General features: G+C 37.4%; 1 protein-coding gene across 1 annotated transcript; it reads right to left on the bottom strand.

Moving 5' to 3' along the window:
* Positions 1-15221: 15221 nt before the first annotated feature.
* Positions 15222-38963, bottom strand: LOC140170234 (uncharacterized). Its single transcript, XM_072193568.1, has 6 exons — positions 38853-38963; positions 34894-34957; positions 31828-31986; positions 30681-30845; positions 20794-20958; positions 15222-19554 (listed from the first exon to the last, which is right to left on the bottom strand). Exons 2-6 carry the CDS (start codon positions 34946-34948, stop codon positions 19421-19423), a joined length of 678 nt encoding a protein of 225 aa, XP_072049669.1. The 5' UTR covers positions 34949-34957; positions 38853-38963; the 3' UTR covers positions 15222-19420.
* Positions 38964-72089: the final 33126 nt, after the last annotated feature.

The raw sequence follows: 72089 nt of genomic DNA, 5'->3' as shown, positions 1-72089 counted from the left end.
TAAATGTGTGCATATCTCAGAACTCCATTTTGGACCATTTGGCCTGATATGCTGAGATAAAATAAATTATTTTTAATGTTTCCCGTAGCTAATTCATAAAACTTTGATATGCATGTGTTAGCTGATACTTCAACGAAATAATGTAGGGAATAATTGTGTCAATATATTGGCACACTAAATTAATATTGTTGTTGCAAAAAAGACGACATTTACCCCATCATTTTCATTGACATTCTGTGAACATGTAAGCTTACTGTTTCAAATCAGGAGGACCTATCGAAAGAATAAATAGGTACATTATTTCATTGGTTTGTTTGTAACACATATGCGAAATCGCAATGAAATCGGACCCTCTCCCCATATTTTTCTGGCCTCTTTCCCAAAAAACCTCATGCTCATGAAATTGAACACAAATTGAAACACTTACAAAGTACATTTGTGTATGAGCTATGACGTTAAAAGTATTACAATAATAATCATTAGAGTGTCAACTTTAAGATGAAGTATGATTTTTAGGCCTGCCATGTTTATTTTTTGAAAAACAAAATATTTTAGGTGGCTACGTGCAGCCGATTTGCCTACACAAAATGTCAAAATCCTGTATAACCTTAATTCACTTACCGTTAAACGTCTGAGCTTGAGAATAATATTACACAGATAGATATTTCACCAATCTTAATCGTCATTCAGGTTTGTTTCCACAAAATGTACAAATCGTCCTTCACCTTCCGACTGTTCTATTGATTTGGAGCCAGGTAAATGCAAGATATTACAGCACTGGGGCATCTGCAAAAGTCGTCATGTTTTTTTCCAGCTAATTAATATTTATATTTGAAAATTGGGATGTTCTATTTATAAGCAGGTGATAGTAAAATAAAATAAACATTTGAAAAATCGGACAATTAATGTGAAATGCCTGGGGACGAAAATTTGAACATTTGGAACAAAAAATTGACAAATGGGGACAAAAATGGCACACTAAAAGGCTGACGTACGAAAATGTGATTTTAATACAACGGGAATTCCCAAATTACAATGTATAAGTCTGTATAAAGAAGATAATCCATTAAATAACATTATGCGGGGTAACATGTAGACCACCAACTGGACGCTGTCAGTGGCGTAGCGTGAGTGATGGGGGGGGCACCAGGTCCGATGGGCGGGGGAGGGTGGGAACAGGCCGTTTTTCGGCAATCTTCCTATGAAATTTTCTACATTTTCAACCCCGTGCACCTATGACGCTACGCCACTGTATAGCGGCGTTTCATTTTTAACTTCACGTGTTTTAACTTGTAATAGGGGAGAGCGGGGAGTGATCGCCCTATTTTTTACTGATCAGCCTAGCGATGTCAATTTTAAGGTTAGGGATGACCTGATTAGCCCACGTGAAAGCCCTATGTCTTAGCTATTATACACAACAATCTCAGAACTGAGGCCTTACAATAGCAACAGGAGAGAGCAAACAAAAACGTTTTGCAAAGTGGCGAACTTGCCCCATCCCATATTGGGGCAGGTTCGCCCATAAGGTGGGGTAAGTTCACCCTAATCACAAAAAAGGTTAAAACATTACATAATAATAACATATTCAATGCTCAGACAGAATGTGAATCGGGTACTTTTCTTTAAAAGGGCATATCTTTCTTTACACACCAAAATATATTTGATCAACGTTTTAAAAATAGGAGAAAAAGAGGGCGCAATGAGGGTTCTCTCTCTTTTTTTTTGGGGGGGGGGGACACCCTGTATATTAGAATAGATCTAAAAGAAAAGCACCAACTGTCTTCACGAAATCACCAAGATGTTTTTAACACCTGAAATCGCAATACAACGGTCCAAATTTATCAATTATCTATAGTTTCATCATTTTGGTTGCTAATTTATTATTGTTTTACCATACCACTGACCGTATGGTTGAATATCGGTATAATTGGGCCGCCGATGAAACATTATACTATGTAGGATTTTGAGATTCAACAATAGCATTATTTCACATGTGGTCAAAATATTTAGAATATCAATTTGATACGCATGCAAGATTATATAATTTACTTGCGTATTTACTTCAGCTTACCTACAGAAATACAATAATCATTTTGGCCTATATGCCGTTTTCGTCATCATCGTATTTATAACTAAAACATGTACCTAACAAACGAACCAGGTCATGTAGGTCGGTTCCCTCCCACAAATACGCACGGATCTAATATTCATCATCTGTAATCTTTTGTGGACTTTATATTATGGATTGTTTATTTGTACAATGCTGTTTGACTAATATATAGATATATAATATTAATCCTTTTAAGATTTATGAACTTCTTTTCTGTTGTTTGTTTGTTTTTAAGTTGAGTGGCGCCCTTGGGAAACAAACCTCCGGATACAGGTCTGGATTCATGAAAATTTAGAATTTATTAGCTACCAAGTCTGACCCCACAACACATATGCCTACCTTTTAGGCCTACATGAACATTGTGGTGATTAATGTAATACGTCCATGCACGCACACCTAGAAGACGCCGCGGCGCGCCGTCGCGTCACACATCCAATCACATTGTCATCCCCATAGACATCCAACCAAATTACACATGCATCACATATCCGACAACTTGTGATCGACGTCCGTTTTCCACTTCCTGGAACCTCACTCAGAATGTCACTTAGCCATTTTGCGGGATTGTAATCCTCTTCTATATCATTTTCCACCCTGATGTGGCAGTGACGTCAGTGCGCATCTCATTGGGCGCAGCTACAAATCGCTAGTGTTCGCTCAAAGCGCTGGCGTACACACGCACGCGATTAAAGACGCCGCATAGATGTGCGCAAGAAACAGCTGCCTCAACGCTTTGACGTTACTGTTCACTCAGTAGAGACTTTGCGAAATGAAGTTAGGAAAATTTACTTTAAATGGAACGGCAACTTCAGAAATATCGATTGGATTTCTTGCTCAAATTTACTCCAACGCGAACGTATGGTTGGTTACTGCGACAACAGTGTATTGTCGCTTAAACTCGGGAATCAATGTGCGTTCAAAAGAAGGGCATGATAATAATAATAATAATTCAAGGAAATCCCGCCTATTTTTTTCAGGCGCACCACTGCAACGGCAGTGTAAATTCGACAATTCACGCGTCACTGCAACGGCAGTGTAATTTTTCGAATTTTGATTTTTACATGTATAATCTATATCACCATTTCACAAGCACAACTAATCTATTACACACAACTACTACTGCCCTGCAACCTAGGGGAAGGGGGTACAGATACCAGAACCGGGGGTGATCCCCTACTCTTTCCGAATAGCTCTGACACTTTTACGTGCACAGGGATGATCGAGAGCCCTCCTGTACACGGGACCAACGGCTTTACGTGACTTCCGAACCACGGACGAAGCACATACATTACCTATATCTGCACGTGATAAGCAGTGTATGGGGGCGAGAAGAAATTCTTCAATTAAATTCTGAAATTAAATTTCTGAACTGAATTGAAGGATTCCTGACCATATAGGAACTTTTTGGGAGGGAAGAGAATTTTCACCTAAGGCAAGCCCAAGGCTCGAACCCTCGTCGATCGTATCTCCCGGCCGGCAGCGCAACGCCTTAACCACTCGGCCATCTCGAGTGTGTGTAAGAGATTGTAACCGACTACATCATACTGTCTCTCTTTTGTTTAGTCAAGTGGTTATTAGTCCCACTTCAAGACAAAAGACTCTACCTTAAGAGCTTCGTTTGAGTAAACATGAATGAACTCGCGATACCACTCAACATGGATATGTCGGGACCCAGCGTTAATCTCCTGATCATATTATTTTGAAACTAGCTATACGTTTCAATTAATATTCTTACGACAGTTTTAGGCCTATATATATATATATTATTTAAGAAATAAAGGGTAATGCATGATCCTTTACACGAAAATAATGTGTTGAGGCAGTAAAACGTAAATAATGGGTGAGGCGCAGCCGAACCCATTATTTAAACGTTTTACTGCCGAGGATTTAAAGAGAAAATATCAAATTTTTTGCCCAAATATTTCAAGTTGTTTACCTCAAGGTGGAGCGCATACGCGTAGCCAAAGCGTATGCACATTCCAATAACACAACCTAACATTCCATTCTCCCCTATAAGCAGGTATGCACATACAATAACACACCCCTAACATTCCATTCTCCCCTACATAAGCAGGTGTGCTGTGCGCTCTGCTGTGCGCTGTGATGATAGAAGAACATAAAGTTCGTTGCCCTTGACACTTTATCGCTAATTAATGGTCTGTCACGTGACGCGTTTCAACAAATCACAGTGCGCGATTTTGAATAATGGGTCGTGGGGGTAATAGAATTAATAATAGTCAGCAGATTAGGAATGCCGCGTCACTTGCCACCTTCAAGAAACTGTTTAAAACTCATCTTTTTATCAATCCATCTGTTTGATTACATGTGTTTTGCTGCTATGTTGTGCGTGGTTTCCAGTTAAGCAGACGTTTTAGTTTTCTCACCTCTGTTGGTTTTTTCCATCCGTTCGGCTTGTCCGTTCCACGGAGATATAACTTGCTCTCTCCAACTCGTCTGCTGCCTGGATGCCATGCATGAATCAATGTTGTGCAATCTTTCTTTTCAGATTGCTTATGTTGTTTTTAAGTCGTATGTATATTGTTTTTTTTGGGGGGGGGGGGCCTATACCATGTTAGCTTTTTAAATCACGTTTTATCGTATGGTCATGTTTATGAGTGCTGGTTTCATTCTCTGAACTTTGTGTTTGTTTGGTGTTTTTTTTATCTCTTTGTATATTTAATGCGGTTTTATCATTGTCTTTATAACTTTTAATTTTGTGTTTTGCTTGAATATTTATGTAAAGCGCTTAGAGGCTTTTTTAAGGTATTTCTGCGATATACAAGCGCCTCATTATTATTATTATTATATTCCAATTTACTACGCAAAGCCTAATGAAATACATATATTCTTTAGTTTCTGTCCCCTCTTTCTGAATCTCTCTCTCCCCTTCCTCTCCTGTTTCCCCTTCCCGTCTTTCTCCATATTTCCCCCTCCTTTTCACCTCTGTCTGTCACACTTGACCCTCCTATAATTACCCACTCGCACTCTCTTTTCCCCCTCACCAGTGACTTTGTCAGAGTTTTTCTGTTAGGAGGGCGTGGGCCGATTCTCAAAGGGAAACGTTTGTACAAAAATGGTCTTAAAATGGCAGAAAAAGGCCCAAAAGCGTAAAATATCACGGCAGCCAGCACCCAAAAGGGGAGGGTCAAGAAGGAGGACAATTTGTCCCACGGGGAGCTGCCCCCCCCCCTTGGCTACCGGTAAAGCACCTCCCTCTCCTCCTCCCTACCCCCTCTCTTACCAGGCACAACCTATGACATAAAAATGTTATTCACCTGCTTTACTCTTCCAGAAGTATCCTATACTGGTGGCTCAAGTAAAACAGCTTAAAACCAGGCCATTTTTACGGGAACTTACTCCCCTTGGCGTTGCCAAGTCAAGCCAAAACTTGGTTCCGCAAATTGATTTGGTGTACGTCATGAGCACACACAAAAGTATATATCAAGTGTGACGTTTGGAACAAAAATTATTTTGATCTAATTCAATCAATAATTTTCAGCAACATGTATAGCATGTTTTTTACCCAAACCAAATTAGATTTCCAATAATTGGTCTATTAACTAGATAATACATAAGTGGTAATTATGTAGTCTATGAGGAAATGTGCAAACTATTGTTCTAAATTATGACGTATTTTCATCATAATTTACGGCACACTATAGATTCTCGCGTTAACTTTAACTTCAAGCGGCTTTAATGGCAGAGTGGTTTTGAATACAATCCTCTATAATCCTCTAGACGTTAAAGTTTGTGGTTTCTAACTTCATTTCGTAAAGTCTCTAATATCCATACACGCGGGAGCAACTTTGTAGTGTATACGTTTCCATTTCCTGGAACTCCACTTAAAATGTTTCTTTTTTAAAATAAATTGGGTTGCATTCTACGCTGGCAACACGAAACAAACTCACGAACAAACAAGCGCACACCCCCATCGACACACCACCGACGAACACACAAACCCACACAACCTACAGAGACGACGTCCCAAATACTCATCATTTCCCATAAATACGCATGAGTAAATTTGTGATCAATGTAGGTTTTCACTTCCTGGAACACCTCTCTTACACGTGGGCGATCGCTATGACGTGTAATATATAAATTATTCCATCACTTTTCAGAATGGCGATTGCCGACGCGACATCTGATCGATATTCAATCGTTAGCATACCCTGGCGTCAAATCGCAACCAGTTACCAGCGTTTGATTAGGGACACACCATTAGTTATTATCGGGGGCCTCGAGAGTTATAGGGCCAGGCAGATTTGTTTGTTTGTTGTTGGGTTTTTTTGCCAAAGACGGCCGAATTTTTTTTTTCGCTGCCTTTGGGGCAATTAATTTTTGCGCCGCCTTCGGCGGCAAAGTTGTCCTTTTTTAATTTTATTGTGATCTTTATACAGAGGTGGTTAGGGATTTTTTCTACTCATCAGTGAGCCAATTTTTTTACTTATCATTGAGGCATTTAAAAAATCCCTAGCCCCCCCCGAATAATATCTAATGGTGCGTCCCTTACCATACTATTTACTTGCGATTTTTAAATCGCAAACAGCGACTGCTATAATAGTATTCATAGTAGTATACTAGTAATGTATACGCCGCCACACGTATACAGCATACACACCCACTACACATTTGACATCGGTGTACGTTTTCCATTTCCTGGAGCACCTCCCAAAACGTCACTTTGCCAGATTGAAGGACTAGTATCCTAGTCTTTCGCCCATCGACCCTGCAGCCGTGAAAGATGAGGGTTATCGGATCATAGTTCATTGAATTTACAACCGTATGACAAAACAGGCAAAAATAGTTACATGTTGCACAAGATTTGCAATTTAAAGAAAATTGGCCATTGCTCATTACAATGACGCTAGTAGGCCTATATGGACAATATAAGTGTGCTTTTTCATTTGATGACATAAAAATTGAAAAATATTGTAAGGAACACTTGAGGTTTTGACTTTTAAAACCTACAGTTTGGTCAAAAAATGTGCTTGGATAGGTAGTTTTCACCACCCAGGGTAAATTGAATCCTTAAGGATCCTATTGTGAATGTTTAATAGGGTAGACGAGGTTTGTTGGTCGAAGCAGCCAAAAAAATGATTTTCATTATTTAATTCAATATATTGAAAAATAACACTTTGATGTTTTGCAAAAGTTTATTCTACAAATCCTATACTTTGAAAATATCCTGGATGTATTACCGTATTGTTAATGAGTTATGTACGTTTTACAAAAGTGTTGTTGTTTCAGCCCTCTTTACAACATAACTCAAGAACCGCAGGACCTACATATATATGTGATATTTGAATTTTTCTACACTCGCTATGAAGTGATCAATGAAATGTTTGCCAAATTTCACTACCATTTGCAAGATGCTGTGAACTACCAAATCGCAACAGTTTTCAATACGCTGGCGAAGTTACATAATAATTAACTACCATAGCAATTATATAGGTGAAAACAATTTTTTGAATGTACCGCGCTGCACTGATATACGTTCACGCGGTACATTGAACCATATCATGCTGATCACTTGCACCTGCAAGATTAGCATCTTTGAAAAGACCAGTATTGTATTCAATATATGATTGCAGGCATACACAGGTGATTAGTGTAACCCAAAGATGTTTTACTTTAGTAAAACCTAGATAAGCTGATGCCTATACTGATGCACGGCAGTGAACGTAACCGTTCCGGCTGAAATCCAGAAATGACGTCATTTGTTCTGGTGCTGCCACTTCCGGGTAACGCGGGAGAAGAACATGCCTTTTGCAAACAAAATGGCCGACTCGTCCCGGCCCCTTTCCAGCGAAAATACAGCTTATTTAGCCAATGTGAACATGGGTCATCGCCAGAAATATTTTCCTATGCATATTGGACTAACACCTCAGCTATATGGTATTTCACGATATAACAGTAATTAAAAGAAAACTGCAAACGTTCGTTCGTCGGATGTTTGACGAAGTGACCAGCTCTAATGACGTCACTATGTAAACAACATAGAGGTATAATTATTAATTAGGTAATACCAAATATGGAGGTATCCAAAAGTATGCTAATTAGAACAGGTTAGAAGGCACGACGAATCAGAATACGATCCTGGTATCCAATGCTATGCAAATGAGTTGAAGGAGGTTACGTGAACATGTAAACTTATGCGACTCTTGTGGTGTAACCTGGTTGTAGTGCAGCGCGATATGTTCAAAATTGTTTTCATCTATTGCTATGGTAATTAATCCGATTAATTACGTAACTTCGCCAGCGTATAGCTGTATTTGTGGTCCCAAGAATCCTCCAACGCATTTCATGCATTCCCTCGTCTTATCTTTTCTGTTTCGGTTTCGGTTTCCGGTTTCGGATCTCATTGTTATTTTGAAGTGTTAGCATGGTACGTGTGAACAATCCTTTTATTCTAGTCTTTTGTTGACTACAGAAAACGAAGATAACTTCTGTTTCGGTTTCGGGAGTTATGTTAATTTCAGACATGATAAAAGTGAGATGAGAGGGTTGATGTTAATCTAGACAAAAGAAGTGTCTAAATTTTACGGTCGTAAATTCGCGATAAATTGTACGGCTTCAATTGACTTGTGTTGGGTGTATAGGTACTCCAGCCTAAGCGGGAGTAGATCGTGAAAATAGCCCAGCGTAGACATATACATTGACATGATTAATATAAATTAATCAATAGTAATCAGTGTTGCCAAGAATTACGTATATACTTGTTCGTGCAATCGCGCAAAAATCGGTCATATTATGATTATGTAGCGATTAAACGGGGAATTATTTTCGTCCCAAAATACACCTTAAAACTTGGTAATATGCAACACCAGAGAAGTGCGTTGAAGTGAAACTAATAGGATTTCTTTCATCGGAATTGGTAATCTGATAATTGCTTCAGGCAAAATTGCCAGACTCAAATCTATTTTAAGGAAGGAGTATGAACGTTTGGACAGATTTTATTGTGGGACATTAGAGCACATCAGACATATCGAATTGCATTCTGAATACGAAGAATGTCCTTCTGATATCAAATAATTTTGATTTTTTGAAATTCGCAATGTAATACACATGATGATTCAATCATTCTTTATTCAAAAATAACACACAAAAATAAAGAAAATACATTTACCCCAGGACACGCTACCAAACTCCACATGGAGCGGCAGACAGGCAGGGGAGACAATACACATTACAGTTCAACATGTTCAATATACACCAAAATATTGCACTCTTAAAACATTAAAATACATCAAAATGGAAATCAGAGACCAGGAAGCAGGATGGTGACAGCAGAATGGGAGGCTGAATCAGACCTTCAGATACGGTGCAGAATCCCAATTAGGTTCATAGCGCGCGTTCCAGATGGAGTAACTACAGATGACGGCCAGTTTGCTCAGATCTTTAGCAAGAGTCTTACTGCTATTGGATCTACCACCGATAAATCTGAATACCTCACTCAACCTCTCTGTGTTATCAGCCGTCACCAGTCCTCGGGACCCTATTTCGATACAGTTCAGATGACATTTGAAACCTTCTTGTTTGATGTCAGAATGAAGGTTTTCATAACGAGACATTTTTGTGTCATGGGCTTTCTGGATATTGGTTTCGAAAGGCACCGTAAGTTCAATGACATGGACAGACTTTTTGGTATTGTTGATAATGATGATATCTGGTCTTTGGGCGGTAGGGAGGATATTTGGTGGTAGTGTTCCTCCAGTGATGGTACATCCAGGCAAATCGGCATATATATCAATACTGTCCTTAGCATTTCCTACAAGTACTTTAAAAGAGTTCAACATATGAGTTAATATACTGTTGTGCCTCCATGTATAGCGACCTTGTTGCAAAACAGTCTGGCAATTGTTGAGTACATGGAGAAGAGTTTGAGTATTATTGCACAGTTTGCATTTAGCGTTGACTCGCTTACCCCAGTTCCGCAGGTTGGTGAATGTTGGTAGAAAGTCTATACATGATCTTACAGCGAAACTTAAAACTTTTCTAGGCAAATTAAAATAAGCGACCTCCAGGTAAGGTCCGACTTTTCGGCCTCAATTAGTTTTAACACATTGCCTTGGACGAGCAGGGGTTGGACATAGTCTCTCCATTGTTCGTATCTGTCGTTTTTGAGAATCTGTTTGATGTTATGTTTAGTTTCATCCCACTTAGGTTTTGGTGAAGTGGCGACCTCAGAAGCATTCTGAAAAACAGTAACCCAGCGTTTGCTACCGTACTTGTTCATCTTTTTCTTCCACTCAGATTCGCGACTGACCTTACATTGGAGAGCATGGACAACCCCGCTGTCCCCTTTAACAAGGCTTCTGGCATAAGATAGAGTATGTGCTTCAAGGTACACATCTGACAGTCTCGGTATTGATAGACCATCAGGGCTATGTATAAAAGCCGGTGTTGTACCAGTAATTGACAAACCTAGCCATGTCTTAATAGCGTTGGTATGGACATGGTCAAGACCCGTTAATTGGGTATCAGTTAGCTCATGGACAGTGAATAAATACCGTAAGGCCGGTAAAGCGTATTGGGTATAGACCCTCAGTTTGTATTCATCTCTTACCTGGCTCATATTGATATTGTCAATGTGTTCAAGAACTTTGTTCTTAATAATACCAAACGTGTCGGTACCTTTGTACCCATGAGTTATATGTTTGCCCAGAAATTTCTCGGGGGCCTCCTTGACTGTTTTAAGCACATTTTCACCAATATTGAATTGACACGTGTTTGGCTTCCCACTACAAATCGACATTGACTTACATTTAGATGGTTTTAAAGTAAGATTCATGGATTTGGTAATGTGGTCAATCTCATTCATTATCTTTTGATGTTTGCGTTTGTCGGCGGTAATAAGACAGAAGTCATCTGCAAAAGGTAACGTTACATACCGCTTACCTTCCATATTGTAACCACAAGTGTCCTCATATTGTTTCAAAACCTGGATGATAGGGTTGAAAACCAAAAGGAAAATTATTGGTGAAAGGGGTCACCTTGGAAAACACCCCGTTTAAACTGAAATGATGTACTGTTCCAGGTGGGGCCCCTGACGGAGCCTTCCAAATTATCATAGAGGTTTTCAATATACATACAAACAGGCTGGGGTATTTGGTTTCTCTGAAGGGTGTAATGAATGAGATTGTGTTCCACTGACCCGAATGCGTCAGCTAGATCGAAATAGGTGACATGAATGGTCTTTTTATTTTGCTTAGCATGACTAATAAGTTCCCCCATAACCAGGGTGTGTTCGATGCAGCCGTTGATGCCTTTAATGAAGGCCTTCTGAGTAGCTGGATCCAGCAACTTGCTATCAATCAGATATTCAGAGATTCTGTCGGAGAGGATTTGGTGGAACACTTTACCAACGCACGAAGTCAGAGATATCATGCGAAAGTTTTCTGGCATATCGGTCTCCCCGGCTTTATGGATAAGTGACACGTTGCTTTTAGACCAGCTCTGCGGTGGCTCACCTGATTGAAGGAGCTTTGTAAAGAGCGTAGCGAGAAAGTGGTGGGTGGCGGGTAATTTCTTGAGGATACCATACATCAGCCCATCGGGACCTGGAGCGGAGGTTGATTTTTTTGAATTCACAACAGATCGTATGTCGCGGGGACGGATGGCAGTCATATTGAATCCATTAGAATCACTGTCAACTTGTAAATACGGGAACCAAGTCAGATTTGCTAAAACCACTGGGTTGGCCGAACTGTATTTCGAAGGGTAGTAGGTGTTGGCTTTTTCCACAGGAAATGTCGGACCCATTGGTTTTTGATCAAGTTTACCGTTAGCACACTGGTTCGCAAATTGCCAAAAGTTTTGACGATAGCACTTTGCCAGACTCAAATCTATTTTAAGGGAAGGAGTATGAACGTTTGGACAGATTTTATTGTGGGACATTAGAGCACATCAGACATATCGAATTGCATTCTGAATACGAAGAATGTCCTTCTGATATCAGATAATTTTGATTTTTTGAAATTCGCAATGTAATACACATTTTATGGCAAACCATTAAAATTGATATTTTTGATATTTAACAGTACTCGAATAAACTTTATAAATCTAATGATTTATATTTGAAGTGTATGTAGGTGGGATGAAAAGCCGACGATCAATTGAAATTGACCTTTCGTATTGAAGATGTGGAATTTTTTTTCCCCAAAACACCATCAAAAATTAGGTCTTTTTGGGAAAAAAATTCATATCTTCAATATGAAAGGTCCAAATTTTCAATTGATCGTCGGCTTTTCCTCCCAGCTACATACACTTTAAGACTATATCATTAAATTTATAAAATTTATTTCGAGGACTGTTATATCTCAAAATGTGAAAAATATCAAATTTTAATAATTTGTCATAAAATTTGTATTATATCGTGAATTTCATAAAATGAAAATTATTTGATATCAGAAAGACATTCTTCGTATTCAGAATGCAATTCGATAGGTCTGATGTGCTCTCATGTCCCACAAAGAATACTGTTAAAACGCTCATTCCAGTTCCCTTAAATGTATATTATTTGAGAGAGTGGGGATGATGAGACGAGGAGATGATCTGGTGGAGGAGAGGAGAGGAGTGAAGTGGAGAGGAGATCGAGAGAAGAGAGGGGGCGAGCAGAGCAGAGAGGAGTTTATTCCGTTTATTTTGATTTTTCCACGTTGATCATAGGCCTACTGCTAAAACAGTGAGAGGGGGAGACGGGTAAAGGAAATACAACATCCAATATAATTCAGATATCCACATAATTCAAAAGATGGCACAGGTGAGAGTTGGGGAGGGGGAGAGACAGACAGACTAGAAAGAGAAGAAAGCGAGAGGAGAAGAGGCAGAGGTCCTTTTTTAAATGTCATAGTAATATGGACCATAATGACACCAAATTTGCGTTCGGACCTGATGTAGGCCTATCCTGCCTAGTTAAATGACTGACATGAGTAAGATTGCCCACTTGAGACGCCAGTGTTGCATATAATTGACTTATCCAACCTTTATTGACAGACATAAGTGTGATTGACAGCACCTATTATTACCTCTTCAAATGAGAAGCATGATGCCCCAAACGTAACAATGAAGTCAACTTACACACCATCCTACTTAATCCCTTGCGTTTTCGTTTCTGAACAATAGACCTCCCGAAACAGAAAAGATGAAACGAGCCCATGCTAACACTTCAAAATGACAATGAGATCCGAAACCGAAACAGAAAAGATAAAACGACCCGTTTAATATTATCATCACTCAGAACTTTAGTCAACCGATGGCTATTGTTGTACAAGGCTCACTCAGTCATTTAAGGGGGTACTACACCCCTACCCAATTTTGTACCTATTTTTGCATTTTTCTCAAAAATTATAGAGCATTGGTGACAAGTAAGATGTATATTATAGGGACTACAACTGCTACACTGGAAATTTTATTTCAGCACAGACAACAGTTGTGGAGTTACAGTCAAAAATGAGGGAAAACCAATATTTGATCAACAAATCAATAACTACTTGCCTTGAGTTGCTGAATGTTCAGTGCAGTAGTTGTAGTCCTTGCCCCTATAATATACATAACTTACTTGTCACCAATGCGCTATAATTTTTGAGAAAAACGCAAAAATAAGCAAAAAATTGGCTAGGGGTGTAGTACCCCCTTAAAGGGGGTCGCCGGCAATGATAACATTGTGCCTCATATGTTGTTGTTGTTGTTGTATATGTTAGAAAAATAATTATCAAGTACGAATCACATAATTTTTGTGGACCATAAAAACAGTCGGCTCTCAACACGCGATATTCAAAATTACTTTTAAGTACAATGACATAATGGTATTTTGTGTTCATTGTTGTCAGCCTTCATTGTATTACTGGGACGTCATCGCTCGCGCATCATGTACAGTTCCTATGTGTAACAGGCATCATAACCACGATGAACTTGCGACAGTCAATTATGGATGAGAGAGGTACTTTTGTCAAGGATACTCAACGTGCAATCAAGCGTGTGGTAGTATGTATTGTGGAAGAGATGGTGAATGATTCGCTGTTCTGTAAAAAAAATTAACTGACGAAAAATGATGATCATTTTGATCATTTTTTTCCATTAGTATTGTGAAAAACCAAGTAGTTAGGAAAATATTTAAACCGATGACCCCGTGTTCACATTGGCTATACACAATTTTCGTAATTGACCACTTCGTCACCGTTTGGCTCTGCTAACTCCAATTTAGCGGAGCAGAAAACTAAAAGCGAGGCCAAAGATCAATTATTCATTGATATGGTAACATTTGGTTAATACTACTGAATTTGATATGAATAATATTTATTATATTTAATTTTATGTGTATACCTTTTTATAACATGCCTCCATCGTGTTTTATCATGTTTTGTTATTTGTATGTTTTAGTTTTGATGGAAATAAATTGATTGATTGATAATGCTTTGTTCAGAGAACATTTAATAAGTGATCATATCAAACAACCGTGTACATGGGACCAACGAAGGACGGAGTAGACCTACTCTTGGTTCAGGTCAATAGTATATAGGCATACCCGGCAACAAACTGCCACCACAGGTAATGGAACCCGGGACCTCATGCACCAGACAGAAGCGAGTATTCTAGGCACTCTTAGAGCCAAACAGAACTGTCATGCCAACATTAACCAATATGCCCCATGGGGTGAACGGTACGGCACGTTTTAGAAATACAAAAGAACTACGAACAAGTTCATTTGGAATGTAAGATTCACCTGTTAACATAGTTCTTTTTGTACAATCCCAAGGAATAAATGAAGGTGTTAGACTCAACTTTATAGTGACGTTTCACCACGACACTAGTGGTTTCGTCAAACTGACAACTCATCACATCTGATTGTTTCCTTTCATAGGCGACAGGACCCGCCGTAGAGGGCGTGATGAGTTGGCTAAAGATATTATTGAGTAAATAGGCCCCCTCGTCCCGATTCAGAATGTCTCTGAATGACGCGCTCTACGGTGGTTTCTGTCGCCTAGGAAACAGTCGGATATGGTGGGTTGCCAGTCTGAAAAAACCCACTAAACTTAACAAACAAAATACCTTACCAAGAATATATCAAGTTTCTGATATTACATAAAATAAGCACTACTGAAAACGCTTCTAAATTTACTTTTTATTTTTATTGCACTATTGGTACCTCAAAAGAAACATAATATTGCAACAATTCTGCTTTGTCTACTTAAAAATATGCTGTGGTATATACTGGTAGTAGTGTCAGACACTTACTAGTAATTAGATCCTATAATTTAATTACATAATTACTTTTAATGTTTTTATGTAAAACTGTATTCATGAATCTTTTCGTTTGAGCTGTACGGCATATTTTCACCTGCCAACAGTCGTCCCATTTAATTACGTGAACTTGTTTTAGGCCTAGGCCTCATAGGCGTACGTTTTGCTACGGGTATGCAAAATCCATGAATGAATCGTATTCGTTGTTCATATTAAATATTAGGCATGCAGTCAAGTACTAGTAGAATTATGCACTGACGGCAACACGCTGGCAAAGTAAAACTATGGGTTCATGTTATACACATGATATAAGTCGTGTTCACACGGTCGGACATAAGTGACTTATCACCGGTAATAAGTGACTTATCGGTAATAATGACTTATTACCGGTAATAAGTGACTTATGTGACTATACAGTTGCATGGTTAGGCGTATCTTTCGGTTTAAAATAGCGCAGAAGTAAGTCGGTCGGATATAAGTCACTTAATTATTGCCAGCAATAAGTCACAATAAGTGACTTATGTCCGACCGTGTGAACACGACTTTAGCCTTAGAATTGAAGGATTATATAGCTTTATTCCGTAAGATGCTTAATACTTCCTCAAAGGAGTCTTAACACTAGTCTAACTCTCGAACATCTTACACCAAGGATACACCTAACTTAAGTTAACTTAACCTGACTTAAATCACTTATTACCGGTAATAACTCACTTATGTCCGACCGTGTGAACACGACTTTAGCCAATGCGACGTATGATGTACACAAACATGACAAAGGAGGGCAGTATTTCAAGTACGTCATTATCTATTCCAGCTCCAGTGTCACCGCATTAATTTCCCTGGACCTAGATATATTGTAATAGGTATTAGCATTTTACTCTAAATATCAATATAATAGGGCTATAGTGCTAGCTTTCATGCCCTTCCAGAGAACATAGAATAATATACCACCAAGGACAATATACATGAGGTGTCACTGGAGTTGGAATTGATAATAATACCCGGCAAATTCAAATAACTAAAGTCGTGTTCACATGGTCGGACATAAGTCACTTATTATCGGTAATAAGTGATTATTATCGGTAATAAGTGATTTATTACCAGTAATAAGTGATTTATGTCCGACAGTGTGAACACGACTTTACATTCCATAACCCGTGTTACAACAAAAGAATGATGGAAGACAATACAATATATTAAAGATCGATTTTTAAGCGGGTTTAATCCACCCAATTGGATAGTCACAATACCAAGTTGGTGCAGACGGGACCCTGTAATGTCCGAATGAATTGAATTGTCCATATTTGTTGGTTATGTTGACAGTGACCACGTGTACATTACCAACTTTTTTTTACCAATTTTTTATCCACGTGAATAGCTACTAACATCCCTGGTCTAACATCATACAAATTCCAATTTATACCTATTGAATAAAAGTAAACAAAGTAGATTGTGAATATAATATAATGAATCCTTATACATTATATAGGTTACCTTTTTGACATTTTACTCGCTATTATTTCTCGTAAGCTATATAGTATGTACATTAAAATTCGATGGTCGGATCGGTCAGAATTCGTTTGAATGGTTAAGCTGAAAAGAAAATGAAACAAAGAGTTTATTTATATTTCAAAAATAAATACAATGATACAGTTTTTATTTTATTTAATCTACAATATCAACCACCAATATATACCACCGTGCGTGGTCAAATTGGCCCCGTAAGTAGTTAAAGGAAGCCTCCGGCAATCACAACATTATGCCTTATAATATGCAAGAAAAAATAATTATCAAGCACGTATCACGTGGTTTTATTTAAAATAAACTCATAGTGACCATAAAAACGAATTCCCGGACGCCGAAATTGTCCAGTGCAATGACGTCCCAGTAATACAATGAAGACTGACGACAAATGAGCCCAATCACTTCATTTGGGTGTCCCTTCAAAGTTTTTTGGCGCGCATTGCAGCATAAATTAAACTCAACTTGATTTGACCAAATTATTATGCACATTTGTTTTAGGAAGAGGATGCAATTTGTATTCTTGCCCCCGCGTGCCACAACCCCTAGCTACGTCACTGCAGCTAGTGACGAATCTTCAAAATTCCCGGACGCCGAAATTGTCCAGTGCAATGACGTCCCAGTAATACAATGAAGACTGACGACAAATGAGCCCAATAACCATCATTGCAATTTCGACGCGGGAATTTTGAATATCGCGTGTTGAGAGCCAACTGTTTTTATGATGAATATGAGATTGTTTGAAATAAAACCATGTGATTCGTGCTTGATAATTATTTTTCTAACAATATAAGGCATAATATTATGTTTGCCGGAGACTCCCGTTAACTATGCACCTTACCCATATTGTGGTCAAATTTTGGCTTTTTTGTGATTAAAATTAGTTTAACAACATACGGGGTCAATTTGACGCTGTTTTAAGTGAGTATACATGTGTATGGGTGATATCCCTGATAGTGAAGTGCACCCAATATCGTTCTAGATTTGGCATGTTTCAGAGGCCATCTGCTCTATCTAATACATTATTTATAATATCATACCTCGTAAGGCAGTGACACGGCGTAGCCATGTTTAGTCTCCCCCTCCCCTTACGGTACCCAGTGGCGTAACTCCTATGCGCTCTGGGGGGCCGCATACCCGGGCAAAGGGGGGCACCAAGACCTGAATATCCTTTAGAAACGTAGTACTTTGTTTTAGGAAAGAAGTGGAAACCTTTACCCACCATGCATAGACTTACACTTCATTTGGGTGTCCCTTCAAAGTTTTTTGGCGCGCATTGCAGCATAAATTAAACTCAACTTGATTTGACCAAATTATTATGCACATTTGTTTTAGGAAGAGGATGCAATTTGTATTCTTGCCCCCGCGTGCCACAACCCCTAGCTACGTCACTGCAGCTAGTGACGAATCTTCAAAGGTAAAGACATTGGCGAAAACATTTCTTATTAACAAGAAGTTCATTGAAACATGAAATAAATTTGATCTGAAACACTATTTGTAACACTATTGGGTTTAGCCTGGCTTCGGCCGAATGTTATAAATAAATAATTTAAAAAAAAATTATTCGGTAGGTCTATGGCATGGCTTTCAATAATAAATAAAATTGATTAGCTTTGCATCATGCACACCCTTGGTCAGGGGCACCCGATCTACATTCGCCCGGGGCACCCTGACCCAAAGTTACGCCACTGACGGGATCTCCCCCTGTGAGATGCTGACCGGTTAGATTGGTTGGCCTTTTTGCTCATTGTTGTCCATTTTCGTCAATTTTGCTCCATCCCCTTGAAAGTACCCTGGCCATACGTCACAGCGTAAAAGAAAGTGATGGGTGTAATTCGTGTTATTTAGATGTTTTCAATGGATGTTAGGCATATTACAGAGTGTTTCAACATCATTAAACAAGAATTTTTCAGAGTAATCCGCTGATGACGCCGGTTGAGCAAGTGAAAGCAATCCTGGTGACGTGAGTGTACCAAATTTTAGTAGCGTAGTAAATTTTGCTTTCTATTTACATTTAATACTTACAACTGTTAAGCAATGTTAATTTAACACGAAAAAGTGCAAAAACCGCGGACGTGAAACGAATTTTTAATTTTACGTAGCCTACACTGTCCGCAGTTGCTAGGTAAAATTTCTTTTTTATACACATAATATCCAAAAGTGCATAGTCCAATAAGGCCAAAAAAAAAGGTTCGTCTCAAAGCTTGCTAGCGCGTTTGTAAAATGCCACGATTTGACAAAAAACAAATGCGGAATTTGTATTTATTTCAAAAAAAAAAATTTTTTTTAGTTTTTTCAAGAAAAAATCGGCGAAAGTCAGACTTTTTTCTCAAAATACCATACAAAAAAAGTCGGGAATAAAAAAAAATCGCATTTCGCATATGTTTTTAAATTTCTCGTGAGCTTTGAGACAAACCTTTTTTTTTGGCCTAAACATGATAAACTGGAGCAAAATTCTATATACTTTTTTTACAAAATAACAGCGGTAGTTCATTTTAACATCGTCAGATTCCTACCTGTAAAAAAGTGGCGGGATTTTTCTTTTTACACCTGGCAAGTAAGGCTTCCTTTATCGCATTTACAGAACTTATAATCGAAGCCTGTAGGTCGGTTTTCATCTGTTGGCATGTAGATCTGTCCATCTCCAATTTTGATATTCTTGTATCGGCAATCTCCGCCTGAGGTATGAAAACAATAAGGGCGAGTTACTCAACTGGTGGCTTAGCAGTTGGCTAGTCTAGCCTCAAGGCTAACGAGGTCGTAAGACTGGACTTAACGGAGCCCGAAGTCCAATAGTTAGCCGTGTGTGCCAGGCTGGTACGATTAGCACCAGACTTCGGTAAAAATTGCATTTATCGAAATCATTCTTCTGTATCCGTAGTCTACCCAAGCCTGTTAAGCCAGGCTTGAAACCGCCCTTTTTTCTGGCCCTGCCTCAGAACAGGTCTTAGCTAGTATAATTTAAAACTTAAAAAGCTCGGCGGGTGGTTAAAACTCGTAAAAAAATAACCAATACATTGGCATAAATAAGCGTAGCAGGCTCTCGTTTGCACGTGCATGTCAAGAAGCCAGTGTGGTCTGGTTAAACATGCTAACTTTCGAGTCCCGTTAAATAACATATACTAGTACATGGCCTACTGCAAAATTTGGAAACAACAGCCAATATTTTGTTTTTGGAATGGATTTAAACGAAGAGTAACATTAATGTGGCGACTCAGTGGATTATTAATATACATCCACGTCTTAAGTACGGCCAATTGGTAGGATTCCCCGGCCCATAAATGTGGGCAACCTTACTAGCAAACCACGTATTGAAGATATGGATTTTTTTTCCCCAAAACACCAATAAAAATTGGGTCTTTTTTTTTTAAAAAATCCATATCTTCAATATGAAAGGTCAAAATTTTCAATTTACCGTCGGCTTTTCCTCCCTGCTACATACACTTTAAGAATATAACATTAGATTTATATAATTTACTTCGAGGACTGTTATATATCAAAAATTTGAAAAATATCAAATTTTTATAATTTGTCATAAAATTTGTATTATATTGTGATTTTCAAAAATGAAAATTATTTGATATCAGAAAGACATGCTTCGTATTCAGAATGCAATTCGATAGGTCTGAGGTGCTCTCATGTCCCACAAAAAATACTGTCGAAACGCAATAAACGCTCATTTTAGATCCCTTAAGAGTAAGGGATAACTCATTTAGGGTTTTTTTCTCCAAATGAAAAAAAAAATATGGGAAAACGGGAAAAAGGCTGGTGTTAATAATTATGAAGCTCCTTGCAATTGCAACAAGTGTCCGTATACGGACAACCCCCTCCCCATATTGACCAAAAGTTTATTATCACTATAATTTTTTAAGTAACCATGACAAGTATATGAAAATCCATATAATTATTTTACCTACCTCCTCCTCTCTTTGCTGCTGATTTACCAACGCAAGAAAACTTTTGCTTGCCATCAGACCCTGCTACGCATTTACACTCTGCGAAAAACTCGTGTTCTGGATCGAATACTTCATTCATGTTGACTGTCTTTTCATTCTCCTTTCCTGCTTGCCATACACATTGTCCTTGTTTCATTGCAAAGAAATAAATATAGTAAATGTTAAAATATTTCTCAATCGTTGTGTAAGATTGAAGGCTTCAGTGGCGGCTGAAGCATTATAATTTAGGGGGGTCGGCACGAGTATATTTTGGTCCTGTTGTTTCACATCATGTCCTTGATTCATTGCAAAGAGATTAATATAGTGAATGAAGACCTGAGCGCAAAAAGACCGTAAGTCCACTTGGCCTCTCAACGTGTATATACTAAAGTTGCGTATAGTTTCGTATAGTTTGATAATGTTTTATACATGTTCAGGGCCAAAACAAATCTTTCACAACCTTTCATGATGTTTTCACCCTGGAACATGTATTAAACATTATAAAACCCTAAGAAACTATACGTAACTTTAGTGTATACATGTTGAGAGGCCAAGTGGACTTACGGTCTTCTTGCGTTCAGGTCTTCAAAATGTTAAAATATTTCACAATCGTTGTGTAAGATTATATAGCTTTATCAGTGATCCCAGCGGCGTTAAGGGGGTACTACCAGCGCACTGAATGGTCTATTGTACTATTGTGTCCGATTTGAGCGCTGACATATTGGAAAATGTTGCCAATCAATATTCATGAGAGTGTACATTCAACGTCCAATTTTCGAAATTGGGTGACTTGTGCTTGGCAGGTGTAAAATACCAAGGAGGTTAGATATAGAAAGGAGGGGAAATAGATTACATAACGCATATTGTTCCTTTGTGCCTATTAGAGTTTCCGCCAAGCTATTCATCGAGAGGTACCTTTTGTTTGGGACAAAGGGCTTCCGCCATTAAATCGGTTACTGACCTGACAGCGTATTAACGCTATATAGGCAGCCCACTGTCATTAAAGGAAATCTGTACCATAAACTAATCAATTGCTAATATAGTTATATACCCCTAAATTAAACATACCAGACGGTCTATATGAATTTCGGAATATTCCTAACAAAGAAAAAGCACTTTTAATCCTTCGTTACTGCGATTCATGGAAGCCGCCATGATAGCTGCTTCTGCCACAAGCTGTTAGCGTAACCTTTCACACAGACCCACGGCGAGCGTATGTTGCTATGGCATTCGCGACCCCACAGCGAAATTTGTTTTTAGTGCTATTTTTACTTTTCGTTCTCAAAAGACATTGTTGATCATAAATATTACTTAAAATACATTTTTTTATGTTCTTCTGTAGTTTTATGGGTAAAAATTGTCGCGTTTTTTTTTGAACGAATGTTGAATCTGAACTTTGGTAGTATTCGCTTCGTGTCACCAAAGTTCACGAGCGCGAGTGCTGGTGCAGGGGGGTGACACTAAATTCACGGCTTTTGTTTAGCCACGCAAACCTATGGCAAATTTTGTTGGCTTGCTCTCAACAAAGTGAGGCAAGGTATCGATCGGTTATGAATAATTCACATCAACTCTTACTCAGCCCATGTGATTGAGGTCACCACATAAAGGTGTCGTAAGTTTAGCGAATCGAACCTGTTGAAGATAGTAAAAAGCGCCCTCAAGCAAGGTTAGACCGGGCGGAAGTGGGTCAACTACTATGATCCCATCAGGCCACAGTGATTTGTTTCTGCAAGAAAGTCTTTTAATTTGATAAGGGAATGTATTGTTGATATAGTAATGTCGAAATTGAAACTATCGATAATAGAAAGGAAGTATACGACAATCATAAGATATGCATGAAATACAGTGAGTATTTGAAGTCAAAAAATCATTTGACACTTCACGTGACCTTCCAAAATGGCACCCGCGGCAATAGTTTTTGCCATGTGCTTCCTCCCTGTGGAAAAGTATCCCGAAAAATATCAATCTGCACTAATACACTTATTGATGTAGCCTGCCAGTATGAATTATTGTTGAAAAGTAGTATAGCACCGTAATTTTGACATTTAATTGTATACCGCCACTAATAATCCAAAAATCCGATCTTTATTCATCACGTCTATTGGCTCATTTTCTTACATTGAACTATTATAGGCACTTCAACATCGATGATAACCAGCGTACACCACAAGACCCCAGAAAAAAAATCATAGGCTCACGTCAAGCCGTCTGTACACCTGTCTTCAATCATATAAAAGATTGAATACAATACCGTTCTTTTCAAAGAGACTAATCTTACAGGTGCAAGTGATTAGCATTTCTTTGACATCCATGGTTCAATGCATCGGTAGGTCCTACTACATGAACGTGAGTGCGGGCGATATAGTCAAAATTGTATTCATCTATTGTTATGGTAGTTAATCCGATTTAAGTACCGGTACGTCACTTCGCCAGCTTGCCTATAAACGCATTCTGTTAGGGAGTAGCCTACATTAAACAATTACAATTTCAAACTTTGTGATTGGCAATAGGCCCCTACCGGTAGGCCTACATTAAAAAGTATGCATGGGAGCTCATGGGTGGTGACACCCAGGAGCGATTATAGTATTTGTTTCCTAGCTACATCATATTTTGATTGTTTCCGTTTGCCATAATTTAACACAGAATAAAAGCAAAACTCACTGAAAAATAACATTTGCTGAAAAATCAACTACGTTTAGGGAGTGTTCAGAAATACTTTGGTGGGGTGACAATATATTTTTTCGTGTTACAATTTTTTTTAACCCCCCATCCCCTCTCCGTGAACCAAAAACTTTGTTGACCACCTAAAACTGTTATGACCCCCACCCTCATCATTTTAATATTTAAAAGTACACAACTATTTTACCCCCCCCCAACCTGTACATCAAACCATGGTAGGTATTATAGCTACCATGATCAAACGATAGAGGAAATAATATTATTAAATAATTTGTATTCATGTCAGTGTTGTGAGTAGGTAAATTACCGGTTAATTTACATGGTAATTTAGTAATTAAAACTTCAAATAATATTCATGGCCTACTCTGCCTGGCAAAGCTAGTCTGGTCGGAATGTGCATAATAATTATGTTTCGTTCGGTAGCCGATACAAACAGAAACTACTCTGTCCCTTGATCAAACGTCTATTTATATTAACGCCCTCTGGCCAGGTCAGACCATCATTTTAATAACAATATGCAATTAACATATGAATTGGACACATGCAAATTACGAAGTGTCACATCCTGATTTAATAATCCTTGGCTGGTGGCAGGGATTTCGCTGGTTTCAATATCGGGGTACCGTTACAGCGTAATAAAAAATTCATCGGGTATCAATATGTCCGCCGCCATGAATTGCAAAATGACCGTTCATCGTCGTAAGGAATTAAGAATTTCTCCTTTATTTGTACGTATATAAGTTTGGGACTTTTACTGTTTGTCGTTTTTATTATTACTGCAACTATATACCCATTGATTAGTTTATGGTACAGATTTCCTTTAAGTGATCAAATGAAAGTCACGTTAAAGCGTCTACATGGACGAGAGGTACCTTTTGTTATAATACCACACAAGCGTGTGCTAGAGTTGTTGCATACACACAAAAATACACTTTACCCTCGACATAGAATTATTGACCGCCCATCTTAATTTAGGCGCCTCATTTAAATAAATTCAATAGAGTTGCTGATCGATTACCCGTAACAACGTGTCATTGCTGCCAGGTATATAGGTCTATCTGTGTCACTTTCTATAATTAACTACTTCGCAGCTGTTATGTTGTTATCATGGTTATATACAAAGAGGTTTTAAATAGAAATAGAGTCGCAATAGATTATATAATCTTTTGTTCGTTTGATGCCGATTAGAAGTTGCGACAGGCTATTCATAAAAGTGGTACCATTGTTTCGAATAAAGGGTTCCGCCATTAAATTGGTCACTGACCCGGCATCATATTAACGCTCTACACAACAGGCGAGTATCAATAAGTGACCACACTACAGTCATGTGTAAGGGCAGTCATGTGTAAAGTGGTACCATTGTACTCAATGTATCCCAAATGTGTGCTTGTGTGGGTCTGAAGACTATAAGGAGGCTTTAGCTGTCGATGCAATCATCTTTACCACCCACCTGACGATAGGTGTTTCATTTAAATAAATTGAATGCTCTTGGTGATCGATTACACATTAGAATGTATGAAGGCTGCCATTTCCAGTCCATATATCTATATTACACTATAATGGTAATCGCTATACGTATAGGGCCTACATGTAAGTATAAGTATAGGCCTATAAAGGTTGTTTTAAAGAAATTTCCATTTAATTTTATTTTAAGAAGGAGATTAGTATAGAAATAGTGGCGTACCCAAAGAGGGGAGGGGGTTGGGGAGGGACAGATTCACCTCTGTGAGAAGTCTTGGGAGGGGGAGGGAGGAAGAGGGGAGGAGTGGATATGGAGAATGAGAATGAGGGCTGGAGGAAGGGATAATAAAGACAAGTAGATAAATAGAAATATAAGGAAAATTATGGGAATGAGAGAGGGAGGGTGAGAGGGGACAATGAGAGCGAGGGAGTGATAAAATGTAGGCCTAGGAAAGAATAAGTACAGAGAAGGGAAAAGAAAGGAATGATAAATACATTTAATAATAATTATTAGGCCTATATAATAACTAAACACATAACAGCACTGGGCAGCCATTCGACGATGTCAATGCCTTTATTCGTTACGTAATTAAAACGCCCAGTCACATGTATTTCACACCTACCAAACACAACTCACCCAATTTCGCAAACTGGACGTTGAATGTACACTCTCATGAATATTGATTGGCAACATTTTCCAATATGTCAGCGCTCTAATCGGAAACAATAGAACAATAGACCCTGCAGAGCGTTGGTTATATAGGCCTGTTCAATAAAATCAAATGGATTTCTTAATATCACGAATATCCATTTTAAAAGCCAGGTCCAATTGAGGCAGTGAAGGAGGGTCGAGAGATGAAAAGAGGAGAAGCGGATGGGTGATCGAGATTGTAGGGGAGGGCGGAAAATAAAAAAAGAAAGGAAGAGGGGGAGAAGGAGAGCGATGCAGTCACAGGGCTCTAAATTACATAGGCGTAGATCGGGGGAGGGGGGAAGTTGGGGTGGGGGTAAATCCATTTTAGCGCAAAAAAGAAAGGAAGAGGGGGAGAAGGAGAGAGAGGTAGAATGAGAGCGATGCAGTGACAGGGCTCTAAATTACATCGGCGAAGATCGGGGGGAGTTGGGGATAAATCTCCCCAATATTTTGCCAGGGGGGATTTTCGATATAATTACCCTCCCCCTACTATTGACGCCTGTGTATTGGTTTCTGTCAAAATTAACCTCATATTTGGTCATTTTAGCCACAAAATGCCATTTTTAGCGCTTCGCGTGAATTGATTCCACGTTTGTCCCATATTTCACCAGTTTAGTTTCAATAGGCCTATGCTAACCCCCCATGTCATAAATAAATCTACGCCACTGCTGAAGTGTGTGCATAAGAAAGAATAAGTGCAGAGAAAGGAATGAATAAAGAAAATAATAATTATTATTATATATAGAATCTAAGCATATAACAGCACTAGGCAGCCATTTAATGATGCCAAAACCTTAATACGTTACGTAATTAAAACACCCAGTCAGATATATTTCACACCTGCCAAACACATGTCACCCAATTTTGATAACTGGACGTTGAATGTACACTCTCATGAATATTGATTGGCAAACATTTTCCAATATGTCAGCGCTCAAATCGGAAACAATAGAACAATAGACCCTTCAGTGCGTTGTAAAATACATCTGACTGGGCGTTTTAAATACGTAAGGCATTGACATCATCGAATGGCTGCCTATAGTGCTGTTAGTGTTAGGCCTATGTGTGTGGGGAGGGGCTGTGTTTAGTTTCTATAATAATTATTATAAGGCCTACATTTATTTGTCATTCCTTTCTTTTCCTTTCTCTGTACTTATTCTTTCATTGCTAAAGTATCACTCCCTCCTCTTATCTCCCTTCCCTTATCAATCCCCTCATACTTTTTGTCCCTCTTTCTCTCTTCCTCCAGCCCACTACGAACTTACACACTATACTGCTGTATCTAAATACTCGACAGCTTTGTAAGGTCAAACTTTTCACTGTGAGGTTACCACGCTTGCGCGGAAGCTGTTTTGTGTGACCTTTATGCTAATTCAGTGACCCGTGTTCACTCACGCTGCCCTGCATTTCCCGCCGTGAATCAAATCATCCTCCAGACACGCTCCATAAGATATGCTAATGCATGGAGTACAAAGAATTACTTTGATCAATACCAGTTAAACAGGTGATTGGTATTGTACTCCATGCATTTGCATGTCTTCTGGAGCGTAACTGGAGGATGATTTGGCCGAGTAAAAATAAAAACATGTTTCTCGTCCGGGTTTAAAAAAGGAGGAAGAGGGGCTTGAGGCCCTTTTTATTTTATTGTTCTGGTAGGTACGCCCCTGCTAGTGATCACAGAACCATCCTGAAATGTTTCTTGCATATTGGCAAGGCTATAGAAAACATATCAACTTCCAAGACATCTTTCTTCAAAAGTGTTGACTGAATTTAAAAAAACTGAAAATAAATTTGAAGCGGCCTCAAAAAAGGAAGCGGGAGGGGACAAGAAACATGTTTTATTTTTATTCGGCCTTATGATCTTCGGTGCAGTAGAAACGGGAAAATCCGAAATATTACTCAAATTTGGTCCAACTTTGGCTTAAATGTAACACAAAACTCGTAAATGTAACACGTTAAAACTTGCACAGTGTTATACTGTGTAGTTTTCCGATGATGGAAAAAATCAAAGTATTCATCGAAAAAACCCAAGAAATTGTGAATCTTGCGATGAAATTTATACCTCAAAATGTTTCAGAATTGTCAACTTGCCTAAAAATTCCGATGATCAAAAACATGTGCGCTGAAAAATGTCATTATTTTCCTTATCTCTTCACCGATTTTCAAGGTTTAAAAAACTTCGTGTATATTGCCATTTTGTCTAAATGCGAGTAGAAAGTTGTCAAATTCAAAACATCATTCAACCCACAAAGACCTTTCTAAAATCCCCGTGCCGAACACACGAAGATTAAAAGTTCGGCTGGTCATTCGGCAAACATCGGCAGGATCTCGCTGAGTCCACTGTGATTGGTCCAGTGGCTGGAGCATGCGCGAGTAATTTAACAAGCATTTGGATACAGTAATATTTGTAGTGCAGCCCCCCTCTCATTCTTCATGTCCCCTCCTCCACCTCTTCCTCCCTCATCCCCTCCCAAGACCTCTCACAAAAGAGCTGCCCCCTTCAGTACGCCACTGTTTATGACAGTCTTAAAATAAAATAAAATGTCAATTTGTGAAACAACTTTTATATAGGCCTATACCGGTATACTTATTATATGTTACATGTATACGTAGCTATTACCATTATACAGTAATAGACATGCAGACATGGCAGCCTTGATCTGAATCATTCAGCAAGCACATTCAATTTATTTAAATGAAGCACCTACAGTCAGTGGGGTCACAACGAACTGCATATCAGCGGCTAATGTGTGCCTTTTGAGCTTACGGCTATGGTTGGCTATTCGGGTCATTACGTGTATTAATACGTGTATTCGAAATTTCGAATACGCGTAATAGAATAGGCCAATCAGCGTTGAGTTTCGAGAACGTGGGAGGGAATTTTTAAAGCCCGTGTATTTAAATCGAGGCACGTAAACAACCTCGTTCACTGCAGATAAAAATTCGGAAATAATTTTAATCCTCACCGTGCTACATCACGCCGTTTTTGTAAGAAATGACGGGAATGAACAGAACATGCTAAAAGATCAGAGAATAAAGTCGTTTTTGGTATTTTCATATCTTTTTAGGGAGAAGGGTTAAAGGTAGGCCTATCGGCTTCCTTTATACAAAATGCTTTTTCAAAAATTCTCTTGGGGAATTAAAATGCATTTATTCCGTGTTGAAATATTTTCTAATGTAGCAAATAATAGATAGGATACACTCCACTATACCAACTTATTCCGTCCTGGAATAAAAACATTTTAAACAGCGGATAGTGTATGTAACAAATGAATTAGCAATATCTGTATATATCTGTCTCCACACTGAATCCTAAAGTATTAGGCTAGGCTACATATAAATTATAATAGGAATTATTCTTTGAAAGTGGAGAATATTAGAACAGTGACCGTATCCTGCCCCTAAAGCGGCCGATACCGAACAACACATACACAGCCATGCCCTTGACCTGCGGTTCTCTAAATTCTGAGGGATTTGCATGCTGGTCAGGTACAAGATAAATATACAGAGTGACCTTCAACTTCTCCGTGTTTGGTCAGACCTACTGTACTGTATAGGCGTATGCTGCATGGGGTATATCCTGCATAAGTTAGTGTTCATGTATGTTCAAACCTGAAACTAGTATAGGCCTACCTCAGGTTCAAACACATGTTTCACACTTAAGTGTACGCTGCATGACTGTATGTTTCTGTTTTCAGGGATGATTATCCTAATGTCTAATAAATGATGGGGACAGTAATTTGGTAGTATGCACCCTTACAACACACATCGCGCAGTGTTTCTTTATGCAAAATAAAAGTTATGCAAAACATCATACTTTGTAAGTATGTAGAAATGAATGCTATATCATCCGTTTCAAAAAGCTTCAAAATAATCTTCATTCATATTCTTCTGCCGCTTCTTATAGTTTATTCTTATGATAATTATAAGCTTTTTGATTATTAAGTGAAGTTTGTTATTAGTGCACGAGGACAAGTGCCAATTGCGTTGATATCACATGCGGGCAGTCTCACGAGGTCGAAATTATAACCCACGTTCTCGAATCTAAACGCTGATTGGTTGATTCCATTACGCGTATTCGAAATTTCGAATACACGTATTAGTACACGTTATGACCTGCTTAGCCAACCATATACGGCTACTCAATTACACCCTTGAGTGGTATGGCAACAAAAGGTACTTTTCGTTATAGTAAGCGCTTTCACGCGACTTTCGTTTGATCACTTATTGACAGTAGTCTGCTAGGTAAAGCGTTAATACACTGTCGGGTTAGCTTACTGATTTAATGGTGGAAGCCCTTTGTCCCAAACAAAAGGTACCTTTCGATGAATAGCTTGTCAGATTTCAAATCTGTAAAAGTGTACAATACGTTACATAATCTATTGCCTCTCCATTCTTAATAGCTCCATGGGTACTACACCCCTGACAAAATTTATACCTATTTTTGCATTTTTCTTAAAAATTATAGCGCATTGGGGACAAGTAAGATATGTATATTATAGGGGCAAAGACTACAACTATTGCACTATAAATTTTATTTCAGCACAGACAACAGTTGTGGGGTTACAGTCAAAATGAGGGAAAACCAATATTTGATCAATAAATCAATAACTACTTGCTTTGAGTTGCTGAATTTCCAGTACAGTAGTTGTAGTCCTTGCCCCTATAATATACATACCTTACTTGTCACCAATGTGCTATAATTGTTGTGAAAAATTCAAAAATAGGCATGAAATTGGCCAGGGGTGTAGTACCCCCTTTTAAAGAAACTAAAAAATGGTAGTAATGGCTTAAAAGTGAGGGATAACTCAATACAAAAATTGTCATTTTAGGTATTTTTCCCCAGATGAAATAAAATGGGAAAAATGGTGGTGTTAATAATTATGAAGCTCATTGCAATTGCATGTACGTATAGTTACAAGTGTCCGTAAACGGACAACCCCCCTCCCCCATATTGACCTAAAGTTTATTTTCGGTATAATTTTTGAAGTAACCATGACAAGAATATGAAAATCCATATAATTATTTTACCTACCTCCTCCTCTCTTTGCTGCTGATTTACCAACGCAAGAAAATTTTGGCTTGCCATTAGCCCCTGCTATGCAAGTACAACTTCCGAAAAAATCGTGTTCTGGATCGAATTCTTCATTCATGTTGACTGTCTTTTCATTATCCTTTCCTGCTTGCCATACACATTGTTCTTGTTTCATTGAAAAGAAATAAATATAGTAAATGTTAAAATATTTCTCAATCGTTGTGTAAGATTAAAGGCTTCAGTGGCGGCGGAAGCATTATAATTTAGGGGGGGGGTCGGGGACGAGTATATTTTAGTCCTGATGTTTTACATGGACTTGGTTTTGCACGAAGCGCGCGAAAAATTTCAATTTCAGACTATTTTAGCCACAAATTTTGCAATTGTACCTAATTTAGGCCCAAACAGAGTGTTTTTCGTGTTAAAAAGTAAGATGCATAGGGCAATCATTGCTTATTTTTTTCTTCTATTACGATTTTTAGGGAGGGACGTCCCCCTCGCCAAATTTTAGGGGCGGATGTAGGCCTATCACCCCGCTTCCGTCGTCTATGAAAGGCTTTATCAATGATCATAGCTAAAGTGTTATTGAAAAAATTAAAAATTGGTAGGATAGTCCCTTAATATTCAGTATACTTTAACAGATACAAAAAAGTTTCAAACATTATTAATATTTGTTAACAAATGTTAGAAATAGGTTCAAAAATAGGTTACGGGGGCCAAAACTTAGGTGACCCCCAAAAAGCGAGGGAGGGGTGTGAAAATTTGAACCCCGTCATTTTATGACAGTTTGGTCCATATAGAAGTCAAAACACCAAAAAAATCAATTTTAGCAAACAAATCCTACGGGAATACATACCATACCGCACTATTAGATAAAATTGTCATTTATGGATATTTTTGAAACGGAAGAAAACCGTGGTGTAAGTAAAATGAAGCTCCTTTCAATTGTACGTAGTTAAGTGTCCATATACACACCTCCCCAACATTGAGTTTATTTGCATTATCATTTTTAAAGTAACCATGACATGTAGACCTTTTTGAAAGCATACACTTTTTTAGAATGGAAATGATGAAGGGGATACAATTGTGTCTGCGAAATTTTGAATAATTACACATTTTTTCCGTAATTTTCCTGTAATTTACAACATACCTGCTCCTGCTCTCTTAATAGAATTCATAGAATCAACTGTGTCACATTTCCAGCCTCCTGTTTCGCAGTCACAGTTACTATATGTGTTCGCCGGATTGGTTGGTACAAAGGAGCCACCGACCTCTACTACTGTACCATCAGAAGGCCATATACATGATGCTTTATTTCGTAAAAAACAGAAATTATATTAATATGGTTAGTTAAAGCTGCATAGAATTACACTTTTAATTTTCGGCATCATTTTCTGGAGCTCCATTATGATGATAAAAGGTTACGTAAGCAATATGAATGATTGTACCCCTCAGAACCTTCAAATAGAAAATAATAAATTTCTAATCAGCTCTTTAAATTTGTTGTAAATGTCATCAAAATGAGACAATAGAAAGCCAATTTGTATATAGTTAAGTTGAAAACGCCATTTAAACATTAACGATTTCAATGAGAATTTGAATGTAAATCAGCTCATAACTTTGAACTTTGGTGACATTGTCCTCATTTTGCTGTATACTCGATCGCCGAGCGATTGCGATGCATCGCTCGTCGCTTTTGTATTAATACTTTCACGGCGATAGCGATTGCAGAAGACAATTAAAATGTTCTAAATGCCACAAAATACATTTTTATAACATCCATTGCAGCCAATAATTATTGCTTTGAATTGATTCACACGGCTGTTTGATGTATATAAAATTGGCTTCATTATTAACTAAATGCAAATTATAGATGGCGCTATTTATCCTAAATCATATTTCTTTATTTGCAAGGGTTGTGTGATTAATACCGCCATTAAACAGCTGGAATAGGTGAAACAAGCAACAAGGAAATTTGATAAACATATTTTATCAATCAATAAAAGGAATTATTTGTATTAAAAGCTTGAAAGAGTAATTTCCAGTAACTAAATAGCGCCCCCAATTTTAGCTATTAAAATGCTATAAAAGTGAATAATTTGTAAAAGAGGGGTAATCAAAGTTGAGAATAACTCATACCTTAGCATGATATCACATTTAGCTGTTTAAGCCTAAAATTTGGTTGGACATGATGACGTTTTATTTGAAAAACTAATAAATGATCCCATCAAACAACCGTGCGGCGATAGAGATTGCAGACGACAATTAAAATGTTCTAAATGGCGCCACAAAATACATTTTTATAACATCCATTGCAGCCAATAATTATTACTTTGAATTGATTCAGTAGTGAAAGTTAATAATCGAAAAAGGTAAATTAATTAGCAAAATAATTCTGTCGGTCCAACATCCGGGCTACTTCTAGTCTTGGACCCAAGCTTCACGTGGCTCACGGTTTGTTATGAATGACATAAACCGGCGGTGAAGGAGGCTAAATATCGATGTTGCTCACTCCAATTTCAATTTCGGAAAAACCGACACTAAGCCATGGAATTTATTTGTTTGTAACTATATTAAACGATAAATCAAGTAAGTAACTAATACTCTGCAGACTTAGAAACTTGTTTGATTTCACTGATGACTATTTGTGATCGAGATATACACAACACTAATGACAGAAATCATGAAGAAAAAATCTAACCAAGAATTTGTTTTCACTCGACCGTGAGTCGCATTATCAACCGGAAGTGACGTGACACGGACCGACAGAATAGATCCAGTTGGTAGTAAATGATTGGTTGATGCATTCACATGTCAAGCGATATCGCTCCAAAGTTGCTATTTCTTCAACTCGCAAAAGCAACATCGTTTTTGCCTCAGCGATATGGTATCGATTGATCGGCTTGACGCTCTGAAAACGGAAGTAAACACTGAGCATGCGCGAGAATCGCTTTTCCGCACAAACGATCGAGTATAGATGAGTTGACTTCTGACGTCATTGCATCATCATAATTTCCTTCGTTTTTTGCCTGGCAGTATGCGCGCGCATCATATATTTTGTTGAGGGCCCGTGCTTTTAAACCTCCCGCCACTTCATAATAAGGCTATTGAACAGTGTAGTGGTTGTATACTGTTCGCTGAAGCATATCGATATACTGGTCCCTTGCCTTTGTTGATAAACATTGAGGTCAACTCATCTATAAATTCAGCTTAAAGGATGACTCCGGCAATCACAAATTTATGCCTTATATGTTAGAAAAACAATAGAGGTTATCCACTTCACTCATGTGTGACTTCTAACAAAAGGCACTGGTTCCCGTAGTATTCCTCATTCAAACTAATTCAATGCACGACCTCGGACTTACCTGTATGACTTTGGCGGGCTATTTTGAAACAGCCATGGTTGCACATGCAGGTACTTCTTTAGAATGTCCTAAACAAGGTATAGCAGTCGTTGGTAGGATATGCAGCTTATAGAACATGGATAACCTCTATTATCAAGCACAAATCAAGTGGTTTTATTTGAAACAAACTCATATTGACCATAAAAATGAATAAAAACAGCCGGCTCTCAACACGCGATATTCAAATTTCCTGCGCTAAAATTGTCTAGTGCAATGACGTCATGGTTAACTGTGTTCAATTGTTGTCAGCCTTTATTGTATTACCAGGACGTCATTGCACTGGACAATTTCGGCGCCCGGGAATTTTGAATATCGCGTGTTGAGAAACGGCATGTATTAATTCGTTTTTATAGTTAATATGAGTTTGTTTCAAATAAAACCACGTGATTCGTGCTTGATAGTTAATTTTCTATCATATAATGCATAATGTTGTCATTGCTGGAGACATCCTTTAAATACATCAAATTTAATGCAAGAAGTGGTTTTGCAATAGCTGCCCTTTGTCATTTAAAATTTGCCTGAGCTCTTGACTGACGTCATTACCAATATCTTTGTCTCTACCCTTTGCTAGAAACTTGAAGTATAAATTCAGCTTTCGGTGTTATGATTGCAGACAAGATCTGCTCCTTTTTTGATCCATTTTTGGTTTCTGAACAAAAGAGAGACTAAAACTGAGAACTTGAAACGTGGGATTGTTAAGGTGTTAGGCCTAAGGGTAACTGAACATGCTATTTCAAAATCTAACATGAAGCAGTCGTTGCACAATCACTTTCTTGCCCGCCCTCAGACGACATAAATCGTATTATATATACCTTTCACGCATATCCCAACGGAAAGAAGCAACAAAATTGAGAGAGTCGCCTGCATCTTGAATATCTGTAAAAAAAGAAAACCAAGACAAACACAGTTTTTAGACAAGCGCACCACAACAAACAAACAAACAAACAAAATGACCACTTAAGGAGCAATGGAAGAAATGCGATAAGATTCACAAGATCTAAGTAATTTGGGTAAATTGTTTTTATTATGAACATTTCATGGGGTAAATTATAGATAGATTGTTTTCAGAAATCTACATGTAACCTTTTTTGGGACACCCGGTACAATGATTCTTTGTACAAGCAATCTTAACATGCTGAAGTAAAAAAAACCACCGGAATTGTTGAAGTTTTACAGTCAGTCTGTTAGAAATATTTCCGTAAAATAACGGTAAAACAATTGTCTATTTTTTACAGGAATGTCATTTTTAAAGAGCATTGCATCTCATCTTACCCAGGAATACACACTTCAAACCAAATAAAACAAATTCCTTGTTTTGTTCATTAATTAAAGACCTACTCCGCGATTTGCTTATTCGGGAAATAGCCTGCTATATAACTGATATAGTGGTTATAAGCTGAAACCCGTCAGTTAACATAGGGCATTTTAGAGAAATTAGCTACTTGTCCTTGAATAGGCTTCAACTTTGTCACCCGGGGGGGTACTCAAGTTTGGTTTTGGTAGGGACGTGCCGCTGAGAATTTGAAAGTGGACCCATAAATATACCAATTTTTCAAGAAATTTGGACCCATTTATATACCAAAAGTCAAAATTTTCAGCCAAATTTAACCCAAATTGTCTTAGTTTTTACAAATTTTCCCAAAATTTTGGGAAAATTTTTGCTAGATTAAGGAAAAATTGGGCTATTTTCCGAAAAAAATGAGAAAATTTTGAAAAAAGGACCCATTTATATACCAAAATAGGCTTTGAAAAAGGGGTCATTGATATACCGAGAGGCTGAAAATGCTACCCATATTTGCGGCACGTCCCCGTATGGTCATTTGTACTGAGAACCCCCCCGGGCTTTGTCAACACTGCTGTTTTCCTCGTTTTTGTCAAATTGTTAATCTAAGAAAAATAAATTTTAATGAAATGTTCAGTAATTGTTTTTTACACTTTTGCTGGGATCACTGAATGTATCTTTAAAGTTGCATGTTGTACCATGGACGTATAATAGAGCACGAAGTGCGATGGACTTGCAACTCCGATCTTCGATGTGAAGTCAGCGATCGTCACGCTTGCAACATGTGGACGTAGATGGCAGCAGCATTTTTCTTTAATTAGCATATTCGTGACGTCATGTTAAAGTAAGTCTCCACAGCACTACGCATATAGCTTTTAGTACTGTCGTGGTGGCAGCAGCATTTTTCTTCACTTTTCTAAAATGGCGACGCCCAGGGTTTAATTACAAATTCTTCAATTTATCAATATTTCATGAAAATTTACCAAACAAACGGATACAGTCATGACAGTTAATATTTAACGTACAGGTATAAATGGTCATAGTTATAAAAGAAAGAATATAAGAAACATAAACAAATGAATTGTAGCAATATTCAATATTAATGGCAGCGGCCGTGACTTATCAATGGCGCTGGCGGGTAATACACGGGGGAAGCCGACAGTGTCGCCACCTTTTTGCATTGCGGTGGTATATGAGTTGCAACGGCCTGGTTGTACTTATGGTATGGGTGTCATCGCACACACAAACTACCTCGAGGTGACCACGAATGTTTTTCACAGCATTTTTGCTGTTTTAAAACCGAGAAACAAAGTACCCTTAACGAAGTACCCTGAACAATATTATGCATTGAATTTTAGCAATATATTGGCAACAATTAATGACACTTGTCAGTAATTTTAGCTCATTAATAATATTGATTATTGATAAAAACAATATTATAAATTTGTGCTTCAAACAAAAGGCATTGATCAGTTTAAGTTTGCCCTGCTGATTCAATCTTTGTTTGTGCCGTGTGGTACATTTTAGAGTTTTATTCAGAGGTTCACTCCATAATTGTGCATACACTGCAAATAAAAATGTTTAGGTTTATGTAACACTTTAAAATCACATGGGCGTGTTTATTAATAACTGAAAATAATTAGCATTGACATTTTTTAGAAATTACTGGTATTTTCAGGAACCTCTACTCCTACATATTACAAATACAAAATAAAACAACTCTTTCATTCCCTTTTCAAATAACCAAAGTTTTTACTTAAACACACCAAAGTGCTATAGACGGAATTTACTGCAACTTTCAAATCTTGGGTTGCATTGGTGACGTCAATATTTAGACAACTGCTACAAACGAGGTGTCAATGTGTACAGAAATAAATTCTGCTTCCAACACATTTTACAGATTTGTAATACAATAGCCCGTTTGTGAATAATGTCCAATATTTTTAGGGGGTAATTACTTTTTTTTTTAGATGTTTAATTATGATTGTACACATACGCAGACGAGTGTAGCCTACTTAGAGTGCAGGGCAATACATTTAAAAAATCACCTATCGCTATGGCAATTCTGTCACATCACTACTTTTACGGCGAATTTAGATCTCAAAGATTCCTAATATAAGAAACCAAGCGAAATAATTGGTGAAGACTCTTTGTCGAATATAGGTTAAAAAAGACAAATCAACCAACATTTCGGGAGCTTAAAACATCCCTTTTACAAGGTAACAACAAGTAGAAACATTAAGTGTATAACTAAATGCAACTTGTCACTAGCAATGCATAATGAGCATATGAAAAATACAACAAAAATGACGAGCTTTTATTGATATTTATTAGAATTTTGCAACAGAGCCCGTTAAAGTGCAGCATATAGGCTAACTGGTACTTTGCGCACTGCATGCAGGCCATAATACATGACAAAAAACGCAGTGATTTATGCGTAAACCCACTTGCGCGGCGCGACCTCAGCACATTTTGCACTATGCCCAAGATACACCATAATGTAGGTAAACAATTTAGGCCTAATAAGGAATTTATTAAGAAGCGCATACCGTATGCGTACCACAATAAACCTTCGCAACCCGTATCAGATCCTCGAGTTCTCGTACGGGTAACCCAGAACGCAAACAATCAGTTACATGCTCAAGGGAGTTAGCTCAAGTATTTCACGTAAACAAACAGCTGCGCCGATTTGAAACTCGCATCGTAAAGCACCAATGCATCGGAGTCGAACGCCTTACCGACTTGCTAGCTTTTGACTATTTGAAAGCATCATGGTAGAGAGCTGTAGAGCAGCGGTAGAAGCGAATTATTTTAGGGTATATGAGGTATTGTTGGTCGAAGCAGCCAAAAAATCGATTTTCATTATCTAAATCAATATATTATTGAAAGATAACACTTTGATGTTTTGCAAATGTTCATTCTACAAATCATATACTTTGAAAACTTGCTTGATTTATTGTTGTGAATGAGTCATGTACGTTTTATAAAAGTGTTGTTGTTTCAGCCCTCTTTACAACATAACCTAAGGACGTACACAGGCGGCGGATGACATGATCGAGCCGGCAACTCGTGAAACCGCCCGGCCGTATGGCATTTTCCATATACTCGGTTAGTTTTGTGGGGTTCATTACCGAACCCCACCGGTTTTAGCTTGTATTTATATTATTTATCAACATAGGCCTATTTGTTTGTGATATTCGAGCGTTTTAAAATTTCAAAATAATCCCATTCAATTACACGGTTGACGATGAAAATTTACTGAATTTAGGGACTGCACGTCATACACCACCTGGACGTACAAAAGTATATCTGTGATATTTTGCTGTACAACTGTTTCCCGTCTTCGTTTGTTTTATTTTATTTGAATTCTCCTATACACTTGCTATGAAATGATCAATGCATTTTTTGCCAAAGCTCAATACCATTCGCAAGATGCTGTGAATTCGCAAAAGTTCAAAATAGTTGCTAACCTTAAAAGATCAATCTTACCTTGTTTCCTTGCTATTGACGCACTTTGCTGTTGATGCTTCGAAGAACCAAGTCCGCAGAGAAGTGAAGATGCTTGCCTTCAGGTGGTTCTTATATATTCGTTGGTTCATGATTCTTTCAATTGTTTAATCTGCATCAACCTGTAATCAATATGTAATCATTTTCTTGCGTGTCAGAACCAATTTCCGCACGCTCTGCACTTTCAAACGTCACATCATTCCCCGTGACATAGTTCGATACCGGTAATCTCTATTCAAAAATCATAGCTCAAAGTTTTTTTATCAACCATATTCAAAGGTCATTCTATTAGTGTAAGAGCATATTAGGGGTTGAGAACTGTGTACTGATATATGAGCATAATTACGGTCATTGAAACCCAATATCAAAATGATTCCGGTATCAGGCCCAAAAAACATGTTTGTTTCCTGTAGCAGGTCAAGAAAGTCAAATGCGAAATGCGGTTTTTATTTTTATTTTTTATAATCCGTGTCTTCAAATAAAAAAAAAAAAAAAAACCTTTTTTTCTGCCAATTGGAATGGGAATTTACAGTGCATGAGACTCTCTGACCAGAGAACACAAAAAATCATATTTCTTCATATTCAAGAATATTTATGATCCCTTTTCAACCTGCAGATTAAAAAGATATTTAAAATGTGTGATATTTTCTCCAGTAGTTTTTCACTATGCTCGTTTGTTGCGTGATGTGGAAATGTTTACTCCAGTAGTGTTTTATATTATTTTTTGCGATTTGTTTCCGTTTTGGGGTGTTTTTTTCTTTGTAAGTGAAAAAATTTCTAATGCGCAAAATAAGCCGTCAAAAACGTAATGCGCGCTACAGGAAACAAACTAGTTTTTTTTTTGCCTCACAGAACTGTGTACTGATAGATGAGCATAATTACGATCATTGATAGAAACCAATATCAAAATGCTTCCGTGGTTAACTTGTATCACAGGTAATCCTAACAGGTAAACCATTCATAAAATGATACCAATTAATTTTTTATCTAATCGGTATTATGTAGCATTTATATCATAGAACATTGACCGATGTTGTGAATGTCCTGTTCTTAAAATAGGATCTAAAAAGAAATGTATACATTAAATTTGCAAACCATCTGTGTTAGGGATAGCAATGTATCTGGTTTTACAGTTATAGGGTTTGCGATATATAGGTCAAACATTTTCGTAAAAGATATAGCATTTATATCATAGAACATTGACCGATGTTGCGAATGTCCTGCTCTTAAGGGGGTACTACACTCCTGGCCAATTTTTGGCCTACTTTTGCATTGTTCTCAAAAATTATAGCACATTGGTGACAAGTAAGATATGTATATCATAGGGCAAGGACTACAACTACTGTACTGAAAATTCAGCAACTCAAAGCAAGTAGTTATTGATTTATTGATCAAATATTGGTTTTCCTCATTTTTGACTGTAACTCCACAACTATTGTCTGTGCTGAAATAAAATTTCCAGCGCAGTAGTTGTAGTTCTTGCCCCTATAATATACATATCTTACTTATCACCAATGTGCTATAATTTTTGAGAAAAATGCAAAAATAGGCACCAAATTGGGCAGGGGTGTAGTACCCCCTTAAAATATGATCTAAAAAGAAATGTATGCATTAAATTTGCAAACCATCTGTGTTAGGGATAGCAAAATATCTGGTTATACAGTTATAGGGTTTACAATATATAGGTCAAACTTGTTCGTAAAATATGAAGAAGAACAACAAAATAAAAAGAGGGGAACATCATTGAAGGAGGACAACAATCTTCCTCGTCTTCCCGGTCTTCGCTTCACATGTTCACCTTTTGTCATATTTTCACTCACGTTTGGGTTTCTTGTAAATAATGTTGATTTATAGACAAAAAAGTATTGAGATATTTTCACAAAATATCAAGAGCTATCTTAAGAACCACTGAAGTTCAGTGGTTCTTAACTGAACCAATACCACTCCCGATTGCAGAAAAATACAGCATTATCAAAATATTATCTTGTTTTGTCAAATGAAACATACCTAAATCCTAATTGTTTAGTTCTAACTGGCAATAAAAGTCCAATCTCAATCTTTTTGTAATTTGAGGAAAAGGGCCGAAAATATGCAATTAGCATGTTTTCTTACAATACTTGGCACAAGTCTATAGCATTGAAAATATTGAGTATAGGCTAATGGTTAGCTCAAAATTTTAATATTATGAAAAAGATTACGAATTTTTCATACACATCAGTACACATGTCTTCTGGACATTAAATTTCACATTTTTGTCTAAAAACAAACATGAAACTTATAGGTAAGATGGGGCGTGGATCACGGCCATACAAGTACTATGTAAAACAGCATCTGCTGAAATCGAAAACCCTCCATATAAAGCATATAATCCAATTTATCTGATGGGAGAAAACTGATGACGCTAATCTTTATATGGTATTTTGTTTCCAATAAAGGTATAATCTAAAATTTATATCTTGTTTGTTTATTGGTTGTATTTATCCCTGAAATCAAGATAATATTCTGACAAATTGAATGATAAATTGATCTGGCGTTGATGACATTACCGCGTTTTCACGTAATTAAATGAAGTCGGTGTTGGTGAAGTATGTCTGTGCGGTCACTTGCAGCCACAGTCGAAGTAGTAAAAAAAAATCGATTTTCATTATCTAAATCAATATATTATTGTAAAATAACACTTTGAAGTTTCGCAAAAGTTCATTCTACAAATCATATACTTTGAAAACGTGGTTGATTTAATAATTTATGTAAGTTTTACCAAAATGTTGTTGTTTCAGTCTCTTTACAACATAACTCAAGAACCACAGGACCTATATACAAAAGTATATCTGTGATATTAGAATTTTTCTACAAGCTTGCTATGAAATGATCAATGCAATTTTTGCCAAAGCTCCCTACCATTCGCAAGATGCTGTGAACTACCAAATCGTAACAGTTTAAAATAGTTGTTAACCTTAACTCTCTCCACGCGGATGTCGGGTGCAGACGACACGTTTCAATTTTTTATTAAATTTCGGAATTGTACATTGTCATGACCATATTTGGAACCAGCATGAAAAATGCATCAAATTGAGTACAAACAAGCATAGTATTATTGGTTCAGTATTGGTTTTGGGTTTTTGCAACCCCTTACATTTTTCTACTCGTATATTAAAGCCCTAATGTCCGACTTCTTTCACATTTTCAATTCGTTATTCTACACTCAAAATGCTGAAATAATACTAGTAATAATTGTCGGGAAGGGTTTCTGTCCATTTTGAGCTAAAATAGCGTGAATCGGAAAAGTGCAGGTAAAATTAATTTCGACTAAAATTCCACGAACAATCAATTTTCACCGGATTTTCTGCTAAACATGAAAGGAAAGAAAAATATATTCTAATTTAACTGTACAAGTTTAAAGTCCATCCTTAAAATGGGCTATTCCAGTTGAAATCCACACATCCCTGTAAAAGACATGACCTTAATCTCACACACAGGGGATGTAGATTTCATCTGGAATAGCCTATAACATCATAATAGCAAAATCAAAATGATGAATTTTACTGTAGAAACTTATAATGCCTTTGGTTTCAACTCCTCTTCCCATTGCAATGGTCGATTTTGACGTTACTGTCACTAAACCGAGCGCAAGGGATGGATCTATGATTACCTTAAGACATTTGGATGTATACCCCTTTTTTATGGGTGAAAAACGTTATGTTTACGCTTTCGTGAGGACCACTTGTTATCCATAGTACAACGTCCAATGCTTACAAATTCTTTGAAACAGACGTGTTCAAATATTCCATGATTTGATAGAAATGGCCGATATTTTAATCTGGAGGTGATGGGGTCTATATTTGCCTTGAAACAATCTAATGGCGCCAACAAGACAAATGGCAGAGGTGGTGTGGTTAGAGGTAGTATTTAATAGTAGTTATAAATGAAAAAAATAATTGTAGAATAACATTTGTGCTCACAACCCACCCCACCCCCACCCGCGTTTTAGATTCTTGAGCACCCTGGCGAAAAAATTGGGTCAAAAATTCAGTGAACACATACCAAACTCAAAAATTACCCCAGGCAATGTATTAACCTCTTCAGAGGAAAAAAATCATAATTGAAAGGGTGCAAAAAAATCATTTTTAGGCCGACCCCCCCCCCTTCAGCAAATTGCTTAAAGAAAACCCTGGACACTTCAATGAAATATAGCTGCAAACATTACAATGTCGCTTTTTATTTTACTACTTTTGTTATTTATTAGTATAGTCCATTTTTGTGAGGAATAATCATAATAATGTTTACGCCCCTGATCTTCGGTATATGGTATTTAGTTTAGGTCTAGGCCTATTATATACATATTGCTGATATCATAATCCTTTGTTAATTGGGTGTATTTACCCCTGAAATCAAGACGGCATTCTGATAAATTGAATGATAAATTGAACTGGCGTTGATGATATTACCACACCATGATCGGGATCATATTTTTTATAAAAACATTCTGGTACAACTTGAGGAACCAATCTGTTGATCACAATGAGGTAGAATCAAAGAGTACCGACGCTATGATCTGATCTGCTCTCCATGAGCGACAAACAATATGGCGGATTTGTGTTACGCTCACAGAGGAGTAAGATAAGACAGAGCGCGTACCATCAGTCAAAGTCCCCGTGTATTGTATACGGTAAGTTCTCGCATATTCATGAGGGCCGATTGTTCGATCGTGCAGTGTCTAACAATCACGCCAGCGCTGCCTGCCTTCGCGTATACGCAATATAGCGTTGCGTGCTTTCGCGATTACGCGATAGACCATGAAAATACGCGGTAATTGCGTAGCAGTCTCGCCTGTCGCATTTCATGGAACAATCGGCCCTCATTATCGGATGAGACGGAGACTTTGACTGGTGGTACGCGCTCTGTCTTATCTTACTCCTCTGTGGTTACGCTGGTTTCATACCTTAGATTATTAATACACCACAGAATTAAAACCAGAGAACCAGGACTCGACGGCCATCTTAATACAGGCATGGAGCAAAAATTGGGGGTATTCGGTTTCCCTCGGAATGCGCTTGAGGCATTCGTTGTCTCGGCAAGCGCGACATGGATAATGGGCGCATTTGAGAGACGCACTTGATGCGACCTGCACGCGAGTACCAAGACGCTTCAGATGAGACGCAGAGTTGTTTTCGTTCATCTCCGCGCACCGTCGACAAGGACCCGAATACCCCCAATTTTCTCCCCATAGCTGACGGCGCGATTGTACGTGGCGGTATAGGGAGTCCTGGTTCTCCTTCTCTAATTCTGTGTAATACACAGATTTGAATTTTCCATGCCTGTGCTCTCTAAGCGTACTCGAATTCAGCTGACGCCGGTACAGCGTACAGACCTGGCGACATCGCTTATCTTACGCGCGAAGTTTCTTTTGTGTACGCTCGCGCTATTTGCGCTATTATGAGTTTGCTCACGCGGTACCTGACTTAGCGTCGATCCCCTGAGGCAACATGCCATGTTTCCGCGGTATGTTTCATACTACCATGCCGCTGAGCGGCGTGGCGCACGCGCATTACAGACAAACGGACACAATCAAGGCTTGTCATTGGTTAATACGTCACGCAGCGGCCGGCAAGCGGCAGGAAAGTCTGACAGGGACATTACGTGTGGTGAAATTTTGAGTCGGTAATCTTTGGGTATAATATCTTTGCCTCACCTTTCACGGTTAAACAATTGACATTTTCGGTAAATCCCATGTGTCGTCATTTGACGTCACGCAGATGCGAACATCGTTTAGTAAACATCGCTTCTGCGCATTTTAAACCCGTAAAGCGCGCAGTAACGATATACGCATCGGCGTGACGACATCACAGGTCTAGCCGCAAAGGCTTGTGGGATTTACCGAAAAGGTATATCCTGAATCTGGCAAACTGACATTTTGGGAGGTGCTCCAGGAAAATATGAAAAACATACATTGATCATAAGTTGTGGTGTGTGTATATGTGGGATGTGTAGGGGTGGAGACAGGGGTGTGTGTGTGTGGTGTCAGAGTAGGTGCATATTTGTTGTAAGTGTAGCTGCATTAGTGTAAAAACAGTTTGAGAGGTGTTCCAGGAAGTGGAAAACCCTAATTTGGTGGGTCGATATTGAGTGAGCATGGTAAATGGTTGGAACGTCGTGTTTGTACGTATGTATGTAGGGTGATCATGCACATACGTGACGTGTCATGTCAAAGGGAGACACTTTTGGGCAGGTTATCAATTTTGAGGTTTTTACATATCTTAAATATTGACATTTTGCTCCACAACGCCGTTTTCCCCAATGAAATCGGACATTCTTAAAAAAAACGAAGAAAAAAACCGCAGTGATTTATAGTGCGCTACGCACAGGCATAACGCCTAGACGTTGATCCTCAAGCCTCAGCACACTTTACATTCTTAAGCGAAGATATCGAGTTTGTAATTTATGGTATTATAAAATTGGAAATTGAGATATCGGCTTTTAAAAATGTTATTGACAATGTTGAGAGTATGAATTACCTTGAAAAATATCTCCAAAAAATACAAGATACCATATTCTGGTCTGAAACTATCAAACAATATTTTAAATATTTAATAACATCACAAATTCGCAACAAACTCAAATTGTGAAAAAATCACCCCGGGCAGATTTTTGGCTATTTCTCCATTTACAATCCTGCCCAAAAATTGCCTCCTTTTTACATGACACGTCACATAATTATTATTTCTGTGTAAGTGATGTGGATTCAACTTTGGACTTAGGATATCAACTCCGCAGTGACATTTTGCGAGGTGTTCCAGGAATATTGTAAAACGTACATTGATCACAAGTTTGCTTAGATTTTCTGCAGGTCCTTGGACGTACTTAGTTAACGAAGGAACACTATATATTTGGACGATTTGCCACTTGCTTCTTCGAAAAATTCTTGTTTCTTTTCCAAAATGTTGAAGTTATTCTTTCAAAATAATTATTTACCATCCCATGATATTTTAAAAATCCATTTGACATTTGACTTTCTGGGGCAGATAGTGGACTCTCTTATCGCACTTTATATCCCTAGGCACACTGTGCACTGCATGGGTAGTCTAGTGTTTGAGCAAAATGCCCAATAGACACACTTACTCTCTAGCTCATGAGCTAGCCAGCTCCTCGTCCTACACACAAAAAAAATCTGACCTGACTAAAAATTCGAGGGAGTCCAGTACTATATACTACCACTGATTATACATGCGTCCTGTACATGACATGAATAGAGAAAAAGTCAGAAGAAATGCCTTAATCAAGGCTAAATTTTGCTTCTCTGTGTATTTTATTTGTGGTGTTGGGTGTACGTGTCAGACCATTATAGTCGACTTTTGAAAATAAAAGTGTTAGTAATTCGGTGAGCTCAACATTATACAGATATTATTTAATCTATAGTAGGAAATCCAATTGACGCGATTCCAAATACAGCGCGCCACCTACGATCACGCCTGGCTGATCTACTTCGCGCAGAGCATCATGGGTAAAAGTCGACATCCATGACGCGTCGACGATTGTTGCTATCGATTACTCAACCACAAGGGCGTAAATCGGGTGGGGGACAGGGGGACACGTCCCCCTCACTTTTTAAAGTGGGGGACACAATATCAAATGTCCCCCCACTTTTTGGTCCCCAGCCCTAAAAAAAAAAAAAGAGAAGAGAAAGGGAGGAAAAAGAGAAGAGAAAAGGGAGACAAAAAGAAGAAAAAGGTTAAATTGCATGTAATTGAGTATGCCCATCACTGCCCATGCCGCACAGTCGGTTATATATTAGGCCTGTGGTTATTTTAGGCATTGCGTGAAGGCGGGTCCAAGGCCCATAAGCGTGTGAAAATTCCTGCAGGCCCGCCTATATGCAGGGCCTGTCACATTTTATCACCAAAAAAAGTCGGTATTAAGATGGACTCAATGCTGATTTCAACATCAATCCATGCATGCTTCATTGTGAATCTCAAATCTCAAGTAAAATTTTGACAAAATGACTTCAGTTGGACTTCATTTTGTAAAATTTTCCAAAGTCTGAAGGAACATCCCCTCAGACACCCCCCTTATGTGTATAAACAAGTGGTCGCTACACCTTTATAGGCCTAACATATCAGTGGACCTGTGTAACATTTAAAATTTTGCTAATTGAGTTCGGACCCTTTTTTCTGTTTAAGCAATGATTTATATATGATGCACCAAATGGCTTCAATTGGACCTTCATTTTGCAAAATAAACGGTCCAACTTCTCAGGGTGGAACATCCCCCCTGAGACACCTCCCTGCGTAGTGAGTAAACAAGTAGCCATTTTCGGTTCTGCTTTCCACATTTGCCAATTTATGTAACAGGCCTACAATAATAGAGAAAACTTTTCCGCGAAAGGCTTCATGGACCGTCATTTCACAATTTTTGGCTTTTTATACTAAAATTTTATACACTAATAGTGCCAAAATGGGCCACCAAATCGCTTCAATTAGGTATTCATTTTGCAACCCCCTGCGTAATGGGTAAACAAGTAGCCATTTTCACTTCTGCTTACCACATTTACCAATTTATGTAATTAATAGGCCTACAATAATAGGGAAAACTTTTCCACGAAAGGCTTCGTGGAATGTCATTTCACAAATTTTTGGCTTTTTTAAACTTAAATTTTACACACTAATAGTGCCAAAATGGGCCACCAAATCGCTTCAATTAGGCATTCATTTTGCAAAAGTTTCTTACTTACCTCAGACACCCCCCTGCGTCGCGCAAGCGCAACGCGATGGCCACTATTTATTGATTCACCCCACTGTCAGTGTGTCCCCCCCACTTTCAAAAACGGATTTACGCCCCTGCTCAACCACTTTTGTTTATTTACGTTGATGATGATCAGCTGTTGATTCAACCTCCGACGATTTTGTTTTTAATTTCTGCCTCCTTTTTAAAGTTAATTTCGACAGTCATGGTTTCAGGCCTATACCTCTGAAAATAATGGGCATCAATTCCCTTATTTTCAAACTTTTCCGAACTTTCCGAGGCGCTTGGGACCCTGGGCTTGGGAAAATACTTTAGGCTCTCGTTTACAAGAAAAGAAAACACTTTCAGGTCTTTAAGCTTTGTTGTAAGTAGGCTTATAATAGACTTGATTAAAAAATATGATTGGGGATAGGCCTACTTAGACCCTCATGTATATATCCTTTAAAAAAAACCAAAGTAAAGTAGGCCTAATTCTCAATATTTAGAATAACGAAATATTCAATACATATTTTAACAGCATAAAGCATTTTTTTAATGTGGTTTTTTTTTCTGCCTCCTTTTTAAAGTTAATTTCGACAGTCATCGTTTAGGCCTACCTCTGTGAATGTTCAGAGTGTTAGGCCTATTCCCACACAAAATAATGGGCATCAATTAAACCCTTATTTTCAAACTTTTCCGAACCCGATCCGAGGCGCTTGGGAAAATACTTTAAGCTCTCGTTTACAAGAAAAGAAAACACTGAAAAATATGATTGGGGATAGGCCTACTTAGACCCTCATGAATATATCCTTAAAAAACCCAATTTTTAAACCTTGTTTGTTTTAAGTAAAGTAGGCCTAATTCTCAATATTTAGAATAACGAAATATACAATACATATTTTAACAGCATGGACAGCGTAAAGCTTTTTTTTATTTTATTTTTTAATACGATTAAAACGTTTTCAAATTTCAAATGTACTCTACTCCTATTCAACCATCTACGGTTAAAACTCGATGTCAAAAATGTTGATGTCTCTGATCGACCATCTAGGCCTATAAACCCGATGTCAAAATGTCAATTTTCGAGTTTGGGTAGGCCTATAGGCCTAATAGCAAATGCTTTTGATGCAAGACAATTTCAAACAGGAAATTTAATCTAAAACGCAAATTCATGCCTTTTTTTATTTCTTGTTTGGATAACTTTTCCCATAATTATTACCATGCGTGATACATGATTAAGATAAAAGCTTTTGGTTTTCATAAATGTTTTGAACGCTTGTCTTATTTTTATTTTTTAAATTTTTTTTCCTAACCTAGGCCTATTATAGATGTTTTACATTTATAACGTTTTTACAAACTTGAATAGATATGAATTGATTGTTTTAAAGCATTTTTCGTGTGACGTTTTGAAACGCTCTTTGTAGCATGATGTAGGCCTACTGTATGATCACGAAAGGTCGTAAATTTAGAAGCCATTTCCTTCTATATAGCCCTATAAACAAAACACTTTGGCTCCAATGTATAATGTCGGGAGAAAATAGGCTTACTTGCACTAAACAAATAAACCTGTTAATTTTTAAAATAAACTCTCGTGGTGCAATTCTGTCAACAAAATTACATATGCTTATGAACGGGGGCGGGGGCTCAACCCCCTCAAAAAATTTGGTGCGGGGGCTCGAATAGGCCTACCCTTCTGTATGAATAGGCACGTTTTCATTTTCATTTAGGCCTATAATGGCCTCCAAACTACATTGTTAAGCATGTTAAGTAAGTTATCTTGTTTTTGTCAAAAACATCAACTGCAAATTGTCCCTTATTGTACAGTATATCCTTCACCGTAAATCGGTGTGTGTGTGGGGGGGGTGGGGGGAGGTGGTGTCCCGGTTCGCCCCTTCAGTCTTAAATGAAGCAGGCCTAAACAATGCGTTCACCCCTCCAATAAAGTCCATCCCCAGATTTGACCTCTTTTCTTTGTAGGTTGAGTCCTTGATCCATGGGCCTGCATGATCCATTATTTAATATGCAAGAAATGTCGACCCTCCGAATTTAAACCTTTCCAATTTGGCCAACGTCCACAATGCCGTAAAGGTTGGGCTACACTACAGTTCAGTTCTTTTCACAGTGTTGACTTATAATTTCATGAGAAAGAAAGAAGAAAATGGGAAAGATTTTAATCTTTCCCATTTTTTTTTCTTTTTAAAAAACATGTATAGGCCTAGGCCTAGGTGTTTAAAATTGTCCAATTGAATAGTTGGTCGAAAAAGTTGATTTTTCAATCTTGTGCCGACCGATAATAGGCCTATGACTAAAAAGAAACTCATTCCAACCAACGTGTGTTATTTGGGAGTAGGCCTAGGCTAGGCCTACATTAAGAGTAAATTTCCTTGGGTTATGAATTATTAAAGGGGAAAGATGAAATAAAGATGGTATGACATGCAAGAAAGCGGAAGTAAAAATAAAATATGAAAAAGAAACATGAATTAATATTAAAATCGGGCATGACAATTGTCAAATTTTAACCTTAATTGTGACACGATCTGGTTCATTGGGGGGCCAAAGGAGGCATTTTTGAAAATTGTGTTACTGTAATTATTATACATACACGTACAATAGGCTATCATTTTAAACTGAAAACTCCAAAGGTCTAGCATACTTGGTTCTAAAGTTATGAAGTTTTTCATGCATATTTTCTTGATATGCCTTAAAATAATGATCTTTTAAAATTCATGTACTCTTTTGCAGTTTGAAACTTTCTTCATCTTTATTATAACAAAAAATAAATGTTATTTTTATGCGGTAGGCTATGCCTACAATGTTTTTATTGCGATCGTAATTTTTGTAATGTTTGATAGTAGGCCTAATATAATTAAAAATACAAATTTAGGCTAAAAATAAAATAAGGACAAATCAAACAATTACAATAATAACAAAAACGGTAAACCAATGTGATGCATGTTTATAAGTAATGAGACATTAAGAATCTTTTTAAAATTTACTTGAATTTCTTTGCTGTAGGCCTATCCCGCGCGGCGGGCCGCTATAAGCGCCTTCGTGCAAAAAAAACCCCATTTTTAGAAAATGTAGGCCGATTACAAAAACGCAACACCTATAGTATGGATGTTCTTATTATGCTGGTGTTATATTATTATCGTATTGAACAAACAATAAATTCAGAAAGAATTAAAACAATTTATTCTAATAACCAAAATAAAACCTATGCGTTTTCCATTTAAAAAAGACAGGCCTAGGCCTACTTGCATTGACTAGGCTCGCGCGTATGGGGCTGAAAAGCATCGTAAAGTTTAAAAACAAAAAAGGGCGTTTTTAGAAAATGTAGGCCTATAACAAAAAGGAAACACCTAGTATCAACATCAAGTTTGCGGGTTTTAGAAAAGGACATCTGTGAATATCAAACTGCAATATTTCACTTCAACACAGAAAACAGTCTCAAAAAATTTCAAAAAGTACTATTAAACATTGTGTTTTTAGAGTAATAATCACAAACATGGTCAGCTATGGTTGATGAAAAAGGATGTCGACCCCAGACACGGGAAATGCCAATTTTCACTGCCGTCGTTGGTGGCGCGCTGTATTTGGAATCGCGAGAATTGAATGAACACAGCTTTCAACAGCTGTGCTCTATCAAACCGCGATCGTATATCGCGTATTTCAAACTACAACACGAACGCACGCCCTTAGATACCATGCTAACCAATCACTTCTGCGTTGGCATGGTTGGATTCACTTCTGCGTTACTCACGCACAGTCGCATACGCTGGCGTACATCGCGCAGTGTACACAAAAAACGTCACGCTATTGAAAGCTGCGTTCATTCAATTGGAATTCATACTATAGGATACTAGCGGTCACCCGTCTTTCGCGGTTCGTAATAAATGCAATTTTACAAATGAATCGCCACCCTCCGAGGTTTTTTATTGCGAAACAATTTTACATACTCCCTAATTTATATACGGATTGATCAGTCATTTCATTCAATTAATTTTAATCAACTTCTTCTTTGTTTCCCCCGTGTTGTCCCCTATCCCTATCCTCCCATTCTTTTCACTGTTCCCCCGTATAGCTCACATCCCTTTTATCCGCTCTGCTTCTTATCTATCCCTATTAAAAAATAGTATTATTTTAGTACTTCTTCCTGGTCAACTAAGAAATAAGCTAAGAAATTTGTGAACGTGAAACATAAAATGTACAATTTTTAAGTCAGTATAAGTAGGTCCTATGCTCAAAAAATTCATAACGGCTATTAATTTGTATTTTGCCATGTATGTTCGCAAAGTTTGATGGTGACCCATGCATCGCGGATTGTTAAATAGTATCCCGCCAACCCATTGCACCTATATGCGCTCTACTCACTCATTTTGATTTTCCCGTGTTCATTATTCCCACTTGCTTTAGGGGGCGCAACACTAATTCAGCGTCCCGTAGGATAACGTGGGGTGGCGTCCCTGCAATACTTGGCAAAATAAATTTGGTATCAAATTAAAGCTCTGTTTCTCCAGATTCCAAAACTTTTGTCGGCATACATCGATGACCATTGACTTTTTTCGCTATTTTGCGGTGCAAAAAAAGAGCTAAAAATATACTAAACTCACATTTCAAAATCGGGTTTTCTTAATCCGCCGCAGAGAATTGCTTTTGAGATCAATAATTGTCCAGGGTTTTTTCTGCATGTTATCATTAAAGACACTTGTCGAATTCATATGAGCCGATATTGAGTGATTTAAAGTGAACATGTCTGTAGATATGGTCGCTACAATCTCATATTCACTATGGACTATATTAGCCGAATTTCGTTGTTACATAAAATGCGGAGTGATTTAGTGTTGCGCCCTCTTAGAGGCAACGTTTTGATACGCGATGTCGCGAGATGACACAAACTAAATGATACGCGTTGTTTTTGTTTGACGCGGCGTGTTGATACGCGAAGACGCAAGATTTTTTTGTTTGACGCGGTGTAGTGGTTAAGCGGACATAATAAGTGATGCTCACTATTTTGAGGTCCCTGGATGTTTTTTATAGGTATTTTTGCTCATTTTTAGACTTTAATCACTAAGATTGAAAAAAAAAATGAGGTGAATATGCAGCGTAACTTGGTGAATGATTAGGTTTGCAAAAGTGAAATTTGCAGTTGCATCACCACCGTTTGAGTTTTTATCACGAAAAGTTTTGCAACTCGGTAATTTATTACAGATATATTTTTAATACCTAGGTAACATCGCAAAAATCACGGTCAATACGATACTTAAGATTTTAAATTCAAGATTCTCGCCCTGTTATCTAAGGAACGAGACACCATAGGTGGTGAAAAAACATTGCTATCTGAGCAATTTTAGGCTATCGAACTGTCAATTGTGCACAAATTAATATAAATCGGGATTTATGTATATACAAATACATTAATATCTAGAGTATGCACTATAATGGGTAAGTGGCCTATGGGGAAGTCCAGGTGCATTAAAAATCCATACAATTGTGTAACAAAATTCGCATCGAATACTACTTGAACAAGTACGAATATGATATGAAATAATTCTGTAGAGGTGGCTATAGCCAAAACAAAAAATGTCCTATACCTCAGTGGTTATGAAACAAAGGTGCCCTTGTAGTGAAACCGAAACCTGATTGCTCGGTTGTTTGATACCGGTGTTAAAGGCGTCATTTCTAACTAAATGTGGCCAACAGATGGCGCTATTTATCCAAAACTATTTTCTTGATTTAGAAGGGGTAAAATACTTCATAATCAAATTTAAAGAGGTGGTAATGGTGTATTTGACAACAAAGAAATTTTATCAAACACTTTTATCAACAATCGATCTGAATAATGAATATTTAAGCATAAAAATTATTTGAAAAAATGAACAGCGCCACCAATTTTGTGTAAAGATAAAATTATGAAAACTGTTCAAAAATAGCTTTAAAATTTAATAAAATCACTACAAAAACAAAAAAACTTTCTTCATGTATATTACTGATGATTTACACTGGGTTTTTAACATGGTGTACATCAAAATATGTAATTTTGTTATCAAAATTAATAAATGATTGCTTCATATTGACAACCGTTAATATGGAACACGCAACACCGGCAAAAACATAGTACTACTATACGCTTTCATATTTTACAAAATATTTAAAACTGAGTATTTTTACACGATTTATTTACTTCTGTTTGATACTTGGTATTGCTTCGAATTCATATCAATCATCGTTAGATGATTGTATTGAAAGTTGCGGGTGAGTATAGAATTTTAGTATTTTTATTAACACCGTTAAAAATTGTGTCCACTAATCTTGATTACATGCTTTACTTGAATTTGTGAGTGTGTAAACACTTTGCTGGTAATAAATGTCACGATTCCAATCCGAAAAAAGTAAGTATTGCAGATTTCTCTCTTATGTAGTGACAGATATCAGTTAGAAGACGGCGTAATCGCTATAATGATACATTAGTGTGCTTCAGCAAACAATTCACTTCTTCTAATTTTGAAACATCATCATATCTCTGCCCTGTTTCTCTCTCTTTGAAAGAATTGATCGACTGCTTCAATTATATATACATGACAACATTCATGTAGTAGACCAAAGAGCAAGAAAAATACGAATATCGAAGATTTTGTTCGGAAGTCGGAACAGAAGATGTGGATGTGTTTGTGGCAAAGAACGAGGACGGGGTTCGTGCATTTGAAAATCAACATGTTGTAAACTGTCAATTATCAGTATTCTCAATTTAATTAGTGAATGAAACTTGGTCACATTTGCTCTTTTCTGATATTGGATTTACAATACAGGTATACCATTTGCAACTTTTAGTGAAATCTATGGATTGATGATTTTCTATATTGAGTCAAAACTACAAGGATATTATCTTCAAGTATGACTAATTAATATATTAGTATATTGGAATTAACATTATTAGAATATTGGAACTTCTTAATTCGTTTGGGAACTTGGGACAAATTTGACTTTGGATCTCCCTTTGTTCGCGCGTATACAGATACACAGCCTTTGATCGCGGTATAAACCCGCCAGTTCTTTGAGTCAACGCGCGTGATTCAATACTACGCCCACTGACGCACACACTGACGTCACTGTCTCGAGGAAGCCAAGTGAACTACAGAGTGCCTTCATTGCGATTAAAGAAACTTGAGTCATTCACAATTTTTAATCGTGCAAACGATGGGTATTTCATCCACTTTGCCTCTGATTCCGAAGTTGTGCGTCATCATCGCCGTCATTTCAATAAATAACAATGCAGTTGTAAATATACTTACAGTATCAGCTCAGCTACTGGTAAAACCACTGTGGGAAGCCTTTGACAATGTCACCAACCCATGCTTTGTTAACATCAGTGAAGATGCGACTCTCTTCAGAGGAAGCCCTGATCACCTATGCAGTCTTAAAGTAACGGCGCCTCAAGGAACTCGCATTCAACTGCAGATACATGGAACACTAGATACTTATCTTGAACAGTCGTTTCTGTGTATTGAACGCATTGGGAACCTTAATTATTGCACTAATAGGTATATAGTTTTTGATTTGTATGATCAGTGTAAGTCTATTATAATTCAAAAACATGTGCAATTATATCTGCAAGGGGTTGAAAGTCTGTTCATTAATGAGATACCAGTAACAAGTACATTGCAACAATGTCCAGAAGTTACCAAAGAGGTTGATGTAAGTCAAGGTTCTATCTGTAACAATGTAAAAGGGTACAATATAAAACTGACGTGTAAGTCTTATGAAGATAATGAGTGTAGAATTAAGTTTGGAAGAAATTGTGAGACAATACTTGGTTCCAGAGAAGTCATTTATCAATGTAATGACCACGATGTGTCCCAGAACTATAATAGAGGTTTCATTATTTATCCAATTGATGTAATTCTTTTAGATCTATCGCACAATCATTTAGTGGAAATAAATGGCAAAAGTTTTCAAGGTATGGAAAGATTACATTCACTGAATTTAAAAAGCAATAATTTGAGAGTACTCCATGTAGACTCTTTTGTGGGGTTGCCAAATTTGAGAGACCTGTTGCTTACTGACAATAAATTGGTCGCGATGCATGTCAGATTGTTAATGGATTTAAAAACGTTAGATGTTTTGCATATTTCATATAATGAAGTAAGTTTGCTACGAGTAGGATTATTTCAAGAATTGACCCATTTGAAAGAACTGCGTCTCTCTAGCAACCAAATAGTCGCATTAGATGTCGGAATGTTTCATGGCTTGCAGAGCCTTCAAACATTGGGTCTCAATAATAATTTGTTGAGTACATTACCAGTGGGTGTATTTCAGAATTTAACTGGATTGGTAGTTTTGGATCTCAGCTTTAATAAGATAACCACATTAAATGCGAGATTATTTCAAGGGTTGAGTAAGCTAAGTAGATTGAATCTCAATTACAATAAATTGGCAGTTTTACCTGTGGCGATATGTCAATTTATAAACAATTTGGACACTTTGAAGCTCAGTCACAATCAAATCTCCAAATTGGATATAGGAGAGTGTCAAGGTTTGAGTAGGGTAACAACGCTGTATCTTAATGGTAATATGTTAGACATTTTACCAGAAGGAATATTTCGGGATTTGATCAATTTAAAATACGTTGACCTCAGCCGAAATCAAATAACCAACTTGAACGTAGACTGGTTTCAATGTTTGAATAAATTAACAAATCTTGATCTGACTGGAAATTTACTGTCTACTATATCAGAGGGCATGTTTCAGCGTTTGACCAATTTGGAAGTATTAACCCTCAGTTGGAATCAGATAACCCAATTAAATGTTGGTGAGTTTAAAGGCTTGAGTAAACTAGCAGTTCTCTACCTTGATAGAAACATGTTGCACACTTTATCGGCGAAAATATTTGAGGATTTAAGAAACTTGAAGTCCTTGTCTGTTAGGATGAATCAGGTAACCCAATTGAATGTAGGTGGGTTTAAAGGTTTAAGTAAATTAGTAACTCTTAACCTAGAAAGCAATATTTTGAGTACTTTATCGGAGGAAATATTTGAGGATTTAACAAGCTTGGAATACCTGTTTCTCAGCATGAATCAGATAACCCATTTGAATGTTGGTGAGTTCAAAGGTTTGAACAAACTAAAATGGCTCAATCTACATGATAATATGTTTAGTGTACTACAAGATGATTTGTTTAAGCAAGTAGCCAATTTGGAGATTTTAGATCTTAGCTACAATCAGATTTCCATGATGGCTTCAGGATGTTTTCAAGGTTTGTATGAACTAAGAGATCTGGATCTTAATAACAACATGTTGAGTATATTACCAGAGTATCAGTTTCAGAATTTAACTAAATTGGAAAGTTTAAAACTTGGTTCCAATCAGATAACTGTTTTAATGACAGGATGTTTTCAAGGTCCGAGTAAACTGAAAAGTTTGGAACTTGATGACAACATGTTGAATACCTTAGGAGAGGATATATTTCAGGATTTGACTGCTTTGGAATATTTGTCTCTCAGTTACAACCATTTATCCAGGTTGAAAGAAGGCTTGTTTCAATGTTTGAGAGAACTACAAAGTCTCTATGTCAATGGCAACATATTGAGTACACTACCGAATGATTTATTTCAGAATTTAACCAATATGAAAAGTTTAGATATCAGTCACAATCAGATAGTACAATTGGATCTGATATTGTTAAAAGGATTAGAAAGCCTCAAATATCTGTATTTGTTTAACACCATGCTGAAAGAAATTCATGTACCAATAGGTGTGTATCAGAACTGGGGTAATTTGCGAGAGTTTTCTTTTTATTTCAATTTGCCATCTGCTGAAAATGGTTCTTTTAGTTGGAACATTTTAAATGGATTAGACAGTCTGTCGTTCTTTGAATTTGGACTTGATGATGTAAGTTTGCTGTCAAAAGTATTGAAAACCAAGACAAATCTGGAACAGCTTCAGCTTACTGATATGACTAACTTAGTTAGGTTAGCATCAGGAACATTTTCGGAATTCGACAATTTGTGGTTCCTTGATATCTCAAACAATGGTTTGGTTGAATTGAGTAACGGAGTCTTTGATGGCTTGTATAATTTAGTATGTCTATATGCAGAGAATAATCGATTAGAAAGTTTGGGTACTAATGTGTTTGAAGGTTTAGTATCATTATATGATCTAAGGCTTCAAAATAATCAGTTAACGCAATTAAACTATAACATTTTCAGGCGTACACTCAACCTTCGCATCATTCGTTTGTCCCTTAACAGAATACAAGAAATATCCAGTGATAAGCTCCTACCTGGTCAAATCCAGATTTTTCTTGATAATAATCCATTAACATTAATAACTCGTAATAGCTTTTCTTCTCTTGTAAGTGGTTCATATGTGTCGGTTAGCCAACATGAGGTTTGTCAGTGTTATGTTCCCAGTCACGTTGCTTGTGAAGCATTGAATGACATATCGCCATATCTTACATGTGATCGATTGCTTTCTGATCAAGTCCTAGTTGTTGCTATGTGGCTTATTGGTTTGAATGCTTTTGGTGGAAATCTCTTTGTTCTCGTCTGGCGAAACAAAGGGACCTCAAAAAGTTCAGTTAATTCTTTATTCCTGAGTAATCTTGGCATATCTGATTTTCTTATGGGTATCTATATGCTAATCATTGCATCTGCTGATATCTACTTTGCTGAGTATTTTCCAATGCTGTCTGAAACCTGGAGATCTGGTATTACTTGCAGAATTGCTGGAGCGTTGTCAATAATCTCCTGTGAAGCCTCTGTGTTCTTTGTAACACTTATCAGCATTGACAGGTTTATATGCATCAGATTTCCATTTTCCAGCAAGAAGATCACAAAAACGTCAGCTGTAACCTTGACGATAATGACATGGATTGCTTCAGCTGTATTAGGTATTGTTCCATCTATCTTAACTGGAAGAAATGTTAAATTTTATGATAACTCACATGTGTGTATTGGCCTTCCACTCGCCTTGACTAAAAAGTACCCTATTGTACCTTCATCAATTAAAAGTGGGTATTGGTGGATTTACGTTTCCGGAAACGATCTTGATGCTGTGATTGATGGGCTTTACTTTTCATCAGCTGTTTTCTTGGGTTTGAATTGTTTATGTTACCTAGTTATACTTGCCTGTTATATTGAGATATTAAGGACTGTTCGAAATTCATCAAAACGGTCAGGACGATCTCGGGAAATGAACGAACAGATTCGACTTACCACGAAGGTAACAGCTATAGTTGCCACAGATTTTTGCTGTTGGTTTCCGATAATCATTCTTGGAATATTGGTACAAATAAGGGTGATTAGTCTGCCCGCTTCTGTATATGCCTGGTGTGTGACCTTTGTGTTGCCTATTAATTCTGCTGTTAACCCTTACCTATACACTATAGCTGATGTCGTTTCTAAATGTAGAGAGAAACAGGCTGATAACCCAACTCCTGTACAATAAGCTCTCGGCTAATGTTGGTCCATTCAGGGTACACACACACAAAGTAAAAAACAAGATTTTCAGAAGTCAACAGAAAGTGCTGAGAAACGAGTGAATACTTTATGGGTTTGTTGTTGTTGTTGTTGTTGTTGTTGTTGTTGTTGTTGTTGTTGTTGTTTTCTCACTCAGATCAATCTTAGATGTCAACGCTCATGTATACCAATTTGCCTTTTTTGGTAATGGAATTTTTAGCTGAAATCTTTGAGTTTATTAGTAACGTTCCAAGTAGAGTTTCGGAGACGTACTAACTATATATCAAAAAATATAGTAATATTCATGTACAAAAATAAAATGCATAATGCTCTTACATTCCTTTCATCGGATTTTCATTGAACTGATCATTTGAACTGATTTGAACTTTGAACTTTCATTGAACTGACGATTTCATTTATCATTAAGCATACCATAGTTTTATTACGAGAAATAAAGAAGATAAACAATCATCTACGGAGAGAATGAAGACGATCTTTTATACTAAATAAATAATCAAAAGTTTGTTCTGTTAAGTTATGCCTGTGCTCGTGCGTTCTCTGACACTATGGCCTACCTGGCTGGTTTAGCAGCACATATAGTTGATATAGTTCTTATATTGAAAATAGACCATGTCAAGTTTATGTTTCTGGGGCATAGTCAGAAGACCTTTACATTAACTGATCTCCTAGCATTTATACTATATTCACAAAATGCCAGCTTTCTTGTGCGATATACGTGATTATATGTTATGAAGTCTTAATTTGTCTTACGCTTATGTTCTGCATGTTCTTTATCTATTAATTTTTTTCTGCTTATCTCTATATGAATGTATGAAAGATGGGGGGTGTGGGGGTGTGTTTGTATGTATGTAATTGTTTTTATCAGATAAATTATAAAACTTAGGCCATTATGTTAACGGGGTGTTTGTTTCAGGCCTTTTTAGCCTTCTGAGCATCTCCTCATTCAAATATGTATGTATTTCTGTTGTTGTTTTGTTGTATTTTGAATGAAATAAAATAAAGATTGATTGGTTGATTGATTGATTGATTGATTGATTGATTGATTGATTGATTGATTGATTGATTGATTGATTTGAATATGGCCTTCCATATGGTTCAGTTACAGGACCTTTATGATTTGTTTACTATACCCATGTTGTTGGTAGAATATTACGGTATCATGATGTAAAATGTCACATTTATGCTGATGATATTCAAATATACACTCTTAGTTCAGACTCAGGTTAAATGAGTACACAATGAATTTCAATTGGAGACATTTGAAGGTAGGAAATTATATTATAAATTACATCATTTTATCGGGTATTTTGTTAAGCTTACCGGTTGTGGTGGTAGCTGTCGTCGATAAAGCATCGTAAGTCTTGCTCACAGTCTGGCCTCGCACACACTTAAACTAAGTGTTATACCCGATAAAATGATATACTTTATAATATAATTTCTTACCTTCAAATGTCTCCAACAGATCTTGAAGACCCCAATCCACAGCTTTGCAGCAAGCCACTCATCGGCCATCTTGTTTTCTGAAATGCATTTTTTCCTAACACAATGACCAATCACAGTTCACAAAGGAACACCATGTGACCATGGTTGGGCAAAGTATGGTTTTCTTGGCGGGAAAAGGATGTTCTTTTTGTAATTTTGAACTCTGAATTCACCCAACCTGTGTAAATACCATATTGACAGGTTTGACCATCCATGTATTAAACTGTATTTTGCCCAACTTCAAGAATCTTAACCATTGTTGGGTATTTTTTTTTAAAGCGCAGTGATTTATAGTGCACTACGCACAGGCACAGCGCCTAGACGTTGATCCACAAGCCTCAGCACACTTTACAGGTTTTAACCAACTTTACAGTTTTTAACCAACTGTTTTCTGCCCATTCATTTTTATCCAATGTTCTGAGAGTGTATCTCACCCCTGATCCCAGCATTCCTGGTGATGTCCAATGTGGTCTTTTTAAACTTTGTAAGTGTGTTGCTGACATTCAGCATTGGATGATTGAGAACAAACTCAGGTTGAACCAAGACAAGACGGAGTTTTTCATCGATTCGTCTCTGTATCATCAGAAGAGATTTGAAAAAACGCCTGTCCTCTTCTGGATGGTGTTGAGATATTTCCGTCTGTCTGTTCGGAACCTTGGGGTTGTTTTTGATCATCATGTGTATATCTGATCATGTTACTCAGTTATGTATGTCTATCAACTGGCTGAGAAGAAACATCTACAGAATTCGCCCATACATTGATTACGATACTTGCCATAATACTGTTAGACCTGTTATTATATCTTGTCTTGATTAATTGTAATGTGTTACTTAATGATATATCCATTAGGAAATGAATTTGGAGAAAACCTTCGGACAATAAAATACTATGCTGAGCCATCAGCCTGGGTGGCTCACGCTCCAGTAATTTCAGATGATTGAGCTCAGTAATACATCAAAGAATGTCTTCCAATTCATGAAAACAAATAGATAATCAGCTTATAAGATTAAAAGCTTAGAGAGAAGGTTTTGCTGCTCAGCGAGTGTTTGTAATTATCAGACGGTTTTCTCCAAATTCATTCTCCAATGCTAAGAAAGATCTAAATCGATTGCAGAAGTTGCAAAATAAGTGTGCACGTTTAATACGGTATGTCTCAAACCAAAATTTAAGCATGTTACCCCTCTCTTGAGTCAACTTCATTGGCTCCCTGTCAGTGAGAGGATTGTATACAAGACGCTGCTTTATGTGTTTAAATCTTTAAATGGGCTCTCTCCCCAGTGCATAACTAACTGTCTCACTGTGAGAAGATCATCCCAGAGGGCAATGAGGACCCGCTAGTATTTCTTTCTTGGTGCCTCGTTCCAAGAAGGGTGCTGGGGATAGAGCCTTTTCAGTGGCAGCTCCACGTTTGTGGAACACCTAACCGGATCGTATCAGAAATGCTGCTACTCTTGAATCATTCAAAACTATGCTCAAGACATGTCTTTTTTCCATAATATTGTTGCCTTTGTTTTCTGTATTTGATCATGTTTGCTGTTCTTTTTTGATGTTGTTGTTGCGCCTTGTAGCCACAGGGAAAGGCGCATTATAAATAAAGTTGGTTAAGTTTAGGTTGGGAGATTCAATCAAAGCAATGTCATCAACAAACTCCAGATAATAGATCTTGGCTGGACATCGCCTTGACTGACGAAGGTGTGTTACTACAACAGAGTTGGTAGCCTCGGTTGCATTCTTCATCAGGTAGTCTATGAGTACAATGATGAAGGGTGGGATTCGAACCCGAGACCCCTCGCATGCCAAGCACTCGGTTAGCGACACTTTGCCACGGGTCTTGGGCTTCGCTGGCCAGCGAAACCGTGCCTATATATCACTTAGGGCGATTGCGTCATCACACCACGTGGGGTGCATGCACGAACAGCGCATATATCAAGTAGTAGTTTGTAGTATTCAGGAGCGTTAGGGTTAAGGAAGCCTATACTGAGTTTCGATAGTGGTAACCTAACCCTAACCGCCTAAGGGCTTTTTGGCGACGGGAAGGGAAAGAAGGAAAGAATAAAGAGAGAAAAGAAGGAAAGAAGTTGTTTGCTCTCGCTGGGCTTCGAACCCGAGACCCCTCGCATGCCAAGCACTCGGTCGGCGACACTTTGCCACGGGTCTTGGGCTTCGCTGGCCAGCGAAACCGTGCCTATATATCACTTAGGGCGATTGCGTCATCACACCACGTGGGGTGCATGCACGAACAGCGCATATATCAAGTAGTATTTTGTAGTATTCAGGAGCGTTAGGGTTAAAGTCATCGTCAAACCACTGCAGCTCTCCTAGGTGACACCACTCTGATTTTTCTTTCTCATCCAGGTCACATCAAGAAATTTTGTAATTTCATCCCTCCATCTAACTTTCTGTCTTCCTGGGTGCCTAGTTCCATTTCTAGGTATCCATTCTGTAACCAGTTTGGTCCATAGTCCATCTGATGTTCTATAAAGGTGACCACCCCAAGACCACTTCTTTTGTTTCACAGTCTGGATGACATCGGTAATCTGTGTCATGCGTCTGATCTACTCATTTGTTTTTCCTGTTTCATTTTGTGATCACAAACATGCTCCTTTCCATACTGCGTTGAGCCACTCTCAACCTCTGCTCCATTCTCTGAGTCATAGCCCAAGACACACTGGTTGTAGACTTTCTTCTTAAGATATAGTGGTATTTAATTTTCCAAGAGCACCCTATCCTGCTCTTACTCTTCTTCTAACGTCGTCAAATCGGGTTGTTGCTCATTTTGACAACTTGACCCAAGTACACATATTCTTCTACTTCTTCCACTTGGTTCAATGTTCATGTTCAGGTTCAGAGCATAGACACCAGATCATCAGGGTCTTCTGCAAAGATTACGATATCATCTGCAAATGTCAGGTGGCTTATCCTCTCCACATTGATATCATGATGATCATCCTTTTCTTTTCCCAGTCAAGCTTTTGTGTGATTGCTTCCAGAGCTGCGTTGAAAGGTTTTGGTGATATGGTACGGGGATGTGCCACGGTTTTGGGGTACCTTTTCAGCGATTTTGGTATATCGATGGGTGGGTTTTCAGTGGATACCAATGCGCCCAATTGAGCGCATTTGGGCAAAAATGCCATTAAGCGCCCAATTATGGCAAATTTGGGTGCTTTTTCTTGAAAATTGGTATACTGATGGGTAGCAAAAACAGCAAAAAGTAGGTATAGAGAAAGTCAGCATCCGAAAGTCTGCGTGGCACACCCCCGTACAACATTTTTCGAAGACCCCCCCCCCCCGGATATGGTATCTTTAAGATATTGCTTTTGTTTTAAGTGTTCAGATATAATGGTTGTATGGTGGTTGGGTATGAAAAATAAATTGATGTCTATTGGTTGGTTCAACGTTGTAATGACATTATTTTACGATCGTGTAAAAATTTTGATTGGTTTAACGTTGTGTTCGGTTAGCCACAATTTTTAAAAACATGTAATACGCAAAGTACCCGTAAAACGTATATCCCAGACAAAAATCAAATGCAACTTTACACCTCTGAATAAGACTGATAAATGCAAGAAATCTTTGGGAAAAGGTTTATGGGCGGACATACACTACAGCAGCATTTCTGATTAAAAAAATGGAGTTATATGGGCACCGTTAATGTGACTTCTTATACAAATCTGGCAATCAAATAAGATTACATGCCTTTTGATAATGTTCAGCTCAAAATTGAAGAGACATGTAATGAATCCGAAACTGATTGACAGCCATAATGTGGAACATGTGATCCATGCTGGCATATTACAATAAGCTTTCGTATTTTATGAACAAAACATTAAAACCGAGTAATCTTACACGATTTATTTACTTCTGCGTATACTCTGTTTATTGCTTCGAATTCATATCAATCATCGTTAGAAAATTATATTGAAAGCCTCGGGTAGTATAGAATTTCAGTATTTTCTTTTATTAAAACGCGTGCATGGTTCTGTATTGTCCACTTGATTGCATAATTATACTGACTTGGGTTTGTGATTGTGTGAACACTTTGTAAGTGATAAATGTCTCGATGCCAATCAGAGGAAGCAAGTTAGAGATTTCACTCTGGTTCATGTAGTGACACGTATTAGTTAGAACGAGCCTTTATTGCTCTAATGACACATTGGCGAGCTTCAGCAAACGATTAATTTCTTCAAAATATGAATCATCGCCATACCACTGCCCTGTTTCTCTCTTTTTGAGCAAGAATCTTGACTTCTGCAATTTTTAATGAAATAATTGTATAGGCAGTTGATACCACAGAGCCAGAAAAATACGAATATCGAAAATTTTGATCGGAAATCGGAGCAGAAGATTGTAATGTGTGTCGGGGATGTGTTTGTGGTCAACAATGCAGTTGGAGGTTCATGTATTTGAATATCAATATGCATTAAAATATCAATGATTGGACAATCAGTTCATCAGCCAGTCTCAATTTAGTTAGTGAATGAAACTTGGTCACATTACTTCTTTGTGACATTTTATTTAGAATGCGGGTATCACATTTACAACTAACTTTAAGTGAAACATATGGATTTTTTATTTCATATATTAAAAAAACTGCAAGGACATTCAATGATGGTTAATTGATATATTAGTATATTGGAATTAATATATTGGAACGTCCTCATTCTTTTAGGAACTTGAGACAAATTTGGCTTTGTGGGTTTCCCATTTCTACCGCACCCATACAAGGAACTACCGGTGGAATCAAAATTGTACGATCAGAACGTATGTGCCTTGATCTGCTAATATCAACTTCTTCCTCACATCTCAACAAGCGCATATTTGAATAATCTAAAAAAGTTGCTAATGCCAACTTACTGAATGTTCTTGCTCCAATAATACCATCACGTCATACTATGTCGCAGTTACTTCACGCGCGAACTGATGTACCACGTTTTTCGACCGTGTACAGATGCACCGCCTGTGATAGATGAACGCTTTTATCGATCGTGTAAACACGCTATTTCAATACGACACTCACTGGATCACGCACTGACGTCACTGTCTCGAAGAAGCCACATGGACTATAGAATGCCTGCTTATATCATTCCCATTGAAGGAACTTGAGTCGTAAAAACGATGGCTATTTCATCCATTTTGCATCTGATTCCGAAGTTGTGTGTCATCATCGCTGTCATCTCAATAAACAACAATGGATTTGTGAATATACTTACAGTATCAGCTCAACTACTGGTAAAACCACTGTGGGACGTCTCTTACAATGTCACCAACCCATGCTTTTTCAACATCAGTGAAAATGCGACTCTCTTCAGAGGAAGCTCTGACCACCTATGCAGTTTTAAAGTAACGGCACCTCAAGGAACCCACATTCAACTGCAGATACATGGAACACTAGATACTTATCTTGAACAGTCATTTCTGTACATTGAACGCATTGGGAACCTTAATTATTGCCCTAATAGGTATATAGTTTTTGATGACTTGTATGATCAGTGTAAGTCTATTATAATTCAAAAACATGTACAATTATATCTGCAAGGTGTTGAAAGTCTGTTCATTCATGAGATACCAGCAACAAGTACATTGCAACAATGTTCAGAAGTTGACCAAGATATCAAAGAGGTCGATGTAAGTCAAGGTTCTATCTGTAACAATGTAAAAGGGTACAATATAAAACTGACGTGTAAGTCTTATGAAGGTAATAAGTGTAGAATTAAGTTTGGAAGTAATTGTGATACAATACTTGGTCCCAGAGAAGTGATATATCAATGTAATAACCACGATGTGTCCCAGAACTATAGAGGTTTGATTATCTATCCAATTGATGTAATCCTTTTAGATCTATCACACAATCATTTAGTGGAAATAAATGACAGAAGTTTTCAAGGTATGGAAGGAGTACATTCACTGAATTTAGAAAGCAATAATTTGGGAGTACTCCATGTAGACTCTTTTGTGGGATTGCCAAATTTGAGAGAACTTTTGCTTAATGACAATAACTTGGTCACGATGCATGTCAAATTGTTCATGGATTTAAAAACGTTAGATGTTTTGCATATTTCATATAATGAAATAAGTTTGATGCGAGTAGGATTATTTCAGGAATTGATCTATTTAAAAGAACTGCATCTTTTTAACAATCAAATAGTCGCATTAGAGGTCGGAATTTTTCAGGGCTTGCAGATCCTTCAAACATTAGCTCTCAATAATAATAAGCTGAGTACAATACCAGTGGGTGTATTTCAGAATTTAACCGGATTGGAAAATTTGGACCTCAGTTTTAATACGATAACCACATTATATGCGAGATCGTTTCAAGGGTTGAGTAAGTTAAATAGGTTGAGACTAAATGACAATAAATTAGCAGGTTTACCAGAGGGAATATGTCAATTTATAAACAATTTGGACACTTTGGAGCTCAGTCAAAATCATATAGCCAAATTGGATATAGGAGAGTGTCAAGGTTTGAGTATGGTAACAACGCTGTATCTTGATAGCAACATGTTAGATACTTTACCAGAGGATATATTTCAGAATTTCGTCAATTTAGAATACTTTGACCTCGGTCAAAATGAAATAAGCAACTTGAACGTAGACTGGTCCCAAGGTTTGAAAAAACTAACACGTCTTAATCTAAGTGGAAATATGCTGGCTACCCTATCAGTAGGCATGTTTCAGGGTTTGACCAATTTGGAAGATTTGTACCTCACTTGGAATCAGATAACCCAATTGAATATAGGTAGGTTTCAAGGATTGAATAAATTATTGAGGCTGAACCTTGATTATAATATGTTGAAAACTTTATCGGAGGAAATATTTGAGGATTTGACAAATCTGAAAATCTTGTATCTCAGGAATAATCAGATAACCCAATTGAATGTAGGTGTGTTTAAAGGGTTGAGTAAACTAATAGTTCTGTACCTTGATAGCAATATGTTGAGTACATTATCGGACGATATATTTAAGGATTTAACAAATTTGGGATATTTGTATCTCAGCAAGAATCAGATAACCCATTTTAATGTTGATGGATTCAAAGGTTTGAACAATCTTATATTGCTCCGTATGGATGACAACATGTTGAGTATATTACAGGATGATCTGTTTAAGCAAGTGGCCAATTTGGAGCGTTTAGATCTTAGCTACAATCAGATTTCTAAAATGGGTTCAGGATGTTTTCAAGGTTTATATGAACTAAGATATCTGGACCTTAATAACAACATGTTGAGTATATTACTAGAGGATCAGTTTCAGAATTTAACTAGCTTAGAAAGTTTAATACTTGGTTCCAATCAGATAACTGTATTGATTGCAGGATGCTTTCAGGGTCCGAGTAAACTTACAAGTTTGAGACTTGATGGCAACATGTTGAATACCTTAGGAGAGGATATATTTCAGGATTTGACTTCTTTGGAATATTTGTCTCTCAATTCCAATCATTTAAGTACATTACCGAATGATATATTTCAGAATTTACCCAGCTTGAAAAGTTTAGATATCAGTCACAATCAGATAGTACAATTGGATCTGATATTATTAAAAGGATTAGAAAGACTCACATCTCTGTATTTGTTTAACACCATGCTGAAAGAAATTCATGTACCAATAGGTGTGTATCAGTATTGGGGAAATTTGACAGAGTTTTCTTTTTATTTTGATTTGTCATCTGCTGGGAATGGCTCTCTGGATTGGAACATTTTAAATGGATTGGACAGTCTGTCGTCCTTGGAATTTGGACTTAATGATGTACGTTTGCTGCCAAAAGTGTTGAAAACCAAGACAAAGCTGTACAAGCTTCAGCTTACCCATATGCCTAACCTAGTTCGGTTAGTGTCAGGAATATTTTCGGATTTAGACAATTTGTTTAGCCTTAATATCTCAAACAATGGTTTGGTAGAATTGAATAATGGAGTCTTTGATGGCTTGAATAGTCTAGTATACCTATATGCAGAGCATAATCGATTAGAAAGTTTGGATAATAATGTGTTTCAAGGTTTAGTATCATTATATGAGCTACACCTTCGAAATAATCAGTTAACGCAGTTAAACTTTGACATTTTCAGGCGTACACGCGACCTTCGCATCATCGGTTTGTCCCTTAACAGAATACAAGAAATATCAAGTGATAAGCTCCTAGCTGGTGAAATCGTGGTTTATCTCGATAATAATCCATTAACATTGATTACACATAATAGTTTTTCTTCTCTTGTAAGGGGTTCATATGTGTCGGTTAGCCAACAGGAGGTTTGTGAGTGTTATGTTCCCAGTCACGTTACCTGTTCAGCATTTGATGAAAGATCCCCATATCTTACATGTGATCGATTGCTTTCTGATCAAGTCCTAGTTGTTGCTATGTGGCTTATTGGGTTGAATGCTTTTGGAGGAAATTTCTTTGTTTTAATCTGGCGAAACAAAATGACCACAAGAAGTTCAGTTAATTCTTTATTGTTGAGCAATCTTGCCATATCTGATTTTCTTATGGGTATCTATATGTTAATCATTGCATCTGCTGATATCTACTTTGCGCAGAATTTTCCAATGCTGTCTGAAACCTGGAGATCTGGTATTACTTGCAGAATTGCTGGCGCTTTGTCAATAATTTCCAGTGAAGCTTCTGTATTCTTTGTAACACTTATCAGCATTGACAGGTTTATATGCATCAGATTTCCATTTTCCAGCAAGAAGATTACAAAAACATCAGCTTTAACATTGACGATAATGACATGGATTGTTTCATTTGTATTAGGTATTGTTCCATCAGTCCTAACTGGAAGAAATTTTAAATTTTATGATAACTCACATGTGTGTATTGGTCTTCCACTTGCTTTGGTTAAAAAGTACACCGCTGTTTTTTCTCCAATTTGGAGTGGGTCTATTGGCATTGGCGCCGCAGTTTCCAGAAACGATCTTGATGCTGTCATTGATGGGCTTTACTTTTCATCGGCAGTTTTCTTGGGTTTGAACTGTCTATGTTACCTAATTATACTTGCCTGTTATATTGAGATAGTGAGGACGGTTAAGAAGTCCTCAAAACGTACAGGACGATCTCGTGAAATGAATGAACAGATTCGACTTACCACGAAGGTAACAGCTATAGTTGCCACAGACTTTTGCTGTTGGTTTCCAATAATCATTCTTGGAATATTGGTACAAACAAGGGTGATTAGTCTGCCCGCTTCTGTATATGCCTGGTGTGTGACCTTTGTGTTGCCTATTAATTCCGCCATTAACCCTTATCTGTACACTACAGCTGAGGTCATTTCTAAATGTAGAGAGAAACGGGAGATCCCACCTCCTGTACAAATACCACTCGGCTAATGTTGGTGCATCAGAAAACAAAACAGAAGCAAAAAACTAGATTTTCAGATGTCAACAGAAAGGGCTGAGAAAAATTAATTTATGTTTTTAGCCACTTTTTTTTCATTAAGATGACAGTGTGTTGTTAAGATATCAAATTGCCTTTTAGTGAAATAACTTGGGGCTGAAATCTTTGAGTATATTAGTATACCGTTCCAAGCAGAGTTCTGGAGACGTATGCAATATAAACATGTACAAAAAAAGCATAATGCTCTCACATTCCTTTTATTCTATTTTCATTGATCACTAAGCAAACGATAATTGTAATATAAGAAATAAAGAAGATACGCAGTCGTCTCCCAGAGTCGTCTTTAGAGAGAGTGAAGGCGATCTTTTATACTAAAGGTCCTAAGTTATCGGAATGTTGCCTTTTCACGGAAAATCTGTTATCAATCCAGATCAAAAGTTTAGACACTTTATACTCTGGTGATCCATAGTTCGACAAATGTTTCCGTTATTAAAAGACCATGGAATAGTTCGAGATTTACTATTTACGTTCAAGTCCTTAAAAAGCTATCAAATAATTCGACAAATGCGTCCGTTGTTAATTACGTGTAAGTCCTTAAAGGTCATATATATTGCTTGGAAAACATCATATCATTGGCAAGCTAATATTATGAGGACAATGAAAATGACTCTTTTTTGAGAAAATAAGACGTTTAAAATTGATATTCCGCAAAAACCAACGTAAGCGATGAGTTCCTTCGAACGAGACAGATTTGAAAAAAGTTCTCAATGCATAGAACGTATACTGCTGTTGTTCACGGTTTTTAAACATATGGCTAAAATCAGCCGCTTTTTTAAAAATATATATTAGTAAATTGTGATATTAGAATTCATATGTATATCAATAGCATGAGAAATATTTGGGCTAAAAAATAAAAATAATAATTTGATATTAGAATTTCAGCGTGATCAATCTGAGACTAGCATATAAACCCACATATAAGTCCACAAACTCATGTATCTGATTTCCATGTGTGATATTGCAATGCTATAGTTATTATAGTTTCAGTTGTATGAAATATTACAAAGCAAACGCATAGTAACAATACTGTGTAAGGCTTTGTTTCCGAAATGAGAACAATAGTCTGCATATTGTTATGCAGCATTGTTATGGTAAATAATAGTACAACTCATTGTTGCTAATGTCAAACTTGTCAAAGTGATCGTGATTGTGTCACACAAGTAAATGAGAGCATGATATGGTGTCCGCTTCATTTACTTACGGCATCAGCCCGCTGCCTTGAAAATTAATTTCGCTTCAAACGGGGGAATAACACGTACGAGCCTGTACCAACCAATCGAATTATACTCATGTCCAAATATGGCGACCCGCAATATTGTTCGAAGGCATAACACGTGACACAAAGCGATTATTGTAAGGCGTAGTTATACTCCACAAGACGTGGTCATTATATACTTTTTCAATAACTCACATTTGCGTCCTCGTATGTAAAATTTATTTTCAGTGATTGGATTAAACACATCGCGAATATCATGAGGTTATGAATTTTTGAAAATTTGGTGCAAAACATTCTAACATATGCCCCTAATGCTATTTAAGTGTTGACAATATATTGTGTAAAATTGTTTACCACAAAACATGGTACATGATGCATCACAAAAAAATCACATTTTTGTAGTCCCTCATCGCCATGATATATTCAAAGCAGAAATCCTCATGATGGTAGGACGAATCCACTAGTTCTTCAACAGCCACGCATGGCGAATTTGTCCCGACCTGTTTAATACTTTGAGACTATAGGTCAAGACTAAGGCTATATATTATAGACAATAGCCTGGCCAATATCAGCAAAGTGAACAAGTGACTTGTTATTAAAGAGAATCTATTGAAATTTTATTAGAATAGTTCAAGGGGCACCTGGCATCCAATAAAATATATTCAAAATGACACGAAAATCTAATCATACAAAAGTCATCCATTTTTTGTGAGCATGCCATGGGATAGCCTATTAAACACGTCGGTATTAATATGTGTAACTTAATCAGCAAGGGGTGAAGCATCAGTAATAAAAAAAATACCACGTATTTTGTATTGAGTATTGGCCCTGATTGTATTAACATGTGGTGTTATTTTAATCATTACAGTAAAATTGCTTCAACGTCATGTACACGTATTGTAGCACACATTTGATACCATAATCAATAAGATATTATTAGACTTATTCT

Source organism: Amphiura filiformis, chromosome 14, assembly GCF_039555335.1.
Source record: "Amphiura filiformis chromosome 14, Afil_fr2py, whole genome shotgun sequence".
Lineage (NCBI taxonomy): Eukaryota > Metazoa > Echinodermata > Ophiuroidea > Amphilepidida > Amphiuridae > Amphiura > Amphiura filiformis.
Note: the sequence above shows the minus strand (reverse complement) of the source record. Positions and strands in the feature narration are given on the sequence as shown.

Coding starts and splice junctions, on each gene's coding strand:
- LOC140170234 (XM_072193568.1), bottom strand. CDS start 34,948: ATGCAGGCGACTCTCTCAATTTTGTTGCTTCTTTCCGTTGGGATATGC. Junction 31,987..34,893: donor CGTTGGGATATGCGTGAAAG/GTATATATAATA, acceptor TACGAAATAAAG/CATCATGTATATGGCCTTCT. Junction 30,846..31,827: donor TATTAAGAGAGCAGGAGCAG/GTATGTTGTAAA, acceptor CAATGAAACAAG/AACAATGTGTATGGCAAGCA.